General features: G+C 45.4%; 3 protein-coding genes across 4 annotated transcripts in view; 1 reads left to right on the top strand and 2 right to left on the bottom strand.

Annotated features, from left to right (window-relative positions):
* zdhhc17 (zinc finger DHHC-type palmitoyltransferase 17) overlaps window positions 1-9,365 on the top strand; it is a 52,105-nt gene extending 42,740 nt beyond the window's left edge. The window contains exons 11-17 of one of the 2 annotated variants that reach the window (XR_005477160.1): window positions 181-305; window positions 1,515-1,577; window positions 1,677-1,770; window positions 2,429-2,512; window positions 7,381-7,582; window positions 7,779-7,873; window positions 8,472-8,586. Coding sequence is in view for 1 of the 2 variants with exons in the window: in XM_038996779.1 (XP_038852707.1) it covers window positions 181-305; window positions 1,515-1,577; window positions 1,677-1,770; window positions 2,429-2,512; window positions 7,381-7,538; window positions 7,779-7,873; window positions 8,472-8,610 (758 nt within the window). In the remaining variant the exon portion in view is untranslated. Of the gene's footprint in view, window positions 1-180; window positions 306-1,514; window positions 1,578-1,676; window positions 1,771-2,428; window positions 2,513-7,380; window positions 7,583-7,778; window positions 7,874-8,471 lie in introns of both variants that reach the window. The other variant, XM_038996779.1, reaches the window with a different exon arrangement.
* A 2,201-nt stretch (window positions 9,366-11,566) lies between these two features.
* On the bottom strand, window positions 11,567-20,566 carry csrp2 (cysteine and glycine-rich protein 2). The gene is made up of 6 exons (XM_038995691.1): window positions 20,472-20,566; window positions 17,430-17,548; window positions 15,201-15,369; window positions 13,463-13,592; window positions 12,802-12,895; window positions 11,567-11,754 (listed from the first exon to the last, which is right to left on the bottom strand). Exons 2-6 carry the CDS (start codon window positions 17,539-17,541, stop codon window positions 11,678-11,680), a joined length of 582 nt encoding a protein of 193 aa, XP_038851619.1. The 5' UTR covers window positions 17,542-17,548; window positions 20,472-20,566; the 3' UTR covers window positions 11,567-11,677.
* A 13,462-nt stretch (window positions 20,567-34,028) lies between these two features.
* e2f7 (E2F transcription factor 7) lies at window positions 34,029-48,259 on the bottom strand. Its single transcript, XM_038995400.1, has 12 exons — window positions 48,005-48,259; window positions 47,810-47,821; window positions 47,589-47,724; window positions 46,671-46,910; window positions 45,082-45,240; window positions 44,549-44,686; window positions 43,940-44,082; window positions 43,591-43,664; window positions 42,070-42,436; window positions 36,116-36,302; window positions 35,317-35,678; window positions 34,029-34,184 (listed from the first exon to the last, which is right to left on the bottom strand). The coding sequence occupies exons 1-12, from the start codon at window positions 48,257-48,259 to the stop codon at window positions 34,029-34,031; spliced, it is 2,229 nt and encodes a 742-aa protein (XP_038851328.1).
* Between the last annotated feature and the right edge of the window lie 23,830 nt (window positions 48,260-72,089).

Below are 72,089 nucleotides of genomic sequence, written 5' to 3'. Positions count from 1 at the left end.
TCACAGTATTATTCAACCTCATAGTGTGGAAGTATATAAAAAGCATTTTCTGTCTGACCTTGTCCAGACTCCTGACAGGATGTGAAACCAATATATCATTGTGTTATTTGGGTGAACTATCCCTTTAAGAGCTGTAGTCACCTTTCAGCCAATCAGCCGTCCTCCTTAACTCCTCTGTACATCTCCCGTTTGCCACCGTCCACCTGCCTTTCCTCCTGAACAGTGTCTGTCTGTTCTACAACTTCGGCAAGTCCTGGAAATCAGACCCCGGGATCATCAAAGCCTCAGAGGAGCAGAAGAAAAAGGTAAATGCTGGTACTACCCATGACGCTGGCACTACCCATGACGCTGGCACTACCCATGACGCTGGCACTACCCATGACGCTGGCACTACCCATCATGCCGATACTACTACCCAACACACCACCATTTTGTTTTGAAATGGCAAGTAGTTTAGGGTGAGGTTGCCCATAGACACTGATCTTGGGTCAGTTTAACCTTTTTCCAACTGATGGTTCATGTTGGGGAAGCTGATCCTAGATCTGTACCTCAGGGAAACTTCAGCCCCGGAGCATGGAAAGTGCATGAGTTGAGAATTTGATTAGAGAGCTAGGCACATTGCACCATATTTTTTTAACGAATCAAAAGTAGTACACTATATAGGGAATAGGATGCAATTTGTGGCACACAATGTTCAACCCAGTGGCCCAGTGCTAGAGGCTTCCACTCTCTCTCCCCACAGTGGCCCAGTGCTAGAGGCTTCCACTCTCTCCCCACAGCTCTGGGAGTCGTCTCTCTTTAGCACACACTGTTCAACCCAGTGGCCCAGTGCTAGAGGCTTCCACTCTCTCCCCACAGCTCTGGGAGTCGTCTCTCTTTAGCACACACTGATGGACAATAGTATGGTCTCCAGCTCTACTGACCCCAGCTCAATCCTCATTGTGTGGGTTTGATGAGAGGGCTAAAAATAGCCCCCATCGTTAGTGCTCTGTAGTGTTAACCAGAGCCTGGTCCACTGGTCTGGGCTGCTGCCTCAGAAGCCTGCTGGTTAATTCGTAGTTCATACAGCCAGTTCTCCTTCCTTGCTCTCAAGAGGGTAGCTAGCTAGTCGTGTTCCCTCTGCAGTCTTCTCATTCCCTCATTCCCAAGGTTCCTTCTGCTCCCATGACCCCACTCTATCAGATACACATTTCATTTCAAAGTTAAATGGCAAAAAAACAATCTCAATTTCGCTCACAGATAGCATTTGCCTGGTTCCAGATCTGTTTGTTCTCTTGCCAATTCCATTGCTATCCTTGTTTGGCATGACAATGAATGACAGGGAGTTATAGCACAAACCGAGACTGGCACTCAGGCTAAGATGCTCTTGTCCTTTAACTGGCCCTTGCACTGCAGCTGCCATACAAATAGAATTTGATTTGATATATTGCAAATTCTTTCTTTCCACCTCTCTCCCTCTCACGTCTCTCTCTCACCCTCACGTCTCTCTCTCACTCTCACCTCTCTCTCTCCAGACTATTGTTGAACTGGCGGAGACGGGCAGCCTGGATCTCAGCATATTCTGCAGTACTTGTTTGGTAAAGAAATTACTTAATTTTATTATGTCCTGATGTGTTTTTCATGGTTTGGGTTTAACTTTGTCATTCTGTCAAGCCTCAATGTATTTGTCCAAACAGATACGGAAGCCCATCCGGTCCAAACACTGTGCTGTGTGCAACCGCTGTATCGCCAAGTTCGACCACCACTGCCCTTGGGTGGGCAACTGTGTCGGTATGTGTAACACCAGCGGAAGTATTTAGCTTAGCAACAACCTATTCATTGCCCAGCAACTGGAGTTAGTGCAGCTGATTGTCATTTATGTCCACAGAATTCCAGCCTAAGAAGCAGCACATGGTTCTGTAAGAACAATAAACAAGCTGACACATGAATTCATTAGCTGTTCTGGCAGAATATAGAAAGGTGTGTGTGTGTTTAGCCGTGAAGCAGCAGCTGCCTGTTTTTCCCTCGACTGTTTGAACTTCCAGACAGATGGCCTCATGAACAGCTGACATGTGTCCAGACATGTCTGCCTGTAAACTTTGAGATGGAAGGGGGTCCTAAAGTGTCCATGCTGTCCCCTAAGAGCCAGACAGGATGGAGCTTGCCTTTTAGACAGGCAGCGACGTAGACGCGCTACAAGTTACTCCCTAGAGGTCCTCAGTGTGTTGGCCAGGTGTCCTCCCCCCTTCACATCCTTTAGTCCAAACAGTGACTGGCAGCAGCCCCACACACCTGGTCATGTATCTGAGTATGACCCAACGAGCCATCTGACAACTAATTGGCCTCCTTCAATCCTACTGTACTGTCTTTCTCCTCCTCTCTCTCTCTGAGGGACCAGACAGATGAGGCTTAACTCCCCCTCTCACTTTTGTCATTGTGCTGTCAACAGGAAGTGGGAATCACCGCTACTTCATGGGATACCTGTTCTTCCTGCTCTGCATGATCAGCTGGATGATCTACGGCTGTATCTGCTGTGAGTGGAACACCCCAACCCACCACACCTCATTCTAGTTACACCACCCCACCACACCTCATTCTAGTTACACCACCCCACCACACCTCGTTCCAGTTACACCACCCCACCACACCTCGTTCTAGTTACACCAACCCACCACACCTCGTTCCAGTTACACCACCCCACCACACCTCATTCTAGTTACACCACCCCACCACACCTCGTTCTAGTTACACCACCCCACCACACCTCGTTCCAGTTACACCACCCCACCACACCTCGTTCTAGTTACACCAACCCACCACACCTCGTTCTAGTTACACCAACCCACCACACCTCATTCTAGTTACACCACCCCACCACACCTCATTCTAGTTACACCAACCCACCACACCTCATTCTAGTTACACCAACCCACCACACCTCATTCTAGTTACACCACCACACCTCATTCTAGTTACACCACCACACCTCATTCTAGTTACACCACCCCACCACACCTCGTTCCAGTTACACCACCCTACCACACCTCGTTCTAGTTACACCACCCCACCACACCTCGTTCTAGTTACACCACCCCACCACACCTCGTTCTAGTTACACCACCCCACCACACCTCGTTCTAGTTACACCACCCCACCACACCTCGTTCTAGTTACACCAACCCACCACACCTCGTTCTAGTTACACCAACCCACCACACCTCGTTCTAGTTACACCAACCCACCACACCTCATTCTAGTTACACCAACCCACCACACCTCATTCTAGTTACACCAACCCACCACACCTCATTCTAGTTACACCACCCCACCACACCTCATTCTAGTTACACCAACCCACCACACCTCATTCTAGTTACACCACCACACCTCATTCTAGTTACACCACCACACCTCATTCTAGTTACACCACCACACCTCATTCTAGTTACACCACCCCACCACACCTCGTTCCAGTTACACCACCCTACCACACCTCGTTCTAGTTACACCACCCCACCACACCTCGTTCTAGTTACACCACCCCACCACACCTCGTTCTAGTTACACCACCCCACCACACCTCGTTCTAGTTACACCACCCCACCACACCACCCCACCACACCTCGTTCTAGTTACACCACCCCACCACACCTCGTTCTAGTTACACCACCCCACCACACCTCATTCTAGTTACACCAACCCACCACACCTCATTCTAGTTACACCAACCCACCACACCTCATTCTAGTTACACCACCCCACCACACCTCATTCTAGTTACACCAACCCACCACACCTCATTCTAGTTACACCAACCCACCACACCTCTCATTCTAGTTACACCAACCCACCACACCTCTCATTCTAGTTACACCAACCCACCACACCTCTCATTCTAGTTACACCAACCCACCACACCTCTCATTCTAGTTACACCAACCCACCACACCTCTCATTCTAGTTACACCACCCCACCACACCTCTCATTCTAGTTATACCCCAACCCACCACACCTCTCATTCTAGTTACACCACCCCACCACACCTCTCATTCTAGTTACACCACCACACCTCTCATTCTAGTTACACCAACCCACCACACCTCATTCTAGTTACACCAACCCACCACACCTCATTCTAGTTACACCACCACACCACACCTCATTCTAGTTACACCACCCCACCACACCTCATTCTAGTTACACCAACCCACCACACCTCATTCTAGTTACACCAACCCACCACACCTCATTCTAGTTACACCAACCCACCACACCTCTCATTCTAGTTACACCAACCCACCACACCTCATTCTAGTTACACCAACCCACCACACCTCGTTCTAGTTACACCACCCCACCACACTCATTCTAGTTACACCACCTCACCACACCTCATTCTAGTTACACCAACCCACCACACCTCATTCTAGTTACACCAACCCACCACACCTCATTCTAGTTACACCACCCCACCACACTCATTCTAGTTACACCACCTCACCACACCTCATTCTAGTTACACCACCTCACCACACCTCATTCTAGTTACACCACCCCACCACACCTCATTCTAGTTACACCACCCCACCACACCTCATTCTAGTTACACCAACCCACCACACCTCATTCTAGTTACACCACCCCACCACACCTCATTCTAGTTACACCACCTCACCACACCTCATTCTAGTTACACCACCCCACCACACCTCATTCTAGTTACACCACCCCACCACACCTCATTCTAGTTACACCACCCCACCACACCTCATTCTAGTTACACCAACCCACCACACCTCATTCTAGTTACACCACCCCACCACACCTCATTCTAGTTACACCACCCCACCACACCTCTCATTCTAGTTACACCAACCCAACCCACCACACCTCTCATTCTAGTTACACCAACCCAACCCACCACACCTCATTCTAGTTACACCAACCCAACCCACCACACCTCGTTCTAGTTACACCAACCCACCACACCTCGTTCTAGTTACACCAACCCACCACACCTCAATCTAGTTACACCACCTCACCACACCTCATTCTAGTTACACCACCTCACCACACCTCATTCTAGTTACACCACCCCACCACACCTCATTCTAGTTACACCAACCCACCACACCTCATTCTAGTTACACCAACCCACCACACCTCATTCTAGTTACACCACCCCACCACACTCATTCTAGTTACACCACCCCACCACACCTCATTCTAGTTACACCAACCCACCACACCTCATTCTAGTTACACCAACCCACCACACCTCATTCTAGTTACACCACCCCACCACACCTCATTCTAGTTACACCACCTCACCACACCTCATTCTAGTTACACCACCCCACCACACCTCATTCTAGTTACACCAACCCACCACACCTCATTCTAGTTACACCACCCCACCACACCTCATTCTAGTTACACCAACCCACCACACCTCATTCTAGTTACACCAACCCACCACACCTCATTCTAGTTACACCAACCCACCACACCTCATTCTAGTTACACCAACCCACCACACCTCATTCTAGTTACACCACCCCACCACACTCATTCTAGTTACACCACCCCACCACACCTCATTCTAGTTACACCAACCCACCACACCTCATTCTAGTTACACCAACCCACCACACCTCATTCTAGTTACACCACCCCACCACACCTCATTCTAGTTACACCAACCCACCACACCTCATTCTAGTTACACCAACCCACCACACCTCATTCTAGTTACACCACCCCACCACACCTCATTCTAGTTACACCACCTCACCACACCTCATTCTAGTTACACCACCCCACCACACCTCATTCTAGTTACACCAACCCACCACACCTCATTCTAGTTACACCACCCCACCACACCTCATTCTAGTTACACCAACCCACCACACCTCATTCTAGTTACACCAACCCACCACACCTCATTCTAGTTACACCAACCCACCACACCTCATTCTAGTTACACCACCCCACCACACCTCATTCTTGTTACACCACCCCACCACACCTCATTCTAGTTACACCACCCCACCACGCCTCTCGTTCTAGTTACACCACCCCACCACACACCTCGTTCTAGTTACACCACCCCACCACACACCTCGTTCTAGTTACACCACCCCACCACACACCTCGTTCTAGTTACACCACCCCACCACACACCTCTCGTTCTAGTTACACCACCCCACCACACACCTCTCGTTCTAGTTACACCACCCCACCACACCTCTCGTTCTAGTTACACCACCCCACCACACCTCTCGTTCTAGTTACACCACCCCACCACACACCTCGTTCTAGTTACACCACCCCACCACACCTCTCGTTCTAGTTACACCACCCCACCACACCTCTCGTTCTAGTTACACCACCCCACCACACCTCTCGTTCTAGTTACACCACCCACCACACCTCTCGTTCTAGTTACACCACCCCACCACACCTCTCGTTCTAGTTACACCACCCCACCACACCTCTCGTTCTAGTTACACCACCCCACCACACCTCTCGTTCTAGTTACACCACCCCACCACACCTCTCGTTCTAGTTACACCACCCCACCACACCTCTCGTTCTAGTTACACCACCCCACCACACCTCTCGTTCTAGTTACACCACCCCACCACACCTCTCGTTCTAGTTACACACCATGATTTCTTTATGTAATTCTACAGCTGTAAACAACCTAGCTTTATACAGGATGTTTGGCTGCACCACTGCCCAGTCATGTGAAATCCATAGATTAGGCCTTTATGAATGTATTTCCATTGACTGATTCCCTTCTATGAACTGGAACTCAGTCAAATCTTTGAAATTGTTAGATAACAACATAACATCTCTATTGGTTATGGTACACCACATTTTGGTTACTTTAATTTGTCCATTAATCCAGTTATTAGTGCAGTTATTTCATTTCTATAAACGTGTAGTATAACCCTTTCATAGGTTGTCTATGTAATCACTCATACACTTGTCAATCAGACTGCAGGATCAGGTTTAATCGTCAGTCCTACTCTATCACCCTGGGGTTCTTCCCTAACCTCTCTGCCCCTCTACCCAGACTGGAGGATCAGGTTTAGTCGTCAGTCCTACTCTATCACCCTGGGGTTCTTCCCTAACCTCTCTGTCCCTCTACCCAGACTGGAGGATCAGGTTTAGTCGTCAGTCCTACTCTATCACCCTGGGGTTCTTCCCTAACCTCTCTGTCCCTCTACCCAGACTGGAGGATCAGGTTTAGTCGTCAGTCCTACTCTATCACCCTGGGGTTCTTCCCTAACCTCTCTGCCCCTCTACCCAGACTGGAGGATCAGGTTTAGTCGTCAGTCCTACTCTATCACCCTGGGGTTCTTCCCTAACCTCTCTGTCCCTCTACCCAGACTGGAGGATCCACTGCGCCACCAACTACACCAAGGATGGGTTCTGGCTGTACCTGACGCAGATCGCCTCCTGCTCCCCCTGGATGTTCTGGATGTTCCTCAACAGTGTGTTCCACTTCATGTGGGTGGCTGTGCTGATCATGTGCCAGCTCTACCAGGTTAGAGAGACCATTGATTGGTTGTTTAACCTGCATTTAGCCAGGTGAGATAAGTAAAGTAAGCCTGGTCCCAGCTAGAACAACCCGAGCCTATATCCTATTTAGAATCATAATTGTCCATGGGATGCATTTACATCCCTGACCCTCATCTTGTTGTGATGCCATAGATAGGTCCATTTTTATTTTGTACAACTATTTGTGACATTGTGTTCTACGCGTGTGTGCGCGCCCCTCTTCCAGATTGCTGGTCTGGGAATCACCACAAACGAGAGGATGAACGCCAGGAGATACAAGCACTTTAAAGTAACGGCCACTTCCATCGAGAGCCCCTTCAAGTGAGTACTAGCCCTCCCTTCAGGAGCCTCTGCCAAGCTGTGTCCTCCTACCCAGAAATACTGACCTGATCCTGGGTCAGTACAGGACAATGTTGCCTTTTAATGTTTTTTATTCCCTCAATATTGACTGTTCCAGTTATGGTAACAATGGGTACATTCTGGTGCTTACTTAAAGGGATGGTTCATCTAATCTACGGGCCCGTTTCCCAGGCAGATGAAGCCTAGTCCAGGACTAAAAAGCATTCTCAATGGAGATCTGTTGAAAGTGCTTTATAGTCCAGCACTAGGCCTAATTTGTGTCTGGGAAACAGGCCCTACATGTTTGGGTGAAATTAATGTTACCTGGGTTGTCTATGTAGGCCAGTACTGACATAATCCACGATAATCCGTTGTTTACTTTTGCTACAGGCAGTAGCTAGCATGATTTAGCATCGTCCTCCGAATTCTCGTTTGTTAATATTCCCCTGATGTTAGCAAAGCTGCACTACCTACCAAAACTTCACCTGATACACATGGTGTAGTACTTGTATCAATGGATCCCTAACACATGTAGAAGTAGTTATGATGTCAACATTTTCATTTCTCTCCCTCTCCGTAGTCATGGTTGTGTACGGAACCTCATAGACTTCTTTGAGATTCGCTGCTGTGGCCTGATCCGGCCCAAGGCGATAGACTGGACCACACAGTACACAATCGAGTACGACCAGACGTCCGGGTCGGGCTACCAGCTGGTGTAGACGAGAAGAGAGGAGAGGTGGCGCGACGGTGTCTAGAGGAGGAGGAGGGGGTTCCCCAGGGTTCAGTATCGGAGCCAGGCTGTTCTCTGGAGCACTCCCCTCAGACCTCCTTCCTCACCCATTCAGAGTGAGAAAACCAGCCAGGAACTAGCATGCTGTTACGGGACACCACCATAAGACCAACACCTACTACTAGTCTATATGAAACCACCTCCATTACTGTACCCACCACCACCTCCAAGCCCCTCCTGGGGGGGCCTTCTCCTCTGCTGGTCCCCCCTCGTCTCTCCTGCCCATGGACGGTGCACCGCTGCCAGACGCGGCAGGGAGAGAGGCAGAGGGAGGAGGAGAAAAGAGAATATAAAAAAAACTAAAATAAGGAATCTTTTTGTTTGCTGTACTCGAGTCATTATGCTGCGGTGAAGGCGGTACGGTTGACGGCAGTATCATTTTTTTCCCTTTTGGTTTATTTTCCCATTTTATTTTCTTCTGTCTTTCAGTTTTTTATTGTTGCTCAAAACTCTATTGTTCCTTTTTAGAACTGTTGTGGCTTGGGAGACTGAGGAAGGAAGGCCTTTCAAGGAAGAAGTTGGTTCTTAAGCAGGATTTGATAAGGGCTGGTTACTATGGCATAATTACGTACCGTCGTTCAAGTCTTTGCAAGTTACCCTAAGGATTGCTTAGAATTGCCAAAGTTGTTAAACTTGTCAGTACGTCATAAAATGGCATTTGCAATCGTTGGGGGGGGGGGGGGGGGGGGGGGTCTGATCCCAGTGGTCTCTTTCACAAGGTATTGAAGGTGCAGATAGGAGCGACATCCTACTTATAATGTGATGCAAGCATATTTATTTTAACTCTATTTATAGATCAAATTATGTTATAGTACCATCTTATTTTAAATTTGTTTTTTTATCAAGAAAACATCAGCTACAAATCGTATAAGGATGTCTGACATGGTGCCCTGAGAGCTTCACTAGAAAAATAGGCGCACACACACTAATATAAGAGTAGTGTTAGTGAGAGATCAACTAGAGTCATGGGAAGATGAGGCCATTCCATCCCAGACTGAATGGATGGTTCTGGGAGTTTACAAGAAAGGTTCATTCCATGTGTGTATTTTTTTGTTTGGGGGGGGGGGTCCTTTTGTTTGTTTGTCTGCCTATGACAATGCACTGATCACCTTTTTTGTTTCTGGTCTCGCCGTTACTGAAGAAATACAGGCGTACTCCCGCCGCTTCAATGTTTACCGATTGAAGGAGCTCGGGCCCAATGAGAGAAAAAAGGTATATAGCCCGAGACCTGCCCCTTCTTCTGGGTTCTCATCTGTTATTGGTCATTACATTTCCCGCTAGCAGTCTCTACGCAGCGGCAGCGCAAGGACGGACTGAAATGTAAAATATGTCCATCTGTACATAAACAATCTAGTTTTCTTGGTGAGTGATTTTATCAGTTGAAGCTGCTCCTTTTTAAACGTTGATTTCATCCAACCAAATGGAAAAGAACTCCCCGATTATAATCCAATTGTATGACTGTAGCTTTTAGTGATGTCCGACACTGCTGTCTAAAGGCATTTTAACCCTGCAAACTACACTGCATGTGTGATGCTTGGACATTGGGCTGTCGCCATACTGTTGACTCACCCCCCCGCCCCTCGTCATCCAAGCTGCCCAGTGATAGCCATGTGTCTGTATATAGTGAATGTTCAGTATTTACAAGTACTTTCTTCGGTATGTTTGCTTTTGTTTTTTTAATCCAGTGTGTATCTTTAGTGCAAGTCCTCCTTCTCGGTCTGCAGGCACCAGATATCAAGTCTGGTCCAGCCTGCCGTAGTGTAATATTGAAATGTTCCATGCTGGGGGTTGGATTATACTCCAAGTAAAGGTTTTTTCTATGTCATATTGCTGGGTTTGTTACACCACTGGATGTACAAGTTGTAAAGCAAGATGCAAGAGAAATAATGACAGTATTTTTTTCTAAACTGAAATCATGCGTGTCATCGTACGCTGTAATCCAGGATAACATTGAGAGGTATGAAGCATGGGTTTAGACATCGCATCGTTGTTTCTATCCCCTTATGACGTAAGAGCACGGGACGCACCATTGAGGTGATCTCCATTTTCTACTTTTATCAGTTGGCAAACTGCCACCGTATAAACACCAAGGTTGGCTATTTACCACCACCTGCAGGTATGGGCTGTTTGCCCACGAGTATAATTCATTGGTGGTGACCTGGATGGAATTATGCGACCCTTCCTTAACCTATAGGAAGTCCCACCCAGTTGACTACTTCAAAATGGTGAAAGTCCTCAATGGCGCTGCCTGTGCTAAAAAAGGCTTTTGGGAACTAGAGTCCTGTATGGTATTAAAAGGTCTACCATCTTGTGGGGTCATGTCTACATCAGTGAGGGACACAGTGGATCATTTTGCAGGCTCACCTACTGCTGCCTATATCTAAAAGGAGCTCAGCGATCATCATAAACAACCTACAGGTATAGCGCTCATCCAGGTTCTGTTCCAGAGAAATATTCACACTAGCCTGAGTGCCACTGTTTGTGCACATGCCAATTCCTTGTCACCCATTGTCATGCCAAACATGTTTGACTTGACAATGAGGAATGGCGTTGTCAAGAGCACAAACGGATCTGGGATCAGGCTTTTCACCCCGGCTCTTCCAACAAATGTCATTTTTCCCCCAGCTGCCACCATGTGAAAAGCACATGATCATCTACAGTGCCTCTCCGCCTTCTTCAGGACATCACCGTAACCCTGCTTCAGATGTTAATATATTGGGCATGGTTCAATTTTAATGGCTTTAATAATAAAATACATTCAAATGTGAAAATACACATTTGTGTTGCTCTCCTGTGTTTTCTTCTGAGGCTAAATGTGTTTAATTGTAGCTGTCGGTTTTGAAGTTCAGCTCTTCAAGGAATGTTTCACACTTAAGTTGTTTTTTGGAATAGCTTTTTATTTATTGTATATTTGTAAATGGTAAATCCTCCCCCAGGCTTTAAAATACAACGACACATAGCGGTTTTCACAGTCAGAAATACATTGAGGGTGATCATCATTGGGCATGCACCAGAGCTCCAGCTCCCTGGCCATAACCAAATCCTTTGGGTCCAAAGTTCTTTGCGTAACATGCTGGGGACAAAGAAAACAATGAGTATGGAAATGCATCCTAAAACACGTCGGTCAAAGGGTGATTGCAATGGAGAAAGCTGTGTTAAATACAACACTGGTGAAGAAAAGTAACCTACAATGGACTGTTTCCCTGTGAGCTCTCTGTGTGCTGATCCAATGAGGAGTTAATACTTTAGTTATCACACCACAGAACATACACAGCACAAAACGAGCCTGATCTCAATGCTGCGTGGGCGCTACATGAGACGCTACATTAAAAGCCAACTGATCAATCTGCCAGTTGGCTCTGGGTCCCTGAACGTACTCAAGTTGTACAACGCATTTGACAAAACGTTTGTGATACAACCAAGAGTTGATCTACACTCATGATTACACAGCTGTTGTGGATACAACGGCTCAATGGTTTTGTGCAAACAAACTGTTGTATGACAGTTCTTACATGATATTACAACCGAGTCAGATTCGCTGGACAAGTTGAGTGTTTATGGGGCCTAAGATTCCATAAAAGAACCCCTAAGTGCTATGTGTGTATGGGACTGTGTGCGTGCACACGTAATCTATTGTTTAGCCAAAACATTCCAATGCTATTTGGTGTGCATGATCTGGGAAGAGGAGCCATTGTGGAAGATGGATTTGGAATGTTTAGGGCATCGTGACCTGAATTCTAGCAGTTAGATTTCCAGGTGACATGGAAAAGTAACAAACGCTTAAAGTCCGGAGCTAGAATACATGGCCTCCAATGCCCTCTGCAAATAGTATAATGTTTTTGTTTTGCTTTTATGTAACAGCTAGTTCATCTAGTTCTTGTGCCTCAGGTATAATCATGTAATCTGCCTATGGTGGGTGGGGTTGGGTTCCTTCGTTCTGGTGACGGCTCCGGGGTGAAGTGTCCTCTAGGTACAGATCTACGATCAGCTTTCCCTCCCCCAATCCTAAAACTGAACCAAGATCAGCTTCTAGGGGCGACTTCACCCTACAATGGTTCCCTCACACTGGTGACCATGCAGGCCCAAGCCTGAAAGGGAATCTAGAAACCTGATGTCTCACCTTTGCAGTAGATCTCTCCATCTTTCTCTGTCTGGGTGGTAGACTCCAGGCTCTTCCCACACTTGGCACAGCGGAAGCAGTTCTTATGCCAAGGCTGTCAAGATGAGATACTACTTTATTCATTACTGGGGAATAGGACCATCAGATAATAATGTATCAACTAGTGTGCATTGAGGACAGATTCTAATGCGTTTCATTCTCCAGCAGTATACTACACATGTACAAATCATACAGGCATTGTTCTAACATCTGGACACCAGATCTGATTAAAGGATTCTTATTGTGTCATAATCCTTCACATCCTGTACATTTCCTCTCATTGTGAGCCGCAGAATGCAGCGTAACACCAGTTAAAGTGAAGTAAAATCACATCAGCCTGCCATGACGTGATGGCCTACATCTGCCTGAATCCCCCCAGCCAGCCAGTCAGCACTGCAGACTTCTACACCAGCTGCCTGGAAACCAGCCCTCCAAATCCAGAGTTTATGAAAAAGCTTAAGCCAGAAAAATTTGATTTCTGGCTTATGAATTTCCTGCAGTGAATCCATCCAATTGGCTCCTTGCAATAGTAAGCCCAACTGTTTTCAATCAATGGTGGTCACTACAGTTAGCTCAAAACCTTAATTCCCTGCTCCACTTAATCTACGCCCCCTCCGCTCACCTTGCCTGCCCCCACGATCTTCTCCGCAGCGTACACTGACTCCCCACACCGGCCACACTTATCCGAGCCCCCGAACTTCTGGGCGAATTTGGAGGGGTTGGGGTTGGTGGTGGGTCTGTGACACTGGGTCCTGAAGGTGTACACAAACAAACAGCATTAGAGAAGTTAGGGGAACAGATCTCCTCTGGTTCTCTGGGGAATGCACCAGGCCCCTCTCGTCCCCAGGACCAAGGAGTCAGGCTTGGGTAGGCGCTGGGTAAACTCTGGGACCTTGGAGCGCTCCCTAACGAAGGTGAACCGCCTGCCCCAAAGGCCCTGAATAGGAGGCTTTGTGCCGGGGACAGTGTAGAGAGAGAAGAGGGTCAGCAGGGCTGCCCAGGAGCCTGTGGTTAGGTTACATAATGGGGCCCTTTCATAACAACAACCACCTGATGCCAGACTGGGTAAACAGCCCTGTGTGTACAGTAGATGAGGTTACTGGCCATTACCACGGCTCTGACTGACTGGGAGGTTACTGGCCATTACCACGGCTCTGACTGACTGGGAGGTTACTGGCCATTACCACGACTCTGACTGACTGGGAGGTTACTGGCCATTACCACGGCTCTGACTGACTGACTGGGAGATTACTGGCCATTACCACGGCTCTGACTGACTGGGAGATTACTGGCCATTACCACGGCTCTGACTGACTGACTGGGAGATTACTGGCCATTACCACGGCTCTGACTGACTGGGAGATTACTGGCCATTACCACGGCTCTGACTGACTGACTGGGAGATTACTGGCCATTACCACGGTTCTGACTGACTGGGAAGTTACTGGCCATTACCACGGCTCTGACTGACTGGGAGGTTACTGGCCATTACCACGGCTCTGACTAGGAGCCTATCAGGTTATTCCCAGGTCTCTTAGAAATACAACTATGTAGAAAGAGTGTCATGCTGCAATATGAATCTGGGCCCATATTCAAAAAGCATTTCAGATTAGGAGTGCTGATCTAGGATCATGTCCTCTCTGTCCATGTCATCTTGTTCATTATGATCTAAAAGGGAAATCTGATCCTAGCTCAGTACTCATGTTGATGTGTTATAAATACAAACCGATTACAGTACTCTTAGTGTCTATATTAGTTTATTTTGACAGATGTATGCGCTCTAGTCTAATGTATCCTAGTTGAACTCTGGAAGTTTACACAGTATTCCTCACATGATCAGGGAACCATGTGGACAACTGTTGAGCAACTATATGTCAGTGAAAATGCACATCAGCACCAATGGATTAATAATAAATGAACAATCGCATCAGGTCTAATCCGACGGCTGGGTTTCCCTTTGTAGTCATTTAGCAGATGCTCTTAGCCAGAGCGACTTACAGGAGCAATTAGGGTTAAGTGCCTTGCTCAAGGGCACATTTACCTAGTCGGCTCGGGTATTCAAACCAGCAACCTTTTGGTTCCTGGCCCAGTGCTCTTGACCGCTAGGCTTTTGCCGCCCACATAATCCGTGATACAATAAAATAAAATAGTATTCTAACTTGATTTACCATACAACCACACAGTAACCATTGAACAGAAGAGAGGAATATGGTGGAGGGTGAAGTTGCCCCTAGATGCTGATCTTGGGTCAGTTTTGCATTTCCCCCACTAATGGTTAAGATTGGGGAGGGGAAGCTGATCCTAGATCTGTACCAAGGGGAAACTCCACCCCCAGAGCTTTGTATATACTACACACGTACTCCTCTGGTTTGATCCCCAGTCTCTCTCCACGGTCCATGCTGAGTGTCCCAGCTCCCTGACCGTAGCCGTAGCCTTTGGGGCCGTACTTCTTTCCATAGCAGGACTTGCAGTAGATCTCAGTGTCGTGGATGGCCACATTGTTGCTGTCTAAACCCTTTCTGCAGACCACTGGATAGGAAAGAAAAATAAAGCTGTCTGAATGACACAGGATTGTTTGTCTGAATAACACATTGCATTGTAACTGGAGGGATACTGAATTGCCACAAGTTTCCCTAAAAAGGTCTTAATTCCTCAATGGTGGATTTAGTTTCTAAATGGGATATTATCCCTCATTCCAGGAAGGAGGGAGAAAAGAGAGAGCGCCACAGTGTGACATCACAGCAGCAAGATCAGTGACCTGTTGCCTCAAGATAATGCAACCAGTGAAGAACAAATACAACCCATATGTTTATTTTTCCTTTTGTACTTTAACTAGTTCTAGTTCTAACACTGTACATAGACGACATCTGAAATGTCTCTTCATATGGAACTTTGAGTAATGTTTACTTTTTGATTATTTCACATTGGTTTATCTTTTTAACTTGGTTTAGTAAGGTAAACATATGTTTCTCATCCCAATAAAGCCCATTGAATTGAAATAAGACAGAGTGAGATAGGGACAGAGAGCATTCTAACTAAGAGCATCTGAATCAACACAGTCCTTTTGTCCCCACTACCATCCCCTCAGGCCAGGGTCAAGGTTATAAAAGCATTCTGTATGAATGGACTACAGGTGAAACAGTATGGGGGCTTCCGGTTTGAGCATGTAGGAGAAAGGTGGTTCCCGCACACATTTACCTGAAACTACAATTCACCTTTACCTCCAGATTAAATCATTTTCATTTACAATGTTTAAGACAGTTTATATCTCACAACTTAGTCTTCTTGCACAAGCAATATCAATGTATAACTACCATTGCTACATGGCATCTAAATAGCGTGGCTTCATTTACTATGATAAGGAGTTCAACAAAGCAGAACTGGAGGTAGGTGCATTATTAATGCATATATAGTACACTACCCTATGAGCCCTGGTCAGAAGTAATGCACTATGTATGGAATAGGGTGCCATTTGGGACCCACATATTGGCTCCCACTGCTCATTAACTCATCTATAGGTCTGCCTGTCTCTAAACAAAGACAGGTTGGTAAGGACCCCACAAAAATACTTAATTTGTGGGACAGATTGTTTTTGCGTTTGCTTTGATGGCAGAGTGCTAATCCACAGCATGTGCTCTGTGTGTTCACTCCAGTCAAGGTCCCCAAAACGTCTTCTTCACTGAGGGAGGTGCAGACACACAATCTCACATGGCTAGCAGGACCATGTCCACTAACTATTTACTGAGCTATGGGATGAGAAACACATCAATGCATTGTGCATGATACATTGCATAGATTGGTGAACTTCAGTTTGACCCCTATCATATAACTTCCTCAAAGTATAGTTCCTTTCTCATGTTTCCATTCATATTAAAGTGACAGAAAAGACCATTCAAGATGGAGGTTGACTATCCGTGGGTTCACATGCCCTGTCCAGACACACCCTCTAGTCCCCTCAAATTCCAATCTGGACCTCGATCCAGTTCCATTACTTTTGTTCATTATTCCCTCTAATCTAATCATGGACTGATTTAGACCTGGAAAAGCAGGGCTGTGTTCACACAGGCATTCCAATTATTTTTTACCAATCAGATCAGCTCGGAAAAATAACTGATGTGAAAAGATCTGATGTGATTTGATCAAAAAACTGAGCTGCCTGTGTAAACGCTGCCCAGGTAGGCACAATTCATTGTCAGGTAGAACAGAAAAGTAGCAGTAGTCTGGACCTCGTAGGGTCAGATTTTAATACCCCTGCTCTAGTCTAACCCCTAAACACTTGTAGATCTGAAGTTATTGATTGGGATAGGTTTAATCAATAAGGTGAAACTTCCACCTGGCCAATCAGGAAGAAAGGTAGAATGACAACCATATTTCTGCGGCTCCTTACACCTGTTCAATCCTTTCAGAGCTCCACAATTGCCTGGGGCTTGTTTCTTGACAGGGTCAAAGTGGACTAACAGAGCCACCACGTTCAGTAGCCAAACATTGTCGAATATTTCAGATAGAACGTTCCAAAATGTTGCGTCCTACTGAACGCACCCCAGTTAGGTTGATCCAACACTGAGGAGAGAAAATGAGGTCGCACTCACTGCACAGGAAGCAGCATTTGTGGAAGCTCTTCCCATCACACTGCACCTCCTCGGCATGGTACACAGTCCCCTGGCATGCACCACACTTGTTACCTCCTCCCCAGTTTGACATGTTGGTGCTGTTGGAGAGACAAATGTGCAGAGGGGATGAGAGACATGATGTGAGACTTAAAATAAGTTTCCCCTAGGTACAGATCTAGGATCAGCTTCCCCTCCCCAATCCTAACCTTAACCATTAGTGGGGGAAATTGACCCAGGATCAAGGTCTAGGGGCAACCTCAACCTACTCCAAAAGGAGAAACACAGAGGAAGTTAAGGGTTAGTCCTTCCTGTCCTGTTTGACACAAAACATCAGTGAAACACCTTCCTGGACCAATGAGATACAGGCAGAAGACAACAACCCCTTCTGTGCTCAGGAAGTCCAAACGGAACAACAGGCCACTGAGTCTAAGTGAGGACAGAACAATAGGGCAGCTGAATACATTATGGAGGTTTCATAGGTTCTACGACACCTCAGAACAATGTTTTTATACGAGTTATAAAATATTCATTCAAATTGCTTGTACAAAACAAGTGTGACCTATAAACACTGATGTGGTGGCCACATAGAATCTACATGACAAACTGATGCAGACAGTCACATCATGTAATCATTTTAAAGACCAGCCAGCCGGTATTTAATTAGAGACACAAAAAGATAATTTAAGATGTTACACTCCTATCTGCATTCCATGACAAGCAGAGCGTCCACAAACAAGAACAACGTCCACTCTATTACTATGTAGTGCACTACTTTTGATATGGGCCCTGGTAAAAAGAAGTGCACTACATAGTGAATAGGGTACCTTTTGGGATATAACCATGTCGTCACCATCAAGAACATAAAGAGTGCTCTTACTTTTTCATGAAGGAAACCACAGAGCAGTGCAGTCATTGATCAAGCACGAGGAAGGCTACCTTGTGGAGTTCCCACCCTCCCAACGTTATTACAGACTGCGTGACATGCCCAAACACGAGAGAGAATCACAAGTTCACTCAGGGCGTATAATGTCTGTTCTTTCTAAAGAGTTTCAATGCCCTGCATCCAATATTTAAATCAGTCTTGTGGTATGTGCAAACACACAATCCATAGGTTTTTAATGAATAGGTTATTGGGAGTTTCACCACTTGGTTGTGCCTCAATGTTTTTAATATATCTAGATCAGGTACTTATTTTTGAGACATGGGAGAGCAGATTTGGGTTGAGGTTTAACCAACTGAAAAAAAGAGCAATGAAGCCTATTCAATCAAAAACCAAAGAGTTATTGAATAGGTATAACTTTTACAAGTATGGGGAATCACATACAACCATATATACAGGATATTTGCAGACGACACGACGGTGGTAGCGCAAATCACCGACGACGATGAGACGGCTTACAGCAGGGTTCCCCAACTGGCGGCCTGCGGGATAATTTCGGGCCCGCGGGAGATTTTATTTCCCCCCCCCAAAAAAAATGTTTTCCCTAAATAAATACATTTTTATTAAAATGTTTCAATTGTTGGACATAAGGCTAAAAAAACAACAGTAAATCAACTCCATGTGATTTTAATATAGAGAATCTGTTCCAAAGCAGCCCCACACATATGTGATATATGTGATCGTAAACAAATGTAAGCAAGGTTTGAAATTATGTTTTTGTCAAATGTTATCCATTTGGGCTTCTTGCAGTCAATTTGCTATCTACAAATTATTTGTAATTATGTTCCGGCTCCATGACCATCTGCTCAAGAAAATAAATTTGACCACGACTGAATTTAGTTGATGATCCCTGGCCTACAGAGGGAAGGTCTGTGACCTGGCAGTGTGGTCCCAGGACAACAACCTCTCCCTCAATGTCAGAAAGACAAAGGAGCTGATCGTGGACTACAGGAAATGGAGGGCCAAGCACGCCCCCACCCATAGGGCTGTTGTGGAGTGGGTCGTGAGGTTCAAGTTCCTGGGTGTCCACAGCACAACACACCTCTTCCCCTCAGGAAGCTGAAAAGATTTGTCATGGGCCCTCAGACACTCAAAAGGTTCTACAGCTGCACCATTGAGAGCATCTTGACTGACTGCATCACCGCTAGGTATGGCAACTGCTTAGCATCCGACTACAAGGCACTACAGAGGGTAGTGCGTACGGCTGCCTGTCACCCAGGACCTCTATACCAGGCGGTGTCAGTGGAAGGCCCTAAAGATCGTCAAAGAGTCCAGCCACCCAAGTCATAGAATGTTCTCTTTTCTACCGCACAGCAAGCGGTACCAACGCACCAATTCTGGAACCAACTGGACACTGAACAGCTTCTACCCCCAAGCCATAAAACTGCTAAATAGTTAGTTAACTAATACCTACCCTGGCTAGCTGCGCTGACCATTTTTGCACCAACTATTGTGACTAATCACATACGCTACTGTTACTGTTTATTATCTATCCTATTGCATATAGTCACTTTATCCCTACATATCTACCTCAATTACCTCATACCCCTGCTCATCGACTCGGTACTGGTACCGCGTGTAACGTTATATCGCCAAGTTATCGTTACTCATTGTGTATATTCCTTATTATTTAGTTATAATTTCTATTTTTTTCTCTCTGCATTGTTGGGTAAGTACGCATTTCACTGTTAGTCTACACATGTTTACGAAGCATGTGGCAAATACTATTTGATTTGATTTAACCATTTGTATTTCTGTTGAAAAATCTCATCAGATGTTGCCTAACCCAAGAACCTGGAAAGACAGACAGTACAGGAAACTGCTACGGTATAGATAACTCACCAGGCTAGAGGTGTGCCAGTTTATTTGGAAAAGTTTAATCAACGATCCAACTGAGATATGCGCCAACCACTTGCCTGAGCCAAGACTATAGTAAAAGTCTATGCAACAAACTAGTTATTTCACCTGAGCGACTTGTCGACCCAATCTATCTGGAGAATCCAAATGTTTCACGTAAATAAACTCGCCTCGTGCCACCAATATGGATTCAGCTCTGCTGCATAGATACAAAATGTACCGACCTGTATTTGTTGGAGAATCCTTCAATTTTATCCCAGCGTATCGACGTCGTGTCCTTTGCGGACTCACCAAACTACTCTGTTCACAGTTGTTTTAGAGAGGGAGTGGTTTAGCTAGGCAGTGGAGGAGTTTTACTGTTTTACCCATTCATTGCTTTTAACCCAACATGTCAGAAATATAGCATAATAGAATACCTGTGATCAGACCTGAGTTAAGCCAGATATCTGTTTTAATTGGAATGCATACAGGAAACCATAAGGTTTAGAGGCGCTGTGTTGCATAGTGTCCTAGTAATAGCCTGCAGAAATTACAGCTTCAATTAAGTAACCGCGGGTATGAACAAAACATGTATTTTTACTGCAATAATTACCTTGCTAACCAGTTTATAATAGCAAATCGAGGTTTTTGTGGTTTATCCAGGCACTCAGCATTGTCCTTAAGAACAGCCCTTAGCCATGGTATATTGGCCATATATCACACCCTATCGGGTCTTATTGCTATTATAAACTGGTTCGCAACGTAATTATTGCAGTAAAAAATGTATGTTTTGTCATACCCGTGGTATACGGCCTGTAAAGTAGAATACATACAAGCCATCACATCACACGGAGGCCAGCATGCATTACCGTAACTCTCTCACATATAAAACACCATATTCACTGACATAGCCTCATCCGTTTCATTTGGAAATGGTGTCCTATGATTGGTTGAAAATGTCATCCAATAGAATAGTAAGTCACATGAGTAGATCATGCATTGTAAAGATGTGATCATCTGCATAGACCTGTGCAGAATGTATCTGCAATATACCACTACACTGTTGTGTAGTGTAGCTGAGTTTGAATGAAGTGAAAACTGTCAGAAACCTACATGTCTATCTATGGTGGCAAGGATGAATGTCGGAATGTCAGAAGTCACCGATGTTCAAATATCAAGTTTCCCACATCATAATGGAAGCTTCGTCATGGAAACAGAAAAGTGACAGGCACAGAGGCATCTCACAGGGGAGTATGCTCTTCAGATAGGGAGGATCCTACAGACAGCCTAGATAGAAATACACAGGCTTGAGGCAGCCCTTTCAAACAGATACCAGTCTGCACACACTCACAGGCAGACAGTCCCTCCCTCTCTGCACCGACAAGAAGGCTATAACTCAACTTTTGTTTTAGGGACTCTGTACTTTAAATGTTCCTGCAGCAACCGGGTAGTACTGGGTCGTGCCTCTGTGGATGAGTTCACATGGTATGGGGTGAAGTTGCCCGTAGACACTGATCTTTGGTCAGTGAATAATTTCCCATAAACTTCACCCTACTCCATTAGTTAACACTGTTGTGTAAAAATTAACCATAATGCTGAGCAAAGGCCTTTTCTGAGATATTTCCACTTCATCAAGATGTGGGTTGGCTTGGTGTGGGTGATATTTAACATGTCTCAGGGGTTACATCCATTATGTAATCCCCCGCTCTGTGATTAATGTGACACACACACACATACGCTGCTAATACACTCATCCAACCTCGCGCTGCTCACATATGTGAATCATATTAGCAGGACATGGCAGTATGTTTACAGTAAAATGTATTCATCAGTGGTAAAAGATGACTGTAGTCAGCCTCCCCTCTCATACCATAGTATCAGTGGTCCATATCTGTAGTCAGCCTCCCCTCTCATACCATAGTATCAGTGGTCCATATCTGTAGTCAGCCTCCCCTCTCATACCATAGTATCAGGGGTCCATATCTGTTGTCAGCCTCCCCTCTCATACCATAGTATCAGTGGTCCATATCTGTAGTCAGCCTCCCCTCTCATACCATAGTATCAGTGGTCCATATCTGTAGTCAGCCTCCCCTCTCATACCATAGTATCAGGGGTCCATATCTGTAGTCAGCCTCCCCTCTCATACCATAGTATCAGTGGTCCATATCTGTAGTCAGCCTCCCCTCTCATACCATAGTATCAGTGGTCCATATCTGTAGTCAGCCTCCCCTCTCATACCATAGTATCAGTGGTCCATATCTGTAGTCAGCCTCCCCTCTCATACCATAGTATCAGGGGTCCATATCTGTAGTCAGCCTCCCCTCTCATACCATAGTATCAGTGGTCCATATCTGTAGTCAGCCTCCCCTCTCATACCATAGTATCAGTGGTCCATATCTGTAGTCAGCCTCCCCTCTCATACCATAGTATCAGTGGTCCATATCTGTAGTCAGCCTCCCCTCTCATACCATAGTATCAGTGGTCCATATCTGTAGTCAGCCTCCCCTCTCATACCATAGTATCAGTGGTCCATATCTGTAGTCAGCCTCCCCTCTCATACCATAGTATCAGTGGTCCATATCTGTAGTCAGCCTCCCCTCTCATACCATAGTATCAGTGGTCCATATCTGTAGTCAGCCTCCCCTCTCATACCATAGTATCAGTGGTCCATATCTGTAGTCAGCCTCCCCTCTCATACCATAGTATCAGGGGTCCATATCTGTAGTCAGCCTCCCCTCTCATACCATAGTATCAGGGGTCCATATCTGTTGTCAGCCTCCCCTCTCATACCATAGTATCAGTGGTCCATATCTGTTGTCAGCCTCCCCTCTCATACCATAGTATCAGTGGTCCATATCTGTAGTCAGCCTCCCCTCTCATACCATAGTATCAGGGTCCATATCTGTAGTCAGCCTCCCCTCTCATACCATAGTATCAGTGGTCCATATCTGTAGTCAGCCTCCCCTCTCATACCATAGTATCAGTGGTCCATATCTGTAGTCAGCCTCCCCTCTCATACCATAGTATCAGGGGTCCATATCTGTAGTCAGCCTCCCCTCTCATACCATAGTATCAGTGGTCCATATCTGTAGTCAGCCTCCCCTCTCATACCATAGTATCAGTGGTCCATATCTGTTGTCAGCCTCCCCTCTCATACCATAGTATCAGGGGTCCATATCTGTAGTCAGCCTCCCCTCTCATACCATAGTATCAGGGGTCCATATCTGTTGTCAGCCTCTCCTCTCATACCATAGTATCAGTGGTCCATATCTGTAGTCAGCCTCCCCTCTCATACCATAGTATCAGTGGTCCATGATGATAAATGCATCTCAGGGTCCGTATTCATAAAGCGTCTAAGAGTGCTGATCTAGGATCAGGTCTCTCCCTGTCTATGTAATCGTATTCATTATGATCTAAAAGGCTAAACTGATCCTAGATCAGCACTCCTACTCTAAGACTCTTGATGAATACTGGCCCTGGTTACTGTTTCAGAGAGAGATCTGGAGGAGTCTAGTAATCAACCAGTGGTGAATCCTCCCTTCTCTGAGGTCAGGGTTACAACATACCCAGAGATCCTCCCTTCTCTGAGGTCAGGGTTACAACAGTACCCAGAGGCACCCTATCGTCAAAGTCTGACGCCAACAGGATTTTCTCTGTGTGGGTCAAAGATGACGCACAATGCCTTGTAGTCAAATCTGACCTCTCAGGACTGAGGTCGAGAGTCCCAAATGCCACCCTATTCCCTTTAAAGTGCACTACTTTTTACTAGGGCTGATAGGGCTTTGGTCAAAAGTAGTGCATTATATAGGGAATAGGGTAACATTTGAGACGTAATCTACCAGATAATTAGCTTGGCCATTTTTCCAGGAGGAGTCCAGCCCTCAGACAGAGGTAGGAGTGTTGGACATTGTTTGGGTGTTCACTCACATATAACAAAAATATTTACCCCTCTGTCTGTCTCAGTTGTCCCAAACCTCAGTGTCATGGATGATAGATTACTGCGTCCCAAATTTACACCCTATCCCCAATATAGTGCACTACTTTTGACCAGTGCGCATAGGGAAAAAGTAGTGATGTAAGAAATAGGGTGCCATTTGGAGCACAAACCATTGTGTTATGGTTGGAATGTGCCACGTATCTGAGATAGCGCCCAAGGTCTGTCATGTTGCTGTGTGAAGACCACAGCTGGCTGGGATTTGCATGGGTTGTGCACTTGGTTTTCTCAGCTGGCACTGAGACTATGCTAGACAGCGTATGGAAAAAGGAGTGCAGTATAGAAAGGACCAGAGGAAATGAGTTTAGGAAACACACATGTCAAGGCTGCTGATGGCAGATATGTGGGAATTGGGAGCCATATGAGTTTAGTGCAACCTGCGTTCTTCTTTTATTTCACTCCAACCATCTGACTCTGTCGTGCAGTAGTTGGTCAATGTATTATCAGAGATGGAAAACTTTGAATTCAAAGGAAAACCAAATCTACAGAAAGATAATTCATTTAGTCAGAGGCACAGTTCACTTCAAGGGTTTTCTTGGAATTATTTATATATATACACTACCGGCCCAAACTTTTAGAACACCTACTCATTAAAGGGTTTTTCTTTCTTTTGACTATTTTCTACATTGTAGAACAATAGTGAAGACATCAAAACTATGAAATAACACATATGGAATCATGTAGTAACCAAAAAAGTGCTAAAAAAAATCTAAATATATGTTATATTTGAGATTCTTCAAATAGCCACCCTTTGCCTTGACAGATTTGCACACTTTGGTATTCTCTCAACCAGCTTCACCTAGAATGCTTTTCCAACCGTCTTGAAGGAGTTCCCACATATGCTGTGCACTTGTTGGCTGCTTTTCCTTCACTTTGCGGTCCAACTCATCCCAAACCATCTCAATTTGGTTGAGGTCGGAGGATTGTGGAGGCCAGGTCATCTGATGCAGCACTCAATCACTCTCCTTCTTGGTAAAATAGCCCTTACACAGCCTGATTATTATTATCTGACCCTGCTGGTCATCTATGAACATTTGACCATCTTGCCCATGTTCTGTTATAATCTCCACCCGGCACAGCCAGAAGAGGACTGGCCACCCCTCATAGCCTGGTTCCTCTCTAGGTTTCTTCCTAGGTTCTGGCCTTTCTAGTGAGTTTTTCATAGCCACCATGCTTCTACACCTGCATTGCTTGCTGTTTGGGGTTTTAGGCTGGGTTTCTGCACAGCACTTTGTGACATCAGCTGAAGGGCTTTATAAATAAATGTGATTTGATTGATTGGAGGTATGTTGGGTCATTGTCCTGTTGAAAACAAATGATAGTCACACTAAGCCCAAACCAGATGGGATGGCGTATCGCTGCAGAATGCTGTGGTAGCCATGCTGGTTAAGTGTGCCTTGAATTCTAAATAAGTCACAGATAGTGTCACCAGCAAAGCACCCCCACACCATAACACCTCCTCCGCCATGCTTCACGGTGGGAAATACACATGCGGGGATCATCCGTTCACCCACAGAACGCGTCTCACAAAGACGTGGTTGGAACCAAAAATCTCAAATTTGGACCTCAGATCAAAGGACACATTTCCACCGGTCTAATGTCCATTGCTCGTGTTTCTTGGCCCAAGCAAGTCTCTTCTTCTTATTGGTGTCCTTTAGTTGTGGTTTCTTTGCAGCAATTCAACTATGAAGGCCTGATTCACAGTCTCCTCTGACCAGTTGATGTTGAGATGTGCCTGTTACTTATTTATTTGGGCTGCAATTTCTGATGTTGGTAACTATAATGAACTTATCCTCTGCAGCAGAGGTAACTCTGGGTCTTCCTTTCCTGTGGCGGTCCTCATGGGAGACAGTTTCATCATAGTGCTTGATGGTTTTTGCGACTGCACTTGAAGAAACTGCACTTGACGTTCTTGAAATGTTCCGTATTGACTGACCTTCATGTCTTAAAGTAATGATGGACTGTATTTTCTCTTTGCTTATTTGAGCTGTTCTTGACATAATATGGACTTGGTCTTTTACCAAATAGGGCTATCTTCTGTAACCTCCCCTACCTTGTCACAACACAACTGATTGGCTAAAACGCATGAAGAAGGAAAGAAATTCCACAAATTAACTTTTAAGAAGGCACACCTGTTTATTTAAATGCGTTCCAGGTGACTACCTCATGAAGCTGGTTGAGAGAATGCCAAGAGTGTGCAAAGCTGTCATCAAGGCAAAGGGTGGCTACTTTGAAGAAACTCAAATCTAAAATATATTTTGACTAGAGGATTCCATATGTGTTATTTCATAGTTATGATGTCTTCACTATTATTTTGCAATGTAGAAAATAGTACAAATTAAGAAAAAACGTTGAATGAGTAGGTGTTCTAAAACATTTGACCGGTAGTTTATATCTTTTTTTTAAAGTTTTTTTTTCTTTCTTTCTCTCTCTCCTCTCTGTTGACTGAGAAAGGACATCAGAGTTCTGAACGGCTCTCCATGAAAGTCGTCACTGAACGCCAAGGACACCAACCGGTGTTTCCATTGAATACACCTCTGAGAAGCAGTAATGTGTTTCCATTGAATACACCTCTGAGAAGCAGTAATGTGTTTCCATTGAATACACATCTGAGAAGCAGTAATGTGTTTCCATTGAATACACCTCTGAGAAGCAGTAACGTGTTTCCATTGAATACACCTCTGAGAAGCAGTAATGTGTTTCCATTGAATACACCTCTGAGAAGCAGTAATGTGTTTCCATTGAATACACCTCTGAGAAGCAGTAATGTGTTTCCATTGAATACACATCTGAGAAGCAGTAATGTGTTTCCATTGAATACACATCTGAGAAGCAGTAATGTGTTTCCATTGAATACACCTCTGAAAAGCAGTAATGTGTTTCCATTGAATACACCTCTGACAGCTCATAGATCATATCTTAAACTCTCTTTATTCTATGTATTGAATGTTTACATCCTCTGTTCACTTTAAATACAATTAATTAATAAATTCAGTATTATGCCCAGCCCGAACCAGATGTAATGTTCAGTATCATGCCCAGCCCGAACCAGATGTAATGTTCAGTATCATGCCCAGCCCGATCCAGATGTAATGTCCAGTATCATGCCCAGCCCGAACCAGATGTAATGTTCAGTATCATGCCCAGCCCGAACCAGATGTAATGTCCAGTATCATGCCCAGCCCGAACCAGATGTAATGTCCAGTATCATGCCCAGCACGAACCAGATGTAATGTTCAGTATCATGCCCAGCCCGAACCAGATGTAATGTCCAGTATCATGCCCAGCCCGAACCAGATGTAATGTTCAGTATCATGCCCAGCCCGAACCAGATGTAATGTTCAGTATCATGCCCAGCCCGAACCAGATGTAATGTCCAGTATCATGCCCAGCCCGAACCAGATGTAATGTTCAGTATCATGCCCAGCCCGAACCAGATGTAATGTCCAGTATCATGCCCAGCCCGAACCAGATGTAATGTCCAGTATCATGCCCAGCCCGAACCAGATGTAATGTTCAGTATCATGCCCAGCCCGAACCAGATGTAATGTTCAGTATCATGCCCAATCCAGATGTAATGTTCAGTATCATGCCCAGCCCGATCCAGATGTAATGTCCAGTATTATGCCCAGCCCGATCCAGATGTAATGTCCAGTATCATGCCCAGCCCGAACCAGATGTAATGTTCAGTATCATGCCCGATCCAGATGTAATGTCCAGTATCATGCCCAAACCAGATGTAATGTCCAGTATTATGCCCGATCCAGATGTAATGTCCAGTATCATGCCCAAACCAGATGTAATGTCCAGTATTATGCCCGATCCAGATGTAATGTCCAGTATCATGCCCAGCCCGATCCAGATGTAATGTCCAGTATCATGGTAACCAGATGTAATGTCTGTGGCACACTATTTGGTAAGCCCTCTAGTGGTGCTTTCTAGTGAATTAGTAGAAGAGTTTCACAAATCATTATGTGTGATGTGTATCATGTTAACCTATTGAATGGAACACAATGGAGCCTACAGTAGAGTCACATCACATCTGGGGCCATATGCATCAAACGTAGGAGTGCTGATTTAGGATCAGTTTTGCCTTTTAGATCATAATATAAATAAATAAAATATCCTAGATCAGCACTCCTACCCTGTCCTTCAGCTTAACCTCTTCATACTGGCCTACTTTTACTTCCTTCTTCTAGTCTCTGCCAAAGGATTAGATTTGGAATTTTGTTTGGGGGAAAACAATCGGCTTCAAATGTAGAAATCCTGGAAGGAGTGGGCAGAGAGTGGGCTCATGGGCCTAACCTGTTACGCCTACATTGGCACTGCTCAGGCCAAGGCTTTTCAGCTGGAATGCAAATAATACGAAATGTAATTCAGAAATCGCGCTCTAATGATTTCTTGTGGCGGGGCGCATGCACACTGACTTCGGTCGCCAGCTGGACGGTGTTTCCTCTGACACATTGGTGCGGCTTGCTTCCGGGTTAAGCGAGCATTGTGTCAAGAAGCAGTGCAGCTTGGCGGGTCGTGTTTTGGAGGACGCATGGTTCTCGACCTTCACCTTAGACCGCTGCGCCACTCGGGAGTCCTGTCTGTAGATGTTTTTGACCTCTCCCAAGGTAACCGTTGAGAAAAACAACACATTCACATGATTGGCGTTAGTGTGCAATTATAATGACCCCCGGAGCTCTACTCATGTTTCTTACTGTCCACAGGGAGTCCTGCTTGTTTAAAGTCTCTATGATGTTAACAAAAGGTGATGTTGGGGAGCCTAAGTGGTGTTCAGCTGCAGGAGCTGCTTTGATGAGGAAACACCTGTTATCACCAGTAACACCTGCAGCCGCTAGCCGCCCACACCATAGAACTAGAATCACATTACATCACCATAGAACTAGAATCACATTACATCACCATAGAACTAGAATCACATTGCATCACCATAGAACTAGAATCACATTACATCACCATAGAACTAGAATCATATTACATCACCGTAGAACTAGAATCACATTACATCACCGTAGAACTAGAATCACATTACATCACCGTAGAACTAGAATCACATTACATCACCATAGAACTAGAATCACATTACATCACCATAGAACTAGAATCACATTACATCACCATAGAACTAGAATCACATTACATCACCATAGAACTAGAATCACATTACATCACCATAGAACTAGAATCACATTACATCACCATAGAACTAGAATCACATTACATCACCATAGAACTAGAATCACATTACATCACCATAGAACTAGAATCACATTACATCACCATAGAACTAGAATCACATTACATCACCATAGAACTAGAATCACATTACATCACCATAGAACTAGAATCACATTACATCACCATAGAACTAGAATCACATTACATCACCATAGAACTAGAATCATATTACATCACCATAGAACTAGAATCACATTACATCACCATAGAACTAGAATCACATTACATCACCATAGAACTAGAATCACATTACATCACCATAGAACTAGAATCACATTACATCACCATAGAACTAGAATCACATTACATCACCATAGAACTAGAATCACATTACATCACCATAGAACTAGAATCACATTACATCCCCATAGAACTAGAATCACATTACATCACCATAGAACTAGAATCACATTACATCACCATAGAACTAGAATCACATTACATCACCATAGAACTAGAATCACATTACATCACCATAGAACTAGAATCACATTACATCACCATAGAACTAGAATCACATTACATCACCATAGAACTAGAATCACATTAGAACTAGAATATTTATTTTTTAATGCCTGGCCATTACCAGCCTATGCCTTTGATTAATCTATAGATGTTTATGATGTCGTAAATACATACAAGGCCTAAGCCCGAACCGATCCTATGGGCAGCAACCCACCAGGTTTATTACACCTGTAATAAAATACCAGATTGGTCTGCAGTCACACTGACAGGATGTGTTTGCCTGACCTCTGACCTCTATTATTAGGACAGCTTTGATTGGATTTAGAGAGGTCGTTGGCCCTGTTTGAGTACTGTTAGAATAATTAACGTGATCTGATAGATGACCAATCCAGGCATGTCCATGTCAGACTAGTGAATTCTTCAGAGGAAGAAGGAAGGATGCAAGTATTCATTCAGGGCCTTTATATATGGTGGCATGCTGTTTCTTTATGAGTGATCTACTGCCATCTATTGGTCAGTTCCTTCAATGGCAGCCAAGGGCCAGTGCCTTATTCACTACATTGTGTAGTACAACTTCCTGTGGCTAAATATGTTGTAATTTGACAAAACGAAGTGTCATTGCTCAGAGCTAGATATACAACACTAGATTTACCTGTGAGAAATCTATTTGTGAGAAATACAACGAGTTGCTCATATCACTTGCATTTCTATGAAGACAACACGAAACGCAGCTGGACATTTTGACTTTTTTATTACAAAGGTTGTGGATGTCTAGAGAAAGAAACTGTTTGTCCCATAACATACACACAGCAAGTAGTAAGCACTGTGAAAATAACTATGTGTTGTAATGTTAGAAAAGGTTTCCTACAAAGCAGCGGACAGATAACTACAGAAACTAGCAGTGCAATTATTATTTTATGATAAGAAGCAGCATTAAATTAAACATTTCAAGGTTTTGAAGTAATAATTAAAAACATATGAATACAATATACAAAAATAATTACTGGTTAAAAAAAAGAAAGATTTCTGTACATGAACAACACATCTACAGCAGTGGAGGCCGCTGACGGGGACGGCTCATAATAATGGCCTGAACAGAGCAAATGGAATGGCATCAAACACATGTAAGCCATGTGTGCTGTATTTGATACCGCTCCAGTCATTACCATGAGCCCGTCCTCCCCAATTAAGGTGCCACCAACCTCCTGTGTTCTACAGTTCAAGTAGATGATCAGCACCCTTTGGTGTAATGTAACTTTTCCTCAATTACTCCCCCCAAAATATTCCAGAGGCCAAACTCTAATGCACGTCATTTAATGCATTAAATACAGTACTTTGATATTTCACTCTAGTCTCCAGTGTATACCGCTGGATAACTAAGTAATTCAAGTATCTTGTAACATCATCAAATCATTTCACATTTAGTTTTCACCTTGCATGCGGTGGCGTAAGCACATACACATTGACAGAGAGCGATGCTGGTATTTGGGATCATTCTTAAAGCCCAACAATTGGAAACCTGTAAACCACATTAGTGTTGTAAAAATACATAACCCTTTAGAGTGGCCAAGATGCCAGTCTTTGTACCAAAAACCTTGGCAGCCATTTTGTAGGCCTTACGCTCACCAATGTGTTGCTGTGACTGCTTAGGAAAACTCCACCCAAAACATTTTTGGACTATATCAACAATGGACTAATGAAACACATAGCAAAATATAGTTTTTGAGTTAAGTTAAGACCTAATTTGCACAGTGAAAAGCAGTGGTTTTTAAACCTCTCTTGGAGCCAGGTCAGTAACACGCTAGAGGAGCCAGGTCAGTAACACGCTAGAGGAGCCAGGTCAGTAACACGCTAGAGGAGCCAGGTCAGTAACACGCTAGAGGAGCCAGGTCAGTAACACGCTAGAGGAGCCAGGTCAGTAACACGCTAGAGGAGCCAGGTCAGTAACACGCTAGAGGAGCCAGGTCAGTAACACGCTAGAGGAGCCAGGTCAGTAACACGCTAGAGGAGCCAGGTCAGTAACACGCTAGAGGAGCCAGGTCAGTAACACGCTAGAGGAGCCAGGTCAGTAACACGCTAGAGGAGCCAGGTCAGTAACACGCTAGAGGAGCCAGGTCAGTAACACGCTAGAGGAGCCAGGTCAGTAACACGCTAGAGGAGCCAGGTCAGTAACACGCTAGAGGAGCCAGGTCAGTAACACACTAGAGGAGCCAGGTCAGTAACACGCTAGAGGAGCCAGGTCAGTAACACGCTAGAGGAGCCAGGTCAGTAACACGCTAGAGGAGCCAGGTCAGTAACACGCTAGAGGAGCCAGGTCAGTAACACGCTAGAGGAGCCAGGTCAGTAACACGCTAGAGGAGCCAGGTCAGTAACACGCTAGAGGAGCCAGGTCAGTAACACGCTAGAGGAGCCAGGTCAGTAACACGCTAGAGGAGCCAGGTCAGTAACACGCTAGAGGAGCCAGGTCAGTAACACGCTAGAGGAGCCAGGTCAGTAACACGCTAGAGGAGCCAGGTCAGTAACACGCTAGAGGAGCCAGGTCAGTAACACGCTAGAGGAGCCAGGTCAGTAACACGCTAGAGGAGCCAGGTCAGTAACACGCTAGAGGAGCCAGGTCAGTAACACGCTAGAGGAGCCAGGTCAGTAACACGCTAGAGGAGCCAGGTCAGTAACACGCTAGGTCAGTACCGCTAGAGGAGCCAGGTCAGTAACACGCTAGAGGAGCCAGGTCAGTAACACGCTAGAGGAGCCAGGTCAGTAACACACTAGAGGAGCCAGGTCAGTAACACGCTAGAGGAGCCAGGTCAGTAACACGCTAGAGGAGCCAGGTCAGTAACACGCTAGAGGAGCCAGGTCAGTAACACGCTAGAGGAGCCAGGTCAGTAACACGCTAGAGGAGCCAGGTCAGTAACACGCTAGAGGAGCCAGGTCAGTAACACGCTAGAGGAGCCAGGTCAGTAACACGCTAGAGGAGCCAGGTCAGTAACACGCTAGAGGAGCCAGGTCAGTAACACGCTAGAGGAGCCAGGTCAGTAACACGCTAGAGGAGCCAGGTCAGTAACACGCTAGAGGAGCCAGGTCAGTAACACGCTAGAGGAGCCAGGTCAGTAACACGCTAGAGGAGCCAGGTCAGTAACACGCTAGAGGAGCCAGGTCAGTAACACGCTAGAGGAGCCAGGTCAGTAACACGCTAGAAGTGCAACCGAGAAGCGTATCGATTTCTCTTCCACATCATGACTTATTACCAACACCAGTTTCTGAAATGTGTCTTCATGGGAAACCTTTCCGCTCCCACAGATATCATTCACCTATGATCAACTGTTTTCCCTTTTCCTACGGATACCGTTTTTACCCAATCCCTACGGAGCCAGCGAAACTCTCAAAATCAGATACCGTTTTTACCCAATCCCTACGGAGCCAGCGAAACTCTCAAAAATCAGACATATATTCTTAAATACTTAGTGCTAAAAGTAGAGTAACATCAGAATTGCTACTCAGTCCCAATAGTCAACAGATATATTAGTTAATATATAAATAACATTGAGATATAATAAAGTAATGGGTGGAGCGATTACCAAGGTAGCTCAATCTTTCTATGGAAGATACACTAGAAAAATAAACATGAGGTACCTAACTCCCACCACAGGAGGGCACTAAAACAGAAGACAACACTGCTTCCCGGAGTCCTCTGATAGTTATCGGTGTCCCACAGTCCAATCATGAGGAACTCGAGGGTGAAGTTTCCCCTAGGATCAGCTTCCCTTCCCCCAATCCTAACCTTAACCATTAGTGGGGAAAATGCAAACTGGCCCAAAATCAGAGTCTAGGGGCAACTTCGCCCTACATGATGAGGCACTTAAAGGAGGAATCGTATAGACTAGCATTCATTCACTAGTAATAAGGCGAAGCACCAGTGGTATGAAACCAACAGGTCATACAGAAGAAACCCTGAGAGTCAGTGGGGAGTAAAGCCAGAGCCAGCGCAGTCAGAGCACGTTTAGCCGGAGAGAAACATTTGTCCATTCCTCTCGGGCCACTAGGCAGCCTTTCAGGTTATAACTAACAGCCACGCCCACTCTAAAAGGTCCCCAGACTTCTAATTGGTCAGTGGTTGGCCGATGTCCAGCCTCCTCTGGGCGGAGCCTCGTCGGCGGGCCACGGGGGTTGTGGTGGCCGTTCCCAGGGTCCCCGGCGTCTGGAAGAAGGCCTTGGAGCCACCGCCAGCTGCCGCCTCCTTGGGAGTCTGTGGTGTCTGTGGAGGAGAGACAAGAGAGTGAGGCCCTGAAACCACACAGTTTAAGGAACACTGCATCTGCCGAGCATCTCACTCCAGATGAATAATCAACTCTGGCAGTAGAGTATCACTGTGACAGTATTCCATCTACCCCTCACCCCCTCTTCCAAATACCAGCCTTATAAAATACCACTCAACTCAATTCTAAGAAACACAATGTTTTCCAGTGAAGGAAACATTTCAGCTTGAACGTGGGCACTGTGAAACATAGCTATGCATTTCTAAGCAGAGCAAGAGAACAACCTCAATTTGGAAACGGACCACTTGTATACAGTCTTCATTCCATCAATGTTAGGAGAGGGAGTGCATAGCAGGAATGGGAGACCGTGTAGATGGCTGATTCATTTGTTACGGATGTACACGTTGGCTCGTCCAATCATTAATAATGTCCCTTCATTTGGCGCTGAAAGTCTAACGAGGGAGTCTGTGTCCAAAATGGTACCCTATTCCCTACATAATGCACTACTTTAGACAAACGTCCTATGGGCTCTGGTCAAAAGTAGTGAGTTATAGCTATAGGGAATAGAGTCCAATTTGGGATGCAACCGGAGTCTGAGAAGTGTCTTCGAGGCACAGAGTGACGTCATCAGAGAGACATCATCAGAGCGACGTCATCAGAGCGACGTCATCAGAGCTATATTGGGGAGTTTGTCTTTTAATGACCAAAAGAAATCATGAACTCTGCTGAGGTGAAAAAAGCTATATTTTCCTATCCGGGGATAATCTTTTTAAAGCAGACGAAAGCTGAACTGCTGTGGAGTAGTTAAACATGATAAACGGAGTTTGACGGTGGCATTTCCAGTGTTTGTCTGCTACACAAAAGGTCATACATCATGTGACTGGATTTAACAGCTTTCCAAATATAATCTGATCCATGTGAAGTGGTTAAGGCACTGTCTGTCTGTCTGTCTGTCTGTCTATCTTCCTGCCTGCCTGTCTATCTATCTATCTATCTTCCTGTCTGTCTGTCTGTCTGTCTGTCTATCTTCCTGCCTGTCTATCTTCCTTCCTGTCTATCTTCCTGCCTGCCTGCCTGTCTTCCTGCCTGCCTGCCTGTCTTCCTGCCTGCCTGTCTTCTTGCTTGTCTCACCTGTGTCTCTGTCTGGATGAAGGTCAGAGGCGGCCTGGACTCCAAGGGAGAATGTGGAGGTATGGGTGCCGACCCGAACAGCCTGTGCTGCTCTGGACTGGATAGGGCCGGCGCCACTGCCACCCCATTGAACTCCGGGGCTCCGGCCACTGCGTAGGGCCCGGCGGATCCCACCACGAAGCAGGCGGGGGACATCATGGCAGACATGTTGAAATTGAGATTGGCATCGCCCCTGTTGGCCATGAGTGGGTAGGGGGAGAGGGTGGAGGAGGACACGAGGACATAGGGCAGGGTGCCAGCAGGTAGAGTCAGGCCGCCTGTCGTCTGACCAGCAGAGAGGAGGAAGTTGAGACTGTTGAGACCTGGAGGGGAAAGGGGTGAGTGAGGACGAGTCATCTGTGAAAAATGGCACCCTATTCCCTATTTAGTGCACTACTTTAGACCAGCGCCCAACGGAACCCTGAGGGGGAGTGGACATCGCTTCAACCAACAGGAGACGAGGTGTCGCCAACAATCACAACAACATCTAGAAAAATAGGTGTGATCGTCACTCACAATGCTTTTATCCTTGAAAGACATGGGACTGAGGTCACTACGTTAAGGAGACTGCTCCTAAGAAGACCTTACAACAAGTCTATCAGCACGTCCTGTACAGTCCAATATCCATCCTGGCACAGAGTCTAAGGTCAGGTTTCAGACACGCATACAAAAAAAATAATGCTAGTGTGGATAAGAGACTTTAACTGAGCAACACTGCAACACTGACTGACTGGCACGAGTTGTTTTTAACATAGCATACCTGCAGAGTTAGGCACATAGAGGTAGTGTGAAGGCTGGACCAGGTTGTTGTGGGGGCTCTGTCTGCCCACCTCCCCGTCTCTGAGGACTCTCAATGGGGCCTCTTCCCTGATGAGCCCCCCTGGGTGCCCCAGGGAGCTGGTCCTTGGGCTGGTGGTCATCTGATAGCTGTTTCCCTCCACACTCCTCTAGGAAAAGAAAAACAAGAGACATGAGAGGAGGAGGGTGAAGTTGCTCCTAGACGCTGATCTTGGGTCAGTGTTGTATTTCCCCCACTAATAACTAAGGTTAGGATTGAGGGAGGGGAAGCTGATCCTAGAAATGTACCTACACTCTTAGAAAAAGGGGTCCCAAAAGGGTTCTTCAGCTGTCCCCATAGGAGAACCCTTTTGGTTCCAGGTAGAACCCGCTGTACGGGTATAGCCCGAAGAACCCTATAAGGTTCTAGATGGCACCTTTGCATTCTAAGAGTGTAGGGAAACTTCCTCCCCGGAGCCTGATGCGTGTGAAAAGGAAGATCAAATCAAACTTTATTTGTCACATGCCCCCGAATACAACAAGTGTAGACCTTACCGTGAAATCCTGACTTACAAGCCCTTAACCAACAGTGCAGTTCAAGAAGAGTTAAGAAAATATTTACCAAATAAACTAAAGTAAAAAATAACAAAAAGTAACAAAATAACAATAACGAGGCTATATACCTGTACCGAGTCAATGTCCAGGGGTACAGGTTAGAGGTCATTTGTACATGTAGGTAGGGGTGAAGTGACTATGCATAGATAAACAGCGAGTAGCAGCAGCGTACAAAAGGGAGGAGGGGGGTCAATGTAATAGTCCGGTGGCCATTTGATTAATTGTTCAGCAGTCTTATGGCTTGGGGGTAGAAGCTGTTAAGGAGCCTTTTGGTCCAAGACTTTGCGCTCCGGTACCGCTTGCCGTGCGGTAGCAGAGAAAACAGTCTATAACTTGGGTGACTGGAGTCGGACAATTTTTTGGGCTTTCCTCTGACACCGCCTAGTATATAGGTCCTGGATGGTAGGAAGCTTGGCCCCCGTGATGTACTGGGCCGTACACACTACCCTCTGTAGCACCTTACGGTCAGATGCCGAGCAGTTGCCATACTAGGCAGTGATGCAACCAGTCAGGATGCTCTCGATGGTGCAGCTGTAGAACTTTTTGAGGATCTGGGGACCCATGCCAAACCTTTTCAGTCTCCTGGGGGGAAAAGGTGTTGTCGTGCCCTCTTCACAACTGTCTTGGTGTGTTCGGACCATGATAGTTTGTTGGTGATGTGGACACCAAGGCACTTGAAACTCTCGACCCACTACACTACAGTTAATGGGGGCCTGTTCGGCCGGCCTTTTCCTGTAGTCCACGATCAGCTCCTGTTCTTCAGTTTTTAATGTGACCCTCCCACAGCCCAATGCTGCAGCGCTCCCTGGTGCATCCCATCATTCATTTACCATGAGCTTTGATCACATTTCCCTCTCAAATAATGAGCCATGAAATTGCATGACTCATCTACAAAAATGATAGCTCTGTTTTGCTAATTTTTCAAGCAAACGTAATGTGAACTGCTATGCTTACTCTGCAGAGGATTTTGTGACTGCTTCAGGTGAATGTACTAGACTACTGGTAGGTAAGAAATACTGTGTGGATTTGAGCACACACACCATGACTTCTCTAGCTCCTCAATTTGAATGGAAGTGAGAGGCTGAGATTAATAGTCTGGGGTTTGGTACAATTACAAATATCACATGCCTCACCAAAATGATAATGACATTGTGTTTAATTACAACTTAGAATACTTTTATCCTAGTCAGTGAGCATGCAGTGATTCATATTTTAATTTAATGCTTCGCTTTCGGGAATCATTAACAAGATTTTCTGCATTTTCTGAATTAAATCACAGAATGTATGATGATGAAATATACTGAAATAATGTTGTCCTCTACTACTTCAATGTCTTCATAATGTCCTCTACTACTTCAATGTCTTCATAATGTCCTCTACTACTTCAATGTCTTCATAATGTCCTCTACTACTTCAATGTCATCATAATGTCCTTGTACTACTTCAATGTCATCATAATGTCCTCTACTACTTCAATGTCTTCATAATGTCCTCTACTACTTCAATGTCATCATAATGTCCTCTACTACTTCAATGTCTTCATAATGTCCTCTACTACTTCAATGTCTTCATAATGTCCTCTACTACTTCAATGTCATCATAATGTCCTCTACTACTTCAATGTCATCATAATGTCCTCTACTACTTCAATGTCATCATAATGTCCTCTACTACTTCAATGTCTTCATAATGTCCTCTACTACTTCAATGTCTTCATAATGTCCTTGTACTACTTCAATGTCTTCATAATGTCCTCTACTACTTCAATGTCTTCATAATGTCCTCTACTACTTCAATGTCATCATAATGTCCTCTACTACTTCAATGTCATCATAATGTCCTTGTACTACTTCAATGTCATCATAATGTCCTTGTACTACTTCAATGTCATCATAATGTCCTCTACTACTTCAATGTCTTCATAATGTCCTCTACTACTTCAATGTCATCATAATGTCCTCTACTACTTCAATGTCATCATAATGTCCTCTACTACTTCAATGTCTTCATAATGTCCTTGTACTACTTCAATGTCATCATAATGTCCTCTACTACTTCAATGTCTTCATAATGTCCTCTACTACTTCAATGTCATCATAATGTCCTTGTACTACTTCAATGTCTTCATAATGTCCTTGTACTACTTCAATGTCATCATAATGTCCTTGTACTACTTCAATGTCATCATAATGTCCTCTACTACTTCAATGTCATCATAATGTCCTCTACTACTTCAATGTCTTCATAATGTCCTCTACTACTTCAATGTCTTCATAATGTCCTTGTACTACTTCAATGTCATCATAATGTCCTCTACTACTTCAATGTCTTCATAATGTCCTCTACTACTTCAATGTCTTCATAATGTCCTCTACTACTTCAATGTCTTCATAATGTCCTCTACTACTTCAATGTCATCATAATGTCCTTGTACTACTTCAATGTCATCATAATGTCCTCTACTACTTCAATGTCTTCATAATGTCCTCTACTACTTCAATGTCTTCATAATGTCCTCTACTACTTCAATGTCATCATAATGTCCTCTACTACTTCAATGTCATCATAATGTCCTCTACTACTTCAATGTCTTCATAATGTCCTCTACTACTTCAATGTCATCATAATGTCCTCTACTACTTCAATGTCATCATAATGTCCTCTACTACTTCAATGTCATCATAATGTCCTCTACTACTTCAATGTCATCATAATGTCCTCTACTACTTCAATGTCATCATAATGTCCTCTACTACTTCAATGTCATCATAATGTCCTTGTACTACTTCAATGTCATCATAATGTCCTCTACTACTTCAATGTCTTCATAATGTCCTCTACTACTTCAATGTCATCATAATGTCCTTGTACTACTTCAATGTCATCATAATGTCCTTGTACTACTTCAATGTCTTCATAATGTCCTCTACTACTTCAATGTCATCATAATGTCCTCTACTACTTCAATGTCATCATAATGTCCTTGTACTACTTCAATGTCTTCATAATGTCCTCTACTACTTCAATGTCATCATAATGTCCTCTACTACTTCAATGTCATCATAATGTCCTCTACTACTTCAATGTCATCATAATGTCCTCTACTACTTCAATGTCTTCATAATGTCCTCTACTACTTCAATGTCTTCATAATGTCTTCTACTACTTCAATGTCTTCATAATGTCTTCTACTACTTCAATGTCATCATAATGTCCTCTACTACTTCAATGTCATCATAATGTCCTCTACTACTTCAATGTCTTCATAATGTCCTCTACTACTTCAATGTCTTCATAATGTCCTCTACTACTTCAATGTCTTCATAATGTCCTCTACTACTTCAATGTCTTCATAATGTCTTCTACTACTTCAATGTCTTCATAATGTCCTCTACTACTTCAATGTCTTCATAATGTCTTCTACTACTTCAATGTCTTCATAATGTCCTCTACTACTTCAATGTCTTCATAATGTCCTCTACTACTTCAATGTCTTCATAATGTCCTCTACTACTTCAATGTCTTCATAATGTCTTCTACTACTTCAATGTCTTCATAATGTCTTCTACTACTTCAATGTCTTCATATCATCATAATGTCTTCTACTACTTCAATGTCTTCATATCTTCATAATGTCCTCTACTACTTCAATGTCTTCATATCATCATAATGTCTTCTACTACTTCAATGTCTTCATATCTTCATAATGTCTTCTACTACTTCAATGTCTTCATATCTTCATAATGTCTTCTACTACTTCAATGTCTTCATATCATCATGCTGTCCTCTACTACTTCAATGTCTTCATATCATCATAATGTCCTCTACTACTTCAATGTCTTCATATCATCATAATGTCCTCTACTACTTCAATGTCTTCATATCATCATCAGAAGCTCTCGATTCTCTAATCAATCAGTATAATGTTGCTAAGAAACTTGAGGAAACCTCTTTTCATTATGAAGAGATCGCTGAACATAAACAGCACATTCTTCTGAGTTATGTCTTTCACCTTCACATGTAATAAACCTTACAAAATCATGGTCTGTCTCTCAAATGGCACCCTATTCCCTATATAGTGCACTACTTTTGGTCAGGGCCCATAGGGAACAGGGTGTCATCTGGGACACAGCCGTGGAGGAAAATGAAACTCCCTCCTTGGAGAAAACATTCCCATACGTAAACAAACCATTTGGTAACTCACTGGTCTGACCCCCCCCCCCCCCCCCCCCACGAGATCAGGACTGAGTCCCAAGTGGCACCCTATTCCCTACATAGTACACTACCCTATAGACCCTGGTATAAAGTAGTGCACTATATAGCAAATAGGAAGCTACACAGATACTTCCAGTACACATGTTGAATTAAACCAACAGAGGACAAAGTTATGTACTGTGATCTTTAGAGTGGGTCTAACTGGAGTGTCCAGACAGACAGGCAGTTCTGTGTGTGTGTGACTTCTCAGCAGTCCTATCAGTGTGTGAGTCACTCTTATAAATAACAAAAGGGCATCATTGGGAAGCTCATTATTGACAATGCATAAAGGGTGTACTGGTCACCTTGGAAACCAACCAGTGTGTTATTAAGACTGAGGGTTCTATTCAATCAGATCTGCTTTATGTGACATTGGCATAGAGATTGTTTTGGCGGTGTAAGAGGTAGAACTGCGTTAGAGCTGTCAAATCCACAAGCAGCTCACGTCATTATACCTAAAGCGGACATTGCCATTGGCTGCACAGAGTCGCATTATGAGAATCCCATGCAGCCTCGTTTACAAGATTGAACGCTGATAGAACTCCTCATTATTTCTATGTAGCCTACACTTTCTCCTTCTGAACTTCCACGTGAGTGGGACGGTGTGGCTTCGTGACAATGATCAAGACCGATTTGACAGCGCCAATGCAGTTCCACCTCCGACACTTCAGCTATGAGGGTGTCAGCTATCACCGGTTAACGCTTGATCTGATTGAATCTAGGCACGAGACGTTACAGTATGAAGCGTCGCTCTCCCTGACCTGTCTTGTCGGTTGTCAAATCACCACGCTTCTAATTTAAAAGGGGAAGTTTAGTTTTTCACAACTTTCAGGGTGAGGAACCCTCTATCGTTAAGTAGTAAAACACTGAACTTCCCCTTTAAATATGGATCATACATTACTGTGATTGGTCTAGCAGGAGGAGGATGATCTACAGTGATCTAAGGTCAGAGTTGATCCTAGGTACAGTGTGGAAATATGGACAACGACTACCTGAAGCGTGTCAGGCTTATGGTCAATCAGAGATCCACAGTACATCTGTGGATTTCACTTTTCTCCACAAACTCACCCTATCAGATAGCTCCGTCTCAGGCGACTCCCTCTTCTCCTCCACTCCTTCATCCTGCTTCCTCTTCCCCAGGATGCTCTCTCTGGACCCTGACCCCGGTGACCTTTGAACTTCCGTGGTAAAGCAGTCAAGCCCATCCTGCGCCGCCGGACCTCCGTACAGCATGACCACCGAGGCCTGGGACAGGCTGGGTAGGTAGGCCATGTGGTGGGGATGGGGGGGAAATGGGGGTTGTGGGGACAGGGGTCCCACGTATGAACCCTCTGGGTGGACGGGCACGGCCAGGGGGGCCAGGCCCGGGGAGCAGAGCAGGGAGTTGCCGTCACTGTGGGTGGGGCTCTGAAGTCCGCCGCTGGGGTGGGAGACACTGCAAAGACACAGAGGAACCAACTTAGACATATGTTTCTGTCATTCTCTCCAAGCAAATGCTCTGTAGCAGGGCTGTCAAATTCATTTCCTGGAGGGGCCGAGTGTCTGCGGGTTTTCACTCCAATGAATGATATTAATTAGGAACTCTCTAGGTCTTAAATCAGACATGGTCTTCTAGGAACTGAGTTTCACACCCCTGCATTATACTGTTGATAAAAAAGATTGGACATTAGAATGTAGAAACATATAGTAGTAAAATCCTTCGATGTTATTTTTGCCAGAACAACAGCACAATGTGGTGACGGTTCATTAGCCAGACCAGATTTCAACTGGGAAAAATACAACAACAAAACACTCCCTCTCAGCAGTTTGGAACCAGCGACCTTTACTCCTCCATCCCCACTCCAAAAACACTTAGAGCAGCAACAGCCTTGAGACGGCTGTGGCTTGGCCACCAGTGAAGTAGCCACCACATCCCTAGTAGAAATGGTCAGAAACCGAGAGGACCAGGAGACACTGCAGCCAACTCATGTAAAACATGTCAAACCCAGCCTAAACAAACACCAGGGTAAGAGTAAAAACTCAAAGCGAACCATTACGAAAACCACCTTTTATAAATTAAATGAACTGTGAGACGTGGACCAATAACAGTTTGCAGAGAGTTTCAGCCGGGCCTATTAAAAACTCCAAGCCGGAGCCTCTGGAGCTGGTCATTTGCACGCATCACTTCCTCTAAGGGCCCAGTTTCCTGTTCCTGAGTTGCAACTAAATCACCACATAGGCCGTGTCTCAAATGGCCCCTTATTCACTATATAGTGCACTACTTTTGACCAGGGCACATAGGGCTCTGGTCAAAATAGTGCACTATATAGGGTGCCATTTGGGACACGTCCATATATTTTATTGACATGGCAGCCCTGTTGTATACCAGTGGACCTGATGTGTCATTACATTCAACCAACAAGCTAGTCCTTGGCAACAGGCAGTGTAATAGATCATGAAATGCAACACAGAAGTTGTAGATTGTTTGCAGTAAATCTAAGGTTAGTACCACTGGATGGCGTATGAAAAGTGATGGCGTGATTAGGAACAGGAGCCTGGGATGTTTGGTGTGTGTGTGAGGGAGCCTCCTTCCGTGTGTGTTCTACTTACCCTGTAACCGTGGTTCCAAACTGCAGCCGGCACACCGCGCTGCTGCTCACACACCTTCTGGAATAGTCCACTGACTGGGGAAGCAGACCTGGACAGAACCGAGGGAGACGTGAGTTAATCCAATTTACAGGTATTACTTTATTTGAATGGTCCCAAATAGATGGTTGGTAGATGTTCAACTAACTAGTTGCTTGCCCTAACCTTGTCCTAAGTCTTACCCCTACCTGTAACCCTAGCATATCAACAGATTAGTAGTTGGTTGACAGTTGACAGCTATGTGCTCTAACCCACTGAGTCATTGGGAACCAGTTGTGATGTGAGCTGTCTGTCCTGACTCCTTACCCGTGACCTCTCTGCGTGGGCTGCTGGGCGCCGAGTTGACACGGCGTTGGCTGGCCACGGAGGTGGGCACCACACTGAAGGAGGCATGGCGTGCCAGCTTCTGTTTCCTGCCACCCGGAAGAGCGATGGCCGCCACAGCCTCCGAGTACTCTGTTGAAAAACAGAGTGGTCAGTGAGTTCTGTGTGTCAGTAGGAGTAGGGTGAAGTTGCCCCTAGACACTGATCTTGGGTCAGTTTAACATTTTCCACACTAATAGTTAAGGCTAGGATAGGAGAAGAAGCTGATCCTAGATCTGTGCCTATGGGAAATTCATCCCAGAGCGTGTTAGTCTTGGTCAGTAGACAGGTTTATGATTAGTTTTAGTAGAAGTGAAGACAGTTCCATTATAAATGTATAATGAATCCATTTCCATTCACTGTAACATTGTTTAATAGATGGTCTCCCTATGAAGTACTGAGCTGATTCCCTTCCGAACCAATATGGGAGTGATGTTATTTGTTTTACCACCGAGGACCACTGTGTGAAGTGTTTTAATGAATGCTTTTAAGTGCTATCCTCTGGGATCCACATCTGGCTGTATTATTCACTACCCAAATCATTTCAATTCAATCTTACCATGGCTGCTGTGGAAGTCTGCCGGGCCGATCCATTTGAACGCAGGCTTCCTCCCCCTCTCCTCCCGGACGTGGACCTTCTTGATCAATCCCAGACTCGTCAGGACGTTGGCGATGTCATACAGTCGCCGCACCTTAGCTGAAGACAGATTCTAATCAGATGTATAATTTTTAACCCTAACCCAGTAAAAAGGACATTGGGAGGAATGTCTGGGGGTATCTGAGGTGTACAGTGACGTTGCCCCTAGACGCTGATCTTGGGTCAGTTTTGCATCTTCCCCACTAATGTTTAAGGTTAGGATTATTAGAGGAGAAGTTGATCCTAGACCTGTACTAGGGGAAACTTCAACCTGCAGCTATTTGGTGGCTGGGCTGTGATCATTAGGCCCCAAAGGGGAGAAACTGACTGAAACAGGCAGGGAGTACCTGGACTTGATGTTGTGTCAGAGGCTCTTTGACTGCACGGCAAAACCCTCAAGAACCCCATGAGCTCTGGTCAAAAGTCGTGCACTATGTAGGTAATAGGATGCTTACTTTTGTACTTGCTGTGGCTGGCGGGGTCCTGGCTTTCCTCGATGAGGATTTTGGCGGCCACGTCCAGAGTGACCGTCTGGGTCCTGGACACCAGGAAGAGCATGACAAACTTCTGACTCATGATGCGTAGGGACTTGTCTTTCCTGGTGCTGGCGGCCGCTGCAACAGACAAGCAGGACAAAGTTAAAGGGAATACGGGGTCCTATTCACTAAGTGGCAAACGGAAGAAAATGGACAGAAACAGAGAGGGAACTACCTGAACTTGTTTCCGCTTTTCCGTTGCAAAACGTTTTGCGATGGTGTGCACTAATGAATAGGACGTTGCAGTGGCTTGTATGGTCTAGTCACACCCTCCTCCTATAATAATACTACTTTATGGTCCATGTTACAGAGAACGATGGAAATTTGATTCAAGACCTGAGTTACCTGTCAAACAGGTGGTCTTGTCAAACAGGACCATAATACGAACGACAACGTTCCTTATTCAGTGAGAGAAAGTGACTCTGCCCTCCTCTCAAAGGGACACATTATGACGGGAAGTGGCAGGCCTAGTGTTCTGCAGGAGGGGACGCCAGATCCATGGCAACCACTGCCTCTCTAGGGAACAGTAGCTTTGGATTCTGTTAGCTAGCTACATGCAGCTACCTAGTTAGCTAATTAGCCACGTTGAAACACACAGCCCAGCGTCGTCCAGGTTAGGGTTTGGCCGGGGTAGCTGCCATTGTAAATAATAATTTGTTCTTAACTAACTTGCCTAGTTAAGGTTAGGATTGGGGGGAGCTTCTCTTGATAGGTAATGGATCACTTCTACCCTGTGTCGTTATTAGTCAAACAGTCTGGTTAATTAACTTCAGCGGGTGTTTGGAGATTACTAGTTAATATGTGCCACATCAAAAGCTCAGCTGCCAAGCTTCACTCCTGTCGCCATTCCTCTGCTGTCATCTCCCAGTTGTATTAGTGATCCATCACATTGACGAGGAGCGCTTGGTCATCACACACATTAACACAAAGAATCCCATCAGCCTTGATTAACCCGGGAGGCCGCTGCCCCCTACCCTCGTCTCCATGACGATGAGGAATGCTTTCACTGACTTGGGCTTAAAGGCAAATTTATTTGAATTTTTTATTAAACCTTTATTTAACCATTAGTGCGGAAAATGCAACACTGACCCAAGATCAGCGTCTAGGGGCGACTCCACCCTACTCCTCTCATGGAGACGGTTGACCAGAATACATTCTGGTCTAGAAAGTATCTTGTTCCAGTTAACCTAACATTCAGTAAATCAGATTTCCTGTATTTAGACAGAAAATCGGACAAAATCATTTTGTCAAACACACACCACATCCAATCAAATCCAAACTTGAGTTGCAGAGGGAGCATGAAGGCACTCCAAATCTCCCATTGACATACATGCATAATTGACACCAAACTTCTAGCTTCAGTCACACATCCCAAATTATAATAATTCAACCCTGTGTCCATCAGCCGCCCCTGATGTAGCGATCGCAGATTGTCCCTTTAGGACAACATAAAACTAACCCAAAGTCAGCGTCTGGGGGCATTTCCCCTACTCTGCTCTCACCACAGCTGGAGTCTCCTTCCCCTCCCTCTGGGGTGTGTGTGGTGGCTCCCTCTCTGTGACCGCCCTCCCCGGCCTGCTCCATGTGCAGGTGGTAGCGCTGCTGCCTGCCCATCCCCTGCAGCTCGGCCAGGGTGGACCCCAGGCGCCGCCGCCCGTACCACACGTACTGGTTCTTAGCCACGCGCCCTACGATCATCAGAGACTCCAGGACGTTTATGATGTCGTAGATCCGCCGCCGCTCCACCCCTAAAGACAGACAGACACCAGGGACAGGTCAGACTGGGGTCAGCAACATGATTTCAGTGTTCTGTTATGTGAGCTGGTTATATAACAAAGCTCTAACTAAGGTACCTCAACAGGATTTAATGACGCAGCAGATCATTTCTGGCTGCATCTTAACTTTCCTCATAGTCTCAGACATGGATTGGTTTATACTACAACCTGGTGCTATTCTGGAAGGTACAGTGGGATACGAGGGCTCTGCGTGAAGGTATCCATAGCAACCGTTTCCAAAATCCAATAGTGTATGATATTTCACATAGCTAATGTAATATCCGTTTTATGAGCGATTTCCATTATGGTCTTCCATTATGGTTACCAATTATGGCAGCCTCCCTGAGCCGGGTCGTGTTCATTAGTCATAAAACGGAAGACAACGGGTCATTTGTAGCTGAGTTGGGAGAGCATGATTCATATAACACAAGGGACAAGGGATCGATTCTCGGTACTGCCCATATGTATAATGTCTGCCCGCCTGACTAAGTTGCTTCGGATAAAAGCGTCTGCTAAATGGCATTTATTATTTAACGGACTGAAACAGGGAGGGACTGTTGAAACGTTTGCAAAACATTTTACATCGCTTGCCCTGATGAACATGACCCAGGTGTAGCTGTAATCTCCCTCTCTGGATTCATTGGCTCTTACCCAGGCTGGTAGACACCTCATCCAATGAGATACTGATGGTGTCAGAAGTTGGATAGTCCGGATACAGGGCCAGGAACTTCTGGCACAGCAGGCCCAGGCTCTTCTGCTTCCTGCTGGGCTTCCTTTCCCCCTCTTCCTCCTCCTCGTCCACCACATCAAACTGATCAGAGAGACAAAGCATTGTCAAGAAAGTAATTGAGTCCAGAATCGTAAGAATTTACTACAGCATGATACTTTTAAGATTTCAGCATCTATAAATCCATTAGTTGGACGATGATAATACAATCCAACAGTATGATGATAATGTCACTGTATATATTCAAGATAACAGCCCTGTGGGCCCTGGTTAAAAGTGGTGCACTATAAAGGGAACAGTGTGCCATTTGGGGTGCAGTCGGTGAGTGGTCAAAGGGTACCTGGCACGGGCCATCCACCTCGACATCCTCCACTGCTCTCTCATTCTCAATGGGCCTAAACAGAACCTTCTTCATCTCTCTGTCGCGGATGTCAGGGCTGGCAGCACTGATGAGCATCCTGAGGTTGGCAGTGGGGGTCCAGGGGTCCGCGTGGGGAGGCGCCCCCCACTCAGAAGGCTTAACAGGGGTGCTAGGGAGGTGTTCCGGGGTGGGAGGCTTACTGCCGTACAGCAGCATGGTGGCCGTGGTGTCCATCTTGTGAGGGGTGGTTCTTCTTCGCTCCACACATCTGTTCTCCTGTGAAGGAGCACAATGTTATGAACTTTGATTAAGTGGGGTGGAGTGATATGAAATGTGGTGCATTTGTAGGCAGATCTACTTAATATAAATAACGTAAGCATAACTATCTACGGTTTTTACTTTTTAATTACCATTTATAATATATATATATTCCCCCCTCGCTCGACTTTTTTCATTCAACTTTTTCCACCCCGGACACTTTAACTGGACATGGTTCCACAGGACCTCCACCAGCCGAAGCTAAGTAGTAACATTAACATTATGCCTTCTAATTGCAGTCGCTGTACTCATGATATACAGGAGAACGATCGCCTTATGGTGAGGATAGCCGTGCTGCAAGCCCAGCTTCAGACGCAATAGTTAGGCAAGGGTCATTTCAGTGTAGGAAAGGATGAAACAGCGTCTGTGCCACCAGTAAGTACAGATAGTAACGTTAGTATAAATCCTCTCGCACAGTCCCCGCAGCCAGACACTTTTCTCATGGCTTCTGGAAGGAAATGCTGTAGGAATGCTCAACCGGTTCTCCCCATTAAGCAACGAGTCCGAGTCCGAGTCTTCTCTGGTCTCTCCTCAACCCGTTACGGGGTCTGAGACGCCGAAGCCTCCCACCATTAGCTCTGACAAATTGAAAACCCTAGTCATTGCCAACTCCATTTTCCGTAGTATTAGACTTCAGCTATCATACACTGTTTACCAGGGGGCAGGGCTACCGACGTTAAGACTAATCTGAAGATGGTGCTGGCTAAGGCTAAAACTGGCGAGTGTAGAGAGTATAGGGATATTGTAATCCACGCTGGCACCAACGATGTTAGGATGAAACAGTCAGAGGTCACCAAGCGCAACATAGCTTCAGCGTGTAAATCAACTAGAAAGATGTGTCGGCATCGAGTAATTGTCTCTGGCCCCTCCCAGTTAGGGGGAGTGATGAGCTCTACAGCAGAGTCTCACAACTCAATCGCTGGTTAAAAAGTGTTTTCTGGCCTCCCGGGTGGCGCAGTGGTCTAAGGCACTTCATCGCAGTACTAGCTGAGCCACCAGAGATTCTAGGTTCGAGCCCAGGCTCTGTCGCAGCCGACCGGGAGGCCCATGGGGCAGCGCACAATTGGCCCCAGCATCGTCCGGGTTAGGGAGGGTTTGGCCGGCAGGGATATCCTTGTCTCATCGCGCACTAGTGACTCCTGTGGCAGGCCGGGCGCAGTGCACACTGACCAGGTCGCCAGGTGTACGGTGTTTCCTCCTATACATTGGTGCGGCTGGCTTCCGGGTTGGATGTGCATTGTGTCAAGAAGCAGTGCGGTTTGGTTGGGTTGTGTTTCGGAGGACGCATGGCACTCGACCTTCGCCTCTCTGTACGGGAGTTGCAGTGATGAGACAAGACTAACTACTACCAATTGGATACCACGAAATTTGGGAGAACAAAAGGGGTATTTAAAAATAAAAATAAATCATAGAAAACTGTTTTCTGTCCCTCCCAAAAGATAGAATGTGTAGATAATTTGCCCTCTTTCACCAACAAACCGGACCACGCCTGGCTTGCTGAGGAGTGACGGACTCCATCCTAGCTGGAGGGGTGCTCTCATCTCATCTATTAACATAGACAGGGCTCTAACTCTAACTAGCTCCACAATAAGATAGGGTGCAGGCCTGCCAGCAGGCTGTTAGCCAGTCTGCCACTAGCACAGTCAGTGTAGTCAGCTCAGCTATCCCCATTGAGAGAGGTCTGTGCCTCGACCTAGGTTGGGCAAAACTAAACATGGCGGTGTTCGCATTAGCAACCTCACTGGAATAAAGACCTCCTCCATTCCTGCCATTATTGAAAGAGATTGTGAGATCTCAAAATAGGGCTACTTAATGTTAGATCCCTCACTTCCAAGGCAGTTATAGTCACTGATCATAATCTTGATGTGATTGGCCTGACTGAAACATGGCTTAAGCCTGATGGATTTACTGTGTTAAATGAGGCCTACATTGTTCATTCAGTATTGTTGTAATTGTCATTATTACACACATATACATACATACATACATACATACATACATACATACATACATACATACATACATACATACATACCGGCCGATTAATCGGAATCGTCTTTTTTTGGTCCTCCAATAATCGGTATCGGAGTTGAAAAATCATAATCGGTCGACCTCTAATGTGGATGGTTTGTCTGAAGAATCAACTGTAAATTTCGGTGTTCCTCAAGGTTCACTATATATTTTACCTCTTGGTGATGTCATTCGGAAACATAATGTTAACTTTCACTGCTATGCGGACAATACACAGCTGTACATTTCGATGAAACATTTTGAAGCACCAAAATTGCCCTCCCATGAAGCCTGTGTTTCAGACATAAGGAAGTGGATGGTGGCAAATGTTTTACTTTTAAAAACTTGGACAAAACAGAGATGCTAGTTCTAGGTCCCAATTAACAAATAGATCTGACAATTAATCTTGATGGTTGTACAGTCATCTCAAATAAAACTGTGAAGGGCCTCGGTGTTGCTCTGGACCCTGATCTCTCTTTTGACGAACATATCAAGAATATTTCAAGGACAGCTTTCTTCCATCTACAAAAAATCCGAAACTTTCTGTCCAAAAATGATGCAGAAAAAAGCATAGATACAATTGTCACTTCTAGATTAAGACTACTGCAATGCTCTACTTTCCGGCTACCCGGATAAAGCACTACATAAACTTCAGTTAGTGCTAAACACGGCTGCTAGAATCTTGACTAGAAACAATTTTTAAAATCATATTACACCAGTGCTAGCCTCTCTACACTGGCTTCCTGTTAAGGCTAGGGCTGATTTCAAGGTTTTACTGCTAACCTACAAGGTATTACATGGGCTTGCTCCTACCTATCTTTCCGATGTGGTCCTGCCGTACATACCTACACGTACACTAAGGTCACAAGAAGCAGGCCTCCTTACTGTAAACAGAATTTCTAAGCAAACAGCAGGAGGCCAGGTTTTCTCCTATAGAGCAACATTTTTATGGAATGGTCTGCCTATCCATGTGAGAGACGCAGACTCAGTCTCGACCTATAAGTCTTTATTGAAGACTCATAGGTTCAGTAGGTCCTATGATTGAGTGTAGTCTGGCCCAGGGGTGTGAAGGTGAACGGAAAGGCGTGATGAACCGCCCTTGGTGTCTCTGCCTGGCCGGTTCCTCTCTCTCCACTGGGATTCTCTGCCTTTAACCCTATTACGAGGGCTGAGTCACTGGCTTACTGGTGCTCTTCCATGCCGTTCCTAGGAAGGGTGCGTCACTTGAGTCACTGACGTGATCTTCCTGTCCGGGTTGGCGCCCCCCTCGGGTTCATGCCGTGGGGGAGATCTTCGTGGGCTATACTCGGCCTTGTCTCAGGGTAGTAGGTTGAAGATATCCCTCTAGTGGTGTGGGGGCTGTGCTTTGGCAAAGTGGGTCCCGACCCCTCCTGTCTCAGCCTCCAGTATTTCTGCTGCAATAGTTTGTGTCGGTTTGTCCTGAGCCCTAGGACCATGCCTCAGGACTACCTGGCCTGATGACTCCTTGCTGTCCCTAGTCCACCTGGTCATGCTGCTGCTCCACTTTCAACTGTTATGCCTGCGGCTATGGAACCCTGACCTGTTCACTGGACGTGCTACCTTGTCCCAGACCTGCTGTTTTGGACTCTCTCTCTACCGCACCTGCTGTCGCTAACTCTGAATGATTGGCTATGAAAAGCCAACTGACATTTACTCCTGAGGTGCTGACCTGTTGCACCCTCTACAACTACTGTGATTATTATTATCATCTGACCCTGCTGGTCATCTATGAACATTTGGACATCTTGGCCATGTTCTGTTATAATCTCCACCTGACACAGCCAGAAGAGGACTGGCCACCCCTCAGAGCCTGGTTCCTCTCTAGGTTTCTTCCTAGGTTCTGGCCTAGAGTTTTTCCTAGGCACCGTGCTTCCACATCTGCATTGCTTGCTGTTTTGGGTTTTAGGCTGGGTTTCTGTACAGCACTTTGTGACATCAGCTGATGTAAAAAAAAAAAAAAAGAAGGGCTTTATAAATCTATTTGATTGATTGATTTTGTTCATGTGAGAAAGAATCTTATTTCAAGACTCTCCAGGCATGTCATATAACGGTGCTACAAATTCACGAAAAGAGGAATTGACTCTGAAGATTGTTTCTGAGTGTCTCTTCAATAAGGATTCATAATAAATAATAATAATAAGGAATTGAAGGGTTCATTTGACTTGGAATCAAAACATACCTTCTGATCATTTCTGCCTCCAACTTCCTCCATGTCTGCTTTGCTCTTCTTTGGACTGATGAGATCTCTCAAAGCTAGACATTCAACTTCCATCTGAAAAACAATTAGCCATATCATATTAATTTGTCTCTGAACTGTGCAGAAAGGTCATTATTTAGTTTCATACAGTCATATTTCAGTCACTACTTTGCTATAGCCAAATGCAGCAAATAGATCGATATATTACAGGGCCATAAGATATCAGTGGTCAGAAGATTTTGGCGCAAAGACCTTAGCCCACCTAACGTTAGCTGATGACTCTAGTTAGCTAACAAGCTAGCTATCTACTATCACATTTAATTCTGACACGTTCAGTACTGAATACTGATACTGTAAAAGTCCTGATGGCAAGACGAATACACAATAAATAGCTAAATTATAGCTATAGTACACAATGGAAACACTTTGCAAAAAAAGTGATGCAATCTTGGGAAGTATTTTCTTGGGGCAAATTGAGTATTAATACTGATCCATTCAACGTGACACTTAGCTAGCTAAAAGCTACCAGGTTACAAGACAAAAAGTATATATACTGTTAATCAATAAATAAAACATGTCTATTTACTTAATACATAAATACCTAGCTACATTATTTACCTGCTGGCTGTCATCTAACTTACTGTAGCTAGGCTAGCTAACGTTAGTGATTATTATTTACTCACCTTCTTCAGCGTTTCCTACGTAACGTAAGAAGATAAAGTTGTCAATACCAACGTACAGTATCTCTAATTGCACAGACTTACTGGTGGTACGTTGTTTAACTCAAATCAACATAACTTTCATTTCTTAAATAAGCGGGCTTTCTTCTAATATCCAGCTGTAAAGCTTCTCCTGTCCCGCTAAAGTTACTTGTGTTGGAATTGCATTACTCAACAGGAATAGCTACAACCAAAAACACCCGCTAAAGCATTTTTTTCTGGCGCTCTCATGTGTTTCACTCAGTCGAGCCAATCAGCATCTAGATGTTGTGACGCGTACAATTGATTTTGCCAATAGGCAAGGGGCAACAACCACGCCTCTAAAGATTTCTTGGCGGGGCAGTCCGCGCGGACTTGACTGGGAGTCATGCTGTTCAGTTTGACTGCTGCTGTTCATGGTGTTTGAGTGGCATAGCCGCGCACTTAGAAACCCTATTAATAACCTTAATCACAGAGGCGTTGTTGTTGCATGTATCGACTACGGACCCACTGCGGTTCTCTCTAATTAGCTTGCGTGGCTCAGGGAAACAGATGGGACAGGAGTGGGTGGCGCTCATTCTACCTGTGACACCGCGCGAAAAGTTGTAAACTGAGTAGCCCAATACCCAGGGTCCCGCCCTCAGGCTTTCCCAGTCCCTCGAGTTGTCCCGGTTATCACATAATCCCCGCCCAATATTTCAAGACGGTTTACTTTGAAAAATGTAGGTTTATAAAAATAATATATAATTTATATTATTGATTTATTTGCAAAAAAAAAAACAGAATGTTTTTCAGATACATGGGATTGCATATTTAATGTATTAGCAATTATTGTATTGTAAATGTAAACAGTGCAAAATTAGGAATGGAGAACAATTGGCTATTGATTGGTCCTGGTTGCCTATGCTATATCTCTGCTTTCAGAGAGATAGCATCTTCCCAAAGCACCTGAAACCCTGCCTCTTCAAAGAGTATTTTAAATAATCCCCCTCCTAAACCTCACCCCCTTCTAGCTCTGGCTTTGCTTATAGCTACTTTACTGAGGGAAAGTGTACTTACTATGACTGTGATATGTGGTTGTCCCACCTAGCTATCTTAAGATGAATGCACTAACTGTAAGTCACTCTGGACAAGAGTGTCTGCTGAAGGACCAATATGTAAAATGTGCAATGTTGCATTCTCTGCATGAACAGGGTGGATGGCAACATACTTTCAACAACAATGTGGATTTGAAACCTGTTGTTCTCTCTCTGAGAAGCTCTATTTGTCACTCAAAGAGCTGATCGTAGGCTATGTCACTGAATCCATTACAGTAGATAGCCCATTCTTCTTAGTAATCACAAGTGTGTCTGTCTGTCTTACCAAGGCAGTGTTGTGACATTGCCTTTTGTTTAAAATAAAAACCGTAGGATTACTTTGTGTGAAGCATCGTATTCAATGTCCTCTGTGAAGTTATTATTACTTTCATCTTATTATATGAAGTTTACTTAGGGAGAGAGTTTGTTTACTGGCAACAAGAGTTATTGCCCACCTCTTTGAGTATAGATCATTCAGAGGCTCGTAAATGTTACCCATTAAATGTCACATCAGATTTCCCCTCTGCACCAATATTAGAATCCACAAATTGTTCTAGCATCTTTGATACATTCTAAAATAACATTCATATTGAACTCCAAAGACATTAACTCTGGTCAGTCACATTATGTTTGGCACGGTGGAATAGTGAGCAGTTGCACTTTCGGCTGCATCCAGCCTCCCACTCTAATTGCCTCAGAATGCCACCCTGACATTTCCTTAACAGGTCCCTGGGAATTGTGGAAAATCAATGTGTATTAGTCTGAGGAGCGTTAGCCAATATTTGCAGTCCTTTAAACGACTCAAAATGTCTTCCAACTGCTGACATTTTGGATGGGCTCCATTTAAAAAAAAAATACTTTACTGTAATGTTTCGTATCTGGACTGCTGTTACTATGCATCTCTGCTCGTCAGCTTTTTTCTCGGTTATTCCAGTATCGGTGGGAAATATTCATAATAAACCACAGCACAATGGGCATTGTGCTGCTATAATAGGATGCTACTATCCGGTTTGCATACAATTTGTATGGAAACCCAGTAGTAGCCTCCTATTATAGCAGCACAATGCCCATGATACAACTGAAGTCCTGAGCATAGAGGACAAGCCTGGCAGAGTGGCAGAGTACCGTGGCAGTAACCCCAGCCCACTCTGCCGTGATGTAACTGGATGCATCCCAAATGGCACCTTATTCCCTATATAGTGCACTACTTTTGACCAGGGGCCATAGGAATAGGGTGCCATTTGGGCTGCAGTCTGTGTCATTTTCTCTGGGCACAGCACTAGGACTTGATAGGAATCAGAAAAGGTGATTTTATCTCCCTGCTAACTATCATTGTGGCATCATTGGGGTGCACAGCTGGACATTCATTCAGCTTGCAGCTTCATCTGCCCTGTATGATAGCACTATAGGCCTTGTACAGGTGGGAGTTGTGTTCAGACACTTCCTCCAACACACAAAGACAGGAATATGAATGTTGTAGCACCTCTGGCTTGGGCCCTGTTGGAATACTCCAGAAATAATCCTTCCTGCCTCCTACCTTCACAGATGTAAATTGGTGGTTGGATTGGTGAAAGTAATTGAGTGGTAACCTTGCACACCAATCCAATCACTTATAGATCTGTGCTTCCCTCTCAAGGAAACAAGGAAGGGGGAATGTTTTATGTATTCCTGAGTGTTCTTAACTCTGGGTTGATGTTGACTGACATGACCAAGACAACTTATCAAAGTCGTCAATCGGGACCATAATTAGCTGAATCAGGTGTTCTACTGCAGGGCTGGAAGGACAGCCTGCACACCCAGTAGCTCTCCAAGCCCAGAGTTGGAGAACCCTGGACTATGGCTTAGCTGTCCTCTGGTGACAGCGTTGGTTTTCATGTGTCCATGGCAACACAGATGGAACAAACATAGAGAAGGGGTTTCATGGACCACAACAGCTGTCTGCTAAACACAGCATGCTTGAGAGGCAAACAAGTGTTCCATCTGCCATTGGCTCTGTGAATGATTACCTCTTAACCACCAATATACAGTTGCATATGTCTTGTCCAACAGTCTTAAATATTATGCCTTTGTGTGTGTGTGTGTGTGTGTGTGTGTGTGTGTTTGTGTGTGCATGTGTGTGTGTATTATAAAATGCATTGGTTGATATACATTTTGGCTTGGGGTTAATATTAAATACTGTATACTCCCTGAATAGCTGTTTAGTTGGTAAACACAAACCTTCACTTGCATCAAAGTGATTCAGAAAAAGTATCTGCCTGATGTGAACAGGGAATAGATTCACCACATCTCATCACAGTAATTCATAATAAACAGCAAGCTTCAGTTGACCATCTCCATGTATAACCTTGTTAGCGAACTGCTAAAAGCCCAGCGGCCTGGGACACAGATCCATCTTAACTGAATGGCATTTCATGAGTGTGTGCATTAGCATGACGCTAAAAGTGTTTAGTCAGTGGGCTCTCTGGACAGCTTTCTAATGGGAGATCATCATAGGCCTGTCGAGAAACAGCATTATCAGCAGATTAGGATCAAACTGAAGGAAATGGACTGTCCAGTAAGAAAGGTTCATTTTTATTTTCCGTTGCAAAAAGTTTTAGAACGTTGCCCGCCCCAATGAACACAACCCTGTTGTTGTTCTGGTTCCACTTTCATCTATTACCTTTTGTCATGTGACAACCTCAGGTTTCTTGTACCCCTCCTAAGGCATCAAGGCATTTATAGGGTATGCTTCCCAAATAGCACCCTATTCCCTATATCAGGGAGGGCAACTCCAGTCCTTGGAATGGTGTCACACATTTTTCCCATCCCTAGCAAACACAACTGATTAAACTAATTGCATTCTAAACTGAAGTTCAAGGTTAGTGGCTGAGGATGGGGCAAAAGTGTAACACCAATCAGGCCACAGAGGACTGGAGTTGCCAATCCCTGGTGTAGTGAATAACGTGGCTCCTCAGTCAGTCAAGCACAGTGGTTTGGGGAGCTGTCTATTGCCCTCACACATAACCCCCGACAGGATCTTGTTGCCAGGGACAAGCTGAGACTTGCCCATCTTCCTGTATCTCTGTTGACGTCATTAAGGTTGACAGATGCTCCACTGGGCTTCTGATTGGGTTTATAATCTACACGGTTGGATGACTTCTCTGCATCTGTGGTTGAGGGAAAATCACCACCCACTGGCCAGCTAATGACATGGCAGTGTACATTAATCCCGACAGGTCAAAAGGTCATCCACAGATGGGCGCAAGGTAACATTCCTAGACACTGATTTTGGGTCAGTTTAGCATTTTCCTTACTAATGGTTACGGTTAGGTTTGGGGGAACAAGCAGAGACAGTGGGAGGCTTGGCGGTGTTATGGTTAAAAAAATCTCCCATGATGACAGATAAAACAATAGCAGAATCTGTACCTACAGGAAACTTCACCTCGGAGCAGACTTCACTCCCTGTTTTCTTATCTTGGTGTAGGGTACTGGGTGGGGTGACCCCAAGGCATGTGGTGAATAATCCCTCCTACCTCAGATTTAAAGACCTGAGTCGTGTTCTTTAGGCACCATACAAAAGAGAATGGACTGAAACAGGGAGGGACTACCTAGATTTAAGAAACGGTCATTTTCTTTTTCCATTGTGTGGTGTAATGAACACGATCCAGGTCACCTTCAACCTGCGAGTGGACAAACAACCTGACAGAGATAAATGCCTTGAGCCAGCATTCCACCTGTTTCACTATATCAGTACCAGCCATTCGGTCCACCATTTGAACAACACAGATAAAATCACCCTATCAGTTCGGTAGAAATGACCAACGTCTCTTTCTTTTCATTATTTGAGGGGTTTTATGACACTCAGTTCATCATTAGAAATCTTTACCAAATCATTGATGTCTTCTCAATTTGTCCAATTGCAACAATATTGCCAAGTTGATGAGCTAATAAAATCATCCACCTGTTTTTCCGAGCCTTTAATAGAAACCTGCATAAATCCATTGAGGCACTTCAGTCCCTATCAACGTTACTTGGACATTTTGGCGAACCTCAGGTGAACGCTTCTCAGTCGTATTCCAACAGATGCTACGCAGGCTGCACATTATATAGGCTGCATCCCAAATGCCACCCTATTCTCTTTGTAGTGCACTACTTTTGACCAGGGCTCTGGCACACACACTGTAAAGGGGGACGTCTTTAATCACTGGGGCTGGCGCAAGGACCGAATCCAGTCTATTTATACTGCTGGCTTACGTAGGAAACCTGTCTCCCTCTAACACAGCTACTCTGTCAGAGCACAGATCGTTAGGGTTATACACCGCCGCAAATACTCCATTGATTTAATCATTGAGCTGAGGTGAGGAGCCAAGCCGTGTTTCACTGTTCATACTATTGAGAGTTGGGCGAGTTGGTCCCATTTGTTTGAGGAGACCTAGCGCGCGTCCCAAATGGAACTCTTTTTCCTACATAGTGCAGTACTTTAGTCCTATGAGCCCTGGTCAAAAGTAGTTGCACTATATACAGAATAGGGTACCATTTGGGTTGCAGCCCTAGTGTGAGCGACAAAGTGCTCAGGTGAAGGAGTGCCCTTGGGCCCCCGTTTGATCAGAGTCGTGGTAGTCCCAGCCCACTGATGATGAATGGCACACTTAATGGTTTGCCTCTCTCACTAGCACTTTCTCACCACACAAGAGATCAATATGCATCTTAAGGGCTGGTGTGATGGTGTTTTGATATCCTCTCAACTACATTCCATAATTTTCTCTCCCCCTCTCTTACTCACTCCTCCTCTATTTCTCTCCCCCTCTCTTACTCACTCCTCGTCTCTTTCTCTCCCCCTCTCTTACTCCCTCCTCCTCTCTTTCTCCCTCCTCCTCTCTTTCTCTCCCCCTCTCTTACTCCCTCATCTCTTTCTCTCTCTCTCCCTCTCTCACTCTCTCCCTCTCTTTCTCTCTCCCTCTCTTTCTAACTCTCTCCCTCCTCTCTTTCTCTCTCCCTCTCTCCTCCTCCTCTCTTTCTCTCCCCCTCTCTTACCCACTCGCCCCTCTTCTCTTTCTCTCTCGTTCTCTCTCCCTCAATCAACCAACCAATGGTGACAATATGTTTTTGAAGTTATAACATTTGAGACCTAGATTGGGCCTGTGTCGAATGTTAGGAGTACCAACGGCATGCATCCAGCAGAAAAGTATATAAAATCCAATCGAATTTAAATAAAAAGATGGTTGAATATGCTTCATATTCTGTAGAATATATTTGATAGATGTTGTCAGGCAGCTAGCTCAATATTATAATTTTTAACATTTTACTAGGCAAGTCAGTTAAGAATACATTCTTATTTACAATGACAGCCTAGGAACAGTGGGTTAACTGCCTTGTTCAGGGGCAGAACGACAGATTTTTACCTTGTCAGCTCAGGGATTCGACCTTTCAGTTACTGGCCCAACGCTCTAACCACTAGGCTACCTGCCACCTCTACGCTCTAACCACTAGGCTACCTGCCACCTCATGAAGTATTACCAAATATGAGGTATGAATAATTTTTATGACTCCATAGGGAGCAGGATTTATTTTAAGGAGTTATCAGACTGTAAGCATAAAATGAATGAAGTGTTACCATTTGTCCTTTTCAAATGAAAGAGGAATTGACTGAGATGTAGACCCTATCAAAGCTGTAGGACTGTATTAATTAAGCTTCTCAGAGTAGTAGTGCTGACCCAGGATCAGCCTCCCCCTGTTTATAATCGTATTAATTATGATCTCAAGGTAAAACTGATTATAGATCAGCACTCTTACTCCAAGACGTTTTATGAATAGTGGTTCAATGCAAAAATGAGGGCTTTTGACTTGACGTGAACCATCTCAAGTGGAGTAATAGATCTGTGTGTGGACTCCAACAAGTGTAGCAATATGTTGAACTGTGTACACATTATGCTGTTGACTAACCTTAGCAAATAACCTGCTACACAAGTTATTTGCTAAGGTTAGCCAACAGCATAATGTGTACACAGTTCAACATATTGCTACACTTGTTGGAGTCCACACACATAATCTGCTACTCCACTTGAGATGAAATAGTGTAATGGACTAGTGTAATATGCTGTTGTGTGCGGTTGAAATAGTCATCATTATTTGTTATCTGAGATAAGGTTAGTTAAACAATCTTTTTATTTGATTGATTAATACCAATGATTTATATGTACACTAGATGAGTCCCAGGGGGTGCTGTTAAAGGGGGTGCTGTTTCCTTAAAGTAAAATGTTTTGAAAGTACTAATGTTACTATCCACACTACAACAACAAAAATACTTAAATGCATGTAATTTTGTCCTTGAAAAATGTAAATGAACAACTGTAGAATTCCATTAATTCCTATGGAGGACTGCTTCTTCTGTACTCTTAGAAAAAAGGGTTCTAAAAGGGTTCTTTGGCTGTCCCCATAGGATAACTATTTTTGGTTCCAGGTAGAACCCTTTTGGGTACCATGTAGAATGCCTTTGTAGAAAGGGTTCTACATGGAACCCAAAAGGGTTCTACCTGGAACCAAAAAAGGTTCAATAAAGGGTTCTCCTATTGGGACAGCCGAAGAACCCATTAAGGTTCTAGAGAGCACCTTTTTTCTAAGAGTGTGGGGAGTGCCAATATGGCGGACAGGTGGCTTCAAAGCCTCTCATTGGCCAATACATAGCATCAACAATCCAGGGTTTATATACATCATTGATTATATACTTTTGTATACTGTGCTTTGATAGAAATGACAAAACTGTAATAATTTATGACACAACCATATCACCCTGTAGTCACAAAAATAATATTTTCCATGATCTCATTTAGTTGATGGAACAGTTTGAGAGCCAGTACAATAACTGATCCATATCAACCACAATGCAAAACTGATGAGTATAGCTGAGTTGTTGTTATGGAGAGAATTAGTATTGATCCTATGGTTTTCCTGCTACAACGTACTCAAGGTTTTCATCTTACCCTGACTCCCATATGAAACATGTCCCCCGTTTCTATTAGTGCAGAAGAAAGGGAAAGGAAGTGGAGAGGTGGAGAGAAAAAGACCAACCTCCCCTCTTCATCTTCATCTGCCTCATTCCTTTACCTCGGCCTGTGATAAAACAGGGCTGTTATTTTCACTGACCGAGCCTTGGTGATTTCATCCCTTACAGCCAAATGGTATTATCTCCAGAACATTGCCCCCTGCCCAATCCTAAGGCTGGAAATTCCACTAAACATCTTAGGAACATCCTTTGTTTACAATGTTGGACATTTTGTTCATTATTTGATCATGTGTCTATGTCCTGATGGTATTCGGACAGAGATGGACTGGGCCCACAAATCGCTCCGGGCATTTGCAACAGACAGGTAAAAAAAAATTTAACATATTTTTCATTATTAGCCAAATAATTATAATTATAATTCTGCACAATACCCCCAATTTAGACAGGACTTTAGACAGGACTTTAGACAGGACTTTAGACAGGATCGCATTGGCTGAAGATGGAGCAGCCCGTCTGGCATTAGTCCGGACTGCTTTCTCCGTTTCTGTTTGGTCACCAATCTCCAGGTGCACTGCTAGTGCAGTAGTGTGGTTGGGGCCTGCTTCATTCACTGCTGCACATTTCTATGGCCACATCACTTTTCTTCCCTGACGTTCGTCGCTTCAGGCCATTCCTTCATACACTCAGGTACATATACACAATGTTTTTGTTTTCACATATTGCCAGGTGAAGTAAAAACAAGAATGATACAATTTGCTGTAATTTGCAGTCACCCTGTGTAGGCTGTGAAGGTAAACATGTGTATTATGTATCAGAGCTTGCCTGTGGCTGGGCCTCTACTACTCCCACAGTCACGGCACTTTAAACCCAGCGCTGCAGGTAAGATAACACTACGATGTAATGGTCCATAAGGCCTGGGCTCCGTTTCACCACTGATATCCCCAACGCCAGACAGAGTTTCTGCACTGAATTTAAAATACTCTGAGAAGCTATCAGTTCGCTCCTACAGCATACATATGTGCTGGCACCACTTTATATATATATATATATATATATATATACACACTGTATATAGATATCTCTCTCTCATCCACTGCCAGTGTCACAGCTAGGTCCCCTGCTAAATTGACTGCAGTGAGTTGTGAATCTATCGTAGGTTTGGAGTCTGCTGAGACGACCACAGAATTAAACAGAACACCTACTGTATAATTAAGCAATAAGGCCCGAGGAGGTGTGGTGTATGGCCAATATACCACGGCTAAGGGCTGTTCTTATGCACAATGCAACACAGAGTGCCTGGATACAGTCATTAGCCGTGGTAAATTGGCCATATTCCACAAACCACAGTGAAAAAGAAAGTGTTGTCATACCCATGGTATACGGTATGATATACCACAGTTTCCAGCCAATCAGCATTCAGGCCTCAAACTACCAAGTTTATAATTGTAAGATTATAGGATCTTCATGGTAGGTACACTGTCTGTCTTTGAGACTGTTCTGCTCCGGTCCATAGGGTTGTTGTTCCTGTAGACTCTCTCTGCTCCGGTCCATAGGGTTGTTGTTCCTGTAGACTGCTCTGCTCCGGTCCATAGGGTTGTTGTTCCTGTAGACTCTCTCTGCTCCGGTCCATAGGGTTGTTGTTACTGTAGACTCTCTCTGCTCCGGTCCATAGGGTTGTTGTTACTGTAGACTCTCTCTGCTCCGGTCCATAGGGTTGTTGTTACTGTAGACTCTCTCTGCTCCGGTCCATAGGGTTGTTGTTACTGTAGACTCTCTCTGCTCCGGTCCATAGGGTTGTTGTTACTGTAGACTCTCTCTGCTCCGGTCCATAGGGTTGTTGTTACTGTAGACTCTCTCTGCTCCGGTCCATAGGGTTGTTGTTACTGTAGACTCTCTCTGCTCCGGTCCATAGGGTTGTTGTTCCTGTACTCTGCTCTGCTCCGGTCCATAGGGTTGTTGTTCCTGTAGACTGCTCTGCTCCGGTCCATAGGGTTGTTGTTACTGTAGACTCTCTCTGCTCCGGTCCATAGGGTTGTTGTTACTGTAGACTCTCTCTGCTCCGGTCCATAGGGTTGTTGTTCCTGTAGACTCTCTCTGCTCCGGTCCATAGGGTTGTTGTTACTGTAGACTGCTCTGCTCCGGTCCATAGGGTTGTTGTTACTGTAGACTGCTCTGCTCCGGTCCATAGGGTTGTTGTTACTGTAGACTCTCTCTGCTCCGGTCCATAGGGTTGTTGTTACTGTAGACTCTCTCTGCTCCGGTCCATAGGGTTGTTGTTCCTGTAGACTGCTCTGCTCCGGTCCATAGGGTTGTTGTTACTGTAGACTCTCTGCTCCGGTCCATAGGGTTGTTGTTCCTGTAGACTGCTCTGCTCCGGTCCATAGGGTTGTTGTTCCTGTAGACTCTCTCTGCTCCGGTCCATAGGGTTGTTGTTCCTGTAGACTCTCTCTGCTCCGGTCCATAGGGTTGTTGTTACTGTAGACTCTCTCTGCTCCGGTCCATAGGGTTGTTGTTCCTGTAGACTGCTCTGCTCCGGTCCATAGGGTTGTTGTTACTGTAGACTCTCTCTGCTCCGGTCCATAGGGTTGTTGTTACTGTAGACTCTCTCTGCTCCGGTCCATAGGGTTGTTGTTACTGTAGACTGCTCTGCTCCGGTCCATAGGGTTGTTGTTCCTGTAGACTCTCTCTGCTCCGGTCCATAGGGTTGTTGTTACTGTAGACTACTCTGCTCCGGTCCATAGGGTTGTTGTTACTGTAGACTCTCTCTGCTCCGGTCCATAGGGTTGTTGTTACTGTAGACTCTCTCTGCTCCGGTCCATAGGGTTGTTGTTCCTGTAGACTCTCTCTGCTCCGGTCCATAGGGTTGTTGTTCCTGTAGACTCTCTCTGCTCCGGTCCATAGGGTTGTTGTTCCTGTAGACTCTCTCTGCTCCGGTCCATAGGGTTGTTGTTCCTGTAGACTGCTCTGCTCCGGTCCATAAGGTTGTTGTTCCTGTAGACTCTCTCTGCTCCGGTCCATAGGGTTGTTGTTCCTGTAGACTCTCTCTGCTCCGGTCCATAGGGTTGTTGTTACTGTAGACTCTCTCTGCTCCGGTCCATAGGGTTGTTGTTCCTGTAGACTCTCTCTGCTCCGGTCCATAGGGTTGTTGTTACTGTAGACTCTCTCTGCTCCGGTCCATAGGGTTGTTGTTACTGTAGACTCTCTCTGCTCCGGTCCATAGGGTTGTTGTTCCTGTAGACTGCTCTGCTCCGGTCCATAGGGTTGTTGTTACTGTAGACTGCTCTGCTCCGGTCCATAGGGTTGTTGTTACTGTAGACTCTCTCTGCTCCGGTCCATAGGGTTGTTGTTACTGTAGACTGCTCTGCTCCGGTCCATAGGGTTGTTGTTACTGTAGACTCTCTCTGCTCCGGTCCATAGGGTTGTTGTTCCTGTAGACTCTCTCTGCTCCGGTCCATAGGGTTGTTGTTACTGTAGACTCTCTCTGCTCCGGTCCATAGGGTTGTTGTTACTGTAGACTCTCTCTGCTCCGGTCCATAGGGTTGTTGTTACTGTAGACTCTCTGCTCCGGTCCATAGGGTTGTTGTTACTGTAGACTCTCTCTGCTCCGGTCCATAGGGTTGTTGTTACTGTAGACTCTCTCTGCTCCGGTCCATAGGGTTGTTGTTCCTGTAGACTCTCTCTGCTCCGGTCCATAGGGTTGTTGTTACTGTAGACTCTCTCTGCTCCGGTCCATAGGGTTGTTGTTACTGTAGACTCTCTCTGCTCCGGTCCATAGGGTTGTTGTTACTGTAGACTGCTCTGCTCCGGTCCATAGGGTTGTTGTTCCTGTAGACTGCTCTGCTCCGGTCCATAGGGTTGTTGTTCCTGTAGACTCTCTCTGCTCCGGTCCATAGGGTTGTTGTTACTGTAGACTCTCTCTGCTCCGGTCCATAGGGTTGTTGTTACTGTAGACTCTCTCTGCTCCGGTCCATAGGGTTGTTGTTCCTGTAGACTGCTCTGCTCCGGTCCATAGGGTTGTTGTTACTGTAGACTGCTCTGCTCCGGTCCATAGGGTTGTTGTTCCTGTAGACTCTCTCTGCTCCGGTCCATAGGGTTGTTGTTCCTGTAGACTCTCTCTGCTCCGGTCCATAGGGTTGTTGTTCCTGTAGACTCTCTCTGCTCCGGTCCATAGGGTTGTTGTTCCTGTAGACTCTCTCTGCTCCGGTCCATAGGGTTGTTGTTACTGTAGACTGCTCTGCTCCGGTCCATAGGGTTGTTGTTACTGTAGACTCTCTCTGCTCCGGTCCATAGGGTTGTTGTTACTGTAGACTCTCTCTGCTCCGGTCCATAGGGTTGTTGTTACTGTAGACTCTCTCTGCTCCGGTCCATAGGGTTGTTGTTCCTGTAGACTGCTCTGCTCCGGTCCATAGGGTTGTTGTTACTGTAGACTCTCTCTGCTCCGGTCCATAGGGTTGTTGTTACTGTAGACTCTCTCTGCTCCGGTCCATAGGGTTGTTGTTCCTGTAGACTCTCTCTGCTCCGGTCCATAGGGTTGTTGTTCCTGTAGACTGCTCTGCTCCGGTCCATAGGGTTGTTGTTCCTGTAGACTGCTATGCTCCGGTCCATAGGGTTGTTGTTACTGTAGACTCTCTCTGCTCCGGTCCATAGGGTTGTTGTTACTGTAGACTCTCTCTGCTCCGGTCCATAGGGTTGTTGTTCCTGTAGACTGCTCTGCTCCGGTCCATAGGGTTGTTGTTCCTGTAGACTGCTATGCTCCGGTCCATAGGGTTGTTGTTACTGTAGACTCTCTCTGCTCCGGTCCATAGGGTTGTTGTTACTGTAGACTCTCTCTGCTCCGGTCCATAGGGTTGTTGTTACTGTAGACTCTCTCTGCTCCGGTCCATAGGGTTGTTGTTACTGTAGACTCTCTCTGCTCCGGTCCATAGGGTTGTTGTTACTGTAGACTCTCTCTGCTCCGGTCCATAGGGTTGTTGTTACTGTAGACTCTCTCTGCTCCGGTCCATAGGGTTGTTGTTACTGTAGACTCTCTCTGCTCCGGTCCATAGGGTTGTTGTTCCTGTAGACTCTCTCTGCTCCGGTCCATAGGGTTGTTGTTCCTGTAGACTCTCTCTGCTCCGGTCCATAGGGTTGTTGTTCCTGTAGACTCTCTCTGCTCCGGTCCATAGGGTTGTTGTTACTGTAGACTGCTCTGCTCCGGTCCATAGGGTTGTTGTTCCTGTAGACTCTCTCTGCTCCGGTCCATAGGGTTGTTGTTACTGTAGACTCTCTCTGCTCCGGTCCATAGGGTTGTTGTTCCTGTAGACTCTCTCTGCTCCGGTCCATAGGGTTGTTGTTCCTGTAGACTCTCTCTGCTCCGGTCCATAGGGTTGTTGTTACTGTAGACTCTCTCTGCTCCGGTCCATAGGGTTGTTGTTACTGTAGACTCTCTCTGCTCCGGTCCATAGGGTTGTTGTTACTGTAGACTCTCTCTGCTCCGGTCCATAGGGTTGTTGTTACTGTAGACTCTCTGCTCCGGTCCATAGGGTTGTTGTTACTGTAGACTCTCTCTGCTCCGGTCCATAGGGTTGTTGTTACTGTAGACTCTCTCTGCTCCGGTCCATAGGGTTGTTGTTCCTGTAGACTCTCTCTGCTCCGGTCCATAGGGTTGTTGTTACTGTAGACTCTCTCTGCTCCGGTCCATAGGGTTGTTGTTACTGTAGACTCTCTCTGCTCCGGTCCATAGGGTTGTTGTTACTGTAGACTGCTCTGCTCCGGTCCATAGGGTTGTTGTTCCTGTAGACTGCTCTGCTCCGGTCCATAGGGTTGTTGTTCCTGTAGACTCTCTCTGCTCCGGTCCATAGGGTTGTTGTTACTGTAGACTCTCTCTGCTCCGGTCCATAGGGTTGTTGTTACTGTAGACTCTCTCTGCTCCGGTCCATAGGGTTGTTGTTCCTGTAGACTGCTCTGCTCCGGTCCATAGGGTTGTTGTTACTGTAGACTGCTCTGCTCCGGTCCATAGGGTTGTTGTTCCTGTAGACTCTCTCTGCTCCGGTCCATAGGGTTGTTGTTCCTGTAGACTCTCTCTGCTCCGGTCCATAGGGTTGTTGTTCCTGTAGACTCTCTCTGCTCCGGTCCATAGGGTTGTTGTTCCTGTAGACTCTCTCTGCTCCGGTCCATAGGGTTGTTGTTACTGTAGACTGCTCTGCTCCGGTCCATAGGGTTGTTGTTACTGTAGACTCTCTCTGCTCCGGTCCATAGGGTTGTTGTTACTGTAGACTCTCTCTGCTCCGGTCCATAGGGTTGTTGTTACTGTAGACTCTCTCTGCTCCGGTCCATAGGGTTGTTGTTCCTGTAGACTGCTCTGCTCCGGTCCATAGGGTTGTTGTTACTGTAGACTCTCTCTGCTCCGGTCCATAGGGTTGTTGTTACTGTAGACTCTCTCTGCTCCGGTCCATAGGGTTGTTGTTCCTGTAGACTCTCTCTGCTCCGGTCCATAGGGTTGTTGTTCCTGTAGACTGCTCTGCTCCGGTCCATAGGGTTGTTGTTCCTGTAGACTGCTATGCTCCGGTCCATAGGGTTGTTGTTACTGTAGACTCTCTCTGCTCCGGTCCATAGGGTTGTTGTTACTGTAGACTCTCTCTGCTCCGGTCCATAGGGTTGTTGTTCCTGTAGACTGCTCTGCTCCGGTCCATAGGGTTGTTGTTCCTGTAGACTGCTATGCTCCGGTCCATAGGGTTGTTGTTACTGTAGACTCTCTCTGCTCCGGTCCATAGGGTTGTTGTTACTGTAGACTCTCTCTGCTCCGGTCCATAGGGTTGTTGTTACTGTAGACTCTCTCTGCTCCGGTCCATAGGGTTGTTGTTACTGTAGACTCTCTCTGCTCCGGTCCATAGGGTTGTTGTTACTGTAGACTCTCTCTGCTCCGGTCCATAGGGTTGTTGTTACTGTAGACTCTCTCTGCTCCGGTCCATAGGGTTGTTGTTACTGTAGACTCTCTCTGCTCCGGTCCATAGGGTTGTTGTTCCTGTAGACTCTCTCTGCTCCGGTCCATAGGGTTGTTGTTCCTGTAGACTCTCTCTGCTCCGGTCCATAGGGTTGTTGTTCCTGTAGACTCTCTCTGCTCCGGTCCATAGGGTTGTTGTTACTGTAGACTGCTCTGCTCCGGTCCATAGGGTTGTTGTTCCTGTAGACTCTCTCTGCTCCGGTCCATAGGGTTGTTGTTACTGTAGACTCTCTCTGCTCCGGTCCATAGGGTTGTTGTTCCTGTAGACTCTCTCTGCTCCGGTCCATAGGGTTGTTGTTCCTGTAGACTCTCTCTGCTCCGGTCCATAGGGTTGTTGTTACTGTAGACTCTCTCTGCTCCGGTCCATAGGGTTGTTGTTACTGTAGACTCTCTCTGCTCCGGTCCATAGGGTTGTTGTTACTGTAGACTGCTCTGCTCCGGTCCATAGGGTTGTTGTTACTGTAGACTGCTCTGCTCCGGTCCATAGGGTTGTTGTTCCTGTAGACTCTCTCTGCTCCGGTCCATAGGGTTGTTGTTACTGTAGACTCTCTCTGCTCCGGTCCATAGGGTTGTTGTTACTGTAGACTCTCTGCTCCGGTCCATAGGGTTGTTGTTCCTGTAGACTGCTCTGCTCCGGTCCATAGGGTTGTTGTTACTGTAGACTCTCTCTGCTCCGGTCCATAAGGTTGTTGTTACTGTAGACTCTCTGCTCCGGTCCATAGGGTTGTTGTTCCTGTAGACTGCTCTGCTCCGGTCCATAGGGTTGTTGTTACTGTAGACTCTCTCTGCTCCGGTCCATAGGGTTGTTGTTACTGTAGACTCTCTCTGCTCCGGTCCATAGGGTTGTTGTTCCTGTAGACTCTCTCTGCTCCGGTCCATAGGGTTGTTGTTCCTGTAGACTGCTCTGCTCCGGTCCATAGGGTTGTTGTTCCTGTAGACTCTCTCTGCTCCGGTCCATAGGGTTGTTGTTACTGTAGACTCTCTCTGCTCCGGTCCATAGGGTTGTTGTTACTGTAGACTCTCTGCTCCGGTCCATAGGGTTGTTGTTCCTGTACTCTGCTCTGCTCCGGTCCATAGGGTTGTTGTTACTGTAGACTCTCTCTGCTCCGGTCCATAGGGTTGTTGTTACTGTAGACTCTCTCTGCTCCGGTCCATAGGGTTGTTGTTCCTGTAGACTCTCTCTGCTCCGGTCCATAGGGTTGTTGTTACTGTAGACTCTCTCTGCTCCGGTCCATAGGGTTGTTGTTCCTGTAGACTCTCTCTGCTCCGGTCCATAGGGTTGTTGTTACTGTAGACTCTCTCTGCTCCGGTCCATAGGGTTGTTGTTACTGTAGACTCTCTCTGCTCCGGTCCATAGGGTTGTTGTTACTGTAGACTCTCTCTGCTCCGGTCCATAGGGTTGTTGTTACTGTAGACTCTCTCTGCTCCGGTCCATAGGGTTGTTGTTCCTGTAGACTGCTCTGCTCCGGTCCATAGGGTTGTTGTTCCTGTAGACTGCTCTGCTCCGGTCCATAGGGTTGTTGTTCCTGTAGACTGCTCTGCTCCGGTCCATAGGGTTGTTGTTCCTGTAGACTGCTCTGCTCCGGTCCATAGGGTTGTTGTTACTGTAGACTCTCTCTGCTCCGGTCCATAGGGTTGTTGTTCCTGTAGACTCTCTCTGCTCCGGTCCATAGGGTTGTTGTTACTGTAGACTCTCTCTGCTCCGGTCCATAGGGTTGTTGTTACTGTAGACTCTCTCTGCTCCGGTCCATAGGGTTGTTGTTCCTGTAGACTGCTCTGCTCCGGTCCATAGGGTTGTTGTTACTGTAGACTCTCTCTGCTCCGGTCCATAGGGTTGTTGTTACTGTAGACTCTCTCTGCTCCGGTCCATAGGGTTGTTGTTCCTGTAGACTCTCTCTGCTCCGGTCCATAGGGTTGTTGTTCCTGTAGACTCTCTCTGCTCCGGTCCATAGGGTTGTTGTTACTGTAGACTCTCTCTGCTCCGGTCCATAGGGTTGTTGTTACTGTAGACTGCTCTGCTCCGGTCCATAGGGTTGTTGTTCCTGTAGACTCTCTCTGCTCCGGTCCATAGGGTTGTTGTTACTGTAGACTCTCTCTGCTCCGGTCCATAGGGTTGTTGTTACTGTAGACTCTCTCTGCTCCGGTCCATAGGGTTGTTGTTACTGTAGACTCTCTCTGCTCCGGTCCATAGGGTTGTTGTTCCTGTAGACTCTCTCTGCTCCGGTCCATAGGGTTGTTGTTACTGTAGACTGCTCTGCTCCGGTCCATAGGGTTGTTGTTCCTGTAGACTCTCTCTGCTCCGGTCCATAGGGTTGTTGTTACTGTAGACTCTCTCTGCTCCGGTCCATAGGGTTGTTGTTACTGTAGACTGCTCTGCTCCGGTCCATAGGGTTGTTGTTACTGTAGACTGCTCTGCTCCGGTCCATAGGGTTGTTGTTCCTGTAGACTCTCTCTGCTCCGGTCCATAGGGTTGTTGTTCCTGTAGACTGCTCTGCTCCGGTCCATAGGGTTGTTGTTGTGTTATGGATAAGAGAAGAACCCACAGAGCGCTGGTGCGTCATACAGCCAACATTCTAATGACCCGTCACCCACAGCAAATGACAATAATAGTACCTCATCTTGTTCAGTAGCTATGGTGCAGGTTTGTAGTCTGCCGTGTCGCGGGGAGGTTAATTAAAAAACAGTGACCCCTCTTTTGATATTTTGTGTGTATTCCAGTAAGAACGGGGGACTCAGAAGGTTGTTCTGATGGAATCTGATGCAGAAAGGTGAAGGAAAAGGACATGGGTATATATAGTAAACTAGTATATAGTTTATTAAGCTAATAACCAGAATGCTTTTGCTGAGTGGCCAGAACCACATTGACATAGATGGTACTTGCCACACTCTCCAGAATGACTTGCATAATTCATATTATTCATGCCAGTATATCAACGGGCTATGGAAGTGACCTCCCATAACGAAGTGAGACTCTTCGCAGGGATCGGAAGCAGTGTGTAATGGCTGTGTAATATCTGCAAATGAGGACAAGTTAGGTCTCTGGTGGGGTCCTCACTCATGGACAATACTAGCTCCTTTAAGCTAGGTTTAGGCTTCAGTGATTTCCACACTGAGTACAGGGCTAGTGTTCAGAGACTGGGACAGTTACTGGCATATGACATTTGATGGATGCGCTGAGAATGTTGACCACTAGGTGGCTCTCAGCCCTTATGCCTCTGCATATGCAGTGGTGTAAAGTACTTCAGTATATTTTAGCAATTACATTTACTTTTAATACTTAAATATATTTAAAACCAAATACTTTTAGACTTTTACTCAAGTAGTATTTTACTGGGTTACTCACTTTAATAGAAAACGACTCAAGTAAAAGTATCTTTACTTAAGTATGACAATTGGGTACGTTTTCCACCACTGGGCATATAACATTTGATAGAGTTGCTGTACTGCAGCTGTATGTGCTGAGAATGTTGACCACTAGGTGGCTCTCAGCCCTTATGCCTCTGCTGTCTGCTCCCTCAGTGTCTGTCTCAAACTGCACTGTACAGCACAGCGATGCAGTTATGTGCATGGTCAGCGGTGCAGTACTTTGATGCCATGGCACCAGGGACAACGGGTTTTAGACAATCTGTGTGGATGAGGCAAGGTAGATTAACAAGACGTGACTGGTCTGGGCCAAATCTGATCTTGTGAAGGCTACTAGACACGCACATGGGTTATTTATACATAGACAACATCGGCCTGAACTTGTAAAGACTTTTGGACAGGAACATTAGCTATTCA

Source organism: Salvelinus namaycush, chromosome 6, assembly GCF_016432855.1.
Source record: "Salvelinus namaycush isolate Seneca chromosome 6, SaNama_1.0, whole genome shotgun sequence".
Classification (NCBI taxonomy): domain Eukaryota; kingdom Metazoa; phylum Chordata; class Actinopteri; order Salmoniformes; family Salmonidae; genus Salvelinus; species Salvelinus namaycush.
The sequence above is the reverse complement of the archived record's forward strand: the minus strand, read 5'-3'. Positions and strand labels throughout refer to the sequence as shown.

Bases quoted from the DNA above. Each gene is read 5' to 3' on its own strand.
- csrp2 (XM_038995691.1), bottom strand. From the start codon at position 17,541: ATGTCAAACTGGGGAGGAGGTAACAAGTGTGGTGCATGCCAGGGGACT. The intron at 13,593-15,200 runs GTACGTGTGTAG...GTACACCTTCAG, and splicing joins CTGGGGATCAAACCAGAGGA to GACCCAGTGTCACAGACCCA. The intron at 12,896-13,462 runs GTGAGCGGAGGG...TCATCTTGACAG, and splicing joins AGATCGTGGGGGCAGGCAAG to CCTTGGCATAAGAACTGCTT.
- e2f7 (XM_038995400.1), bottom strand. From the start codon at position 48,259: ATGGACACCACGGCCACCATGCTGCTGTACGGCAGTAAGCCTCCCACC. The intron at 46,911-47,588 runs GTAAGAGCCAAT...GTCTGTCTTTAG, and splicing joins TGAGGTGTCTACCAGCCTGG to GGGTGGAGCGGCGGCGGATC. The intron at 34,185-35,316 runs GTGAGACAAGCA...TCTCCTCCACAG, and splicing joins TCATCCAGACAGAGACACAG to ACACCACAGACTCCCAAGGA.